Source organism: Nansenia antarctica, assembly GCF_963989245.1.
Source record: "Nansenia antarctica genome assembly, chromosome: 2".
NCBI lineage: Eukaryota > Metazoa > Chordata > Actinopteri > Argentiniformes > Microstomatidae > Nansenia > Nansenia antarctica.
This window is the reverse complement of record NC_137675.1, coordinates 64,305,299-64,375,614: the sequence shown is the minus strand read 5'-3', so window position 1 is coordinate 64,375,614 and position 70,316 is coordinate 64,305,299. Positions and strand designations below refer to the sequence as shown.

The 70,316-nt window shown below is 43.9% G+C and overlaps 2 long non-coding RNA genes and 1 pseudogene across 3 annotated transcripts; 1 reads left to right on the top strand and 2 right to left on the bottom strand.

Annotated features, from left to right (window-relative positions):
- Positions 1-1,540: 1,540 nt before the first annotated feature.
- LOC308151934 lies at positions 1,541-2,040 on the bottom strand. Its single transcript, XR_013937317.1, has 3 exons — positions 1,906-2,040; positions 1,752-1,814; positions 1,541-1,659 (listed from the first exon to the last, which is right to left on the bottom strand). It is a non-coding gene; the product is annotated as an uncharacterized lncRNA (long non-coding RNA).
- A 10,088-nt stretch (positions 2,041-12,128) lies between these two features.
- LOC308150439 (3'-5' RNA helicase YTHDC2-like) lies at positions 12,129-40,508 on the top strand (annotated as a pseudogene). Its single transcript has 28 exons — positions 12,129-12,297; positions 12,454-12,544; positions 13,356-13,558; positions 13,806-13,984; positions 14,367-14,533; positions 14,770-14,872; positions 15,452-15,608; positions 15,931-16,047; positions 16,322-16,473; positions 16,866-17,002; positions 17,115-17,279; positions 17,744-17,809; positions 18,006-18,187; positions 18,763-18,859; positions 19,886-19,970; positions 20,180-20,260; positions 20,448-20,530; positions 21,000-21,105; positions 21,228-21,347; positions 21,639-21,911; positions 22,298-22,424; positions 22,856-23,061; positions 23,725-23,920; positions 26,881-26,987; positions 27,497-27,616; positions 28,381-28,583; positions 29,113-29,254; positions 39,807-40,508. The product of its transcript is annotated as a 3'-5' RNA helicase YTHDC2-like (transcript).
- A 20,223-nt stretch (positions 40,509-60,731) lies between these two features.
- On the bottom strand, positions 60,732-61,178 carry LOC308149530. Its single transcript, XR_013937252.1, has 3 exons — positions 61,044-61,178; positions 60,890-60,952; positions 60,732-60,797 (listed from the first exon to the last, which is right to left on the bottom strand). It is a non-coding gene; the product is annotated as an uncharacterized lncRNA (long non-coding RNA).
- Positions 61,179-70,316: the final 9,138 nt, after the last annotated feature.

The following is a 70,316-nucleotide window of genomic DNA, read 5'->3' as shown; positions in this document are numbered from 1 at the left end:
TACAAGCCATCTTCCACACCACACTCTGTCCTCTGCTGGACGTCAACAAACATGGCATGTTTGAGCAGGGGCTCTCGCAGGGGTAGTTTCTCCATGGCATACTCCACAGCCCTCAAAAGAAATGCCAGTGCTGCCTGTTGGAACCTCTCCACTTGCTGCGGTGTAATGTCTCCTGCATCAAGGAGCCTGTTGAGCGTAGCTCGAGTAGTAAAGCCGATATTCAGCTTTTCTCCTGCCAGAGACACAATAACAATACAACTATCAATTACTTTAGAACAGGTAAGTTTAAAATAAAAAATATTTGTGTTTGTTTACAAGAGTTCGTTTACAGAGTTCATTTACAATCATCAACAACCACAATAGCTAACTTCAATACCCTTCTTTATCTCCCATCACATCAGTCCCATTCCTCTGTCTCCTCTGACCTGGCAACCTTTTTGGAAGAGGGCTGACCCTTCGCTGCCCACATTGAAAGCAGGTCTGCCTGCTTACTGCTCCCTGCTTTCTGCTTCGATGACATCTTTAAACAGACAAAATGCAATGATGATTCAAAATCATCTGAACAAGTCAAAGACCCAGGAAATCATCGTAGACTTCAGGAGGAAAAAGTCAGAGATCCAGCCCCTGCTCATCGACGGAGAGAGCGTGGAGAGAGTCTCAACCCTCCGATTCCTGGGGATGCACATGCGGGATGACCTGACCTGGAAGGACAACACAAAAGACACCATCAAGAAGGCACAACAGCGGCTATACATCCTGAGAGTCCTCAGGAAGGAACACAGCAAGCAGGAGATACTGGTGACCTTCTACCGCGGCGCAGTGGAGAGCATCCTCACCTACGGCATCTGCAACTGGTTCTCCAGCTGCACTACCGCGGAGAGAAATGCGCTACAGAGAGTCGTGAGAACAGCACAGAAGATCACCGGCGCCTAGGGTTGGGTATCGTTTGGGTTTTATCCGGTACCGGTACCTAACCGATACTTTAAAAACGGTACCGGTACTTAATTCGGTACTTTAGATTTTTAAAAATGACATATACTGTATATATATATATATATATATATATATATATATATATATATATATATATATATATATATAATAACACGGTCGACAACATTAAACAGCTTTTCACTTTTTTATTGCTGAGGCACAATATATATTGTTAAATATACACTCAAATTAAAATAAATGAAAATAAAACTCCTGCTGACTGAGGCACAATATACATATATATAATATTACAGTTAAATATACACTCAAATTAAAATAAATAAAAATAAAACTCCTACCTCAGCAATTCTTTTGCGAAAAGATCAGCATATTTGCCTTCTCTGGCAAAATACGACACCTCTCTTGACTAATTGCATGACCTGCACATGAGAAAACCCTCTCAGATGGTGTGGATGAGGCTTGTACGCACATGTATTTATCTGAAAGCTTAGACAGTATGGGGAGGCTGTCCCGCTTACCCCACCACCAGGCTACAGGGTCTTGACCTGATGGGATTGAAGACAAACTTGTGTACAGTTAAATTTCTTTCTGGACCACTTCAGTGATGGGGAGGGCACTATTACTGGTCCCTGTTTCCTGAAGAAGCTCTAGGTCCTCATCCTCAAACAGCTCCTCTAGGGCTGACTTTTTGGCACGCTTCTTGTGCTGAAAAATACATAAAAGTAGTGTTTAGACAAACATACTTAAAAAATTGCATTCGTTCATTTGAGGTATTCCATGATTATTTATGAACTTACATGTTCCTCTGCCTTGTCCTCATCTGAATCTTCTTCCCCTGGCCCTGTGCCCGCCATTGGAAGCTGTAGGCACAATGTTGCACATAAATAGCAATACTTCATCATAGAAACGGTATTATAGGACACATAGTAAACAAGGATGAGGATAAAATACCTGTTCTGTTGCACTGGCACTGGCAACTGCTGCTTTCTTCAACCTCTCCCAGGCATCAGCATATTTAAATCTGCCTTTGAAGCGAGGGTCCATCGAAGTGGCCTCCTGGAGAAAGTTCTGAATATCTGGATTCTGTAAATGAACATGACAAACTGTTTAGTGTCTAACAGTGAAATTATGTGGTTTGCCCTCTTGTAAGCATAGGCTATGCTTGGAAATGGAAAATACCTGGTATCGCTTTTTCAGATCTCCCCAGACCGCCTCTTTCACAGCACGGGTGAACTGAGTGTCGTCTCCTTCAACCACCCTGAAATGCTTCTCCAGCTTGTTCAGGATGGGGAGAATTTCGCCACATGTGGGGGACCTCTCACTGGATACGCAGAGGGTTGAGGTGTACAGCAACTTCATGACGTTCACAAACTCCTCTGCTTTCTGGAAGTCATTGTCTGTGAGCCTTTCCAGCCTGGGTGAAAAAAGAAGATAAAATAAAGAATAAAAAATATCAACAAAGTTGTTTAACAACTGATCTTTTCAAGGTCCACTTCTCCATACTCCATCACACAGGTATAATGTGCAGTGAAATGTTATTGCTAGCTCATAAAGTGTGCTTAAGTAAAATACACCCATCTTGTCCATCACCTGTCTTTCTCCATTGGCTTTCTGAGTCGCTGGTCCAGTGAAGCTGCCTGGATGGCTGGGTACTGCTCCAGAAACCGCTCTACCATCAGGAACAGGGAGTTCCACCGTGTTCTGACATCCAGAATCATGTTGTGTTCTGGCAGGTCTGAAACACATTTTGAATTACAATCTACATTGCTGAAGATGTTTGAAACAAACATAACCTTTTGAGATTTATAGGCGCTACTTACTCAGAAGTCGCTGCTTCTCCCGCAGGACATGTTTGGACAGGGTGGACCGCTTCAGCCACACCACAACTGTGCGCAGTCTGGCACACCACTGTGTAACTGCACTGATGGAGTAAACCTTCTGGGCTGTAAGGTTTAGGGTATGGGCGAAGCACCCCACTTTTAATAAGTAGGCAGATTTTTCAATGCAACATCCATGTTGCTGGCATTGTCTACTGTGGCGGCTACAGCTTTTTTGTTTAACTTAAATTCATCCAGAATGCCATGTATTTCTTCTGCCACCACCAGGCCTGTCTGTGACTCATACATAGCTTTGGTGTTAAGCACCTTCTGCTTAATGTGGCCATGAATCGAGTAGTGCACAGTAACCGTTAAATAGTGGTCCTGTGCCACACTCGTCCACCCATCACAGGTAATAGCAACCACATTTATGTGTGCTAATTCCTTAATGAGGTTTTCTTTTTCTACGGAGTACCATGCAGGAATAAGGGTATTGGACAGAGCATCCCTGGATGGCGGTTTGTAGCGAGGATTGAGGGCGGTGGTCATCTCTCTGTAAACATATTTGAGGATATTTATTATTAGTCATTTTGACTTTTGTTTTGTTTTGACATAATTGTCTAATGGCACAGATTTATAAACATAAAGTAAACAAATATTGTTTTCACGTCACTTTACCTGAAACAGGGAGATTCCACAGTGGAAAAGGAATGCAGTCCCTTGACCACAAACCTGGTAACAGCCCTGTGAATTTCCTCCACCTTGTCATTGGTCAAAGTTCCCTTCTTTGCCAAGGTGAATGGGGTCTCTGATGCTGTAGCTGGAGAGCCAACAATATAAACATAGGTTAAATAATGTTACTGTAGCTAAATAATTGCTGCTGCCTGTCTTGGATAGGACCCTCTTGAATGCTGTACCACATAACGACACCTGGGGTCGCTTGGGTGCGGATCAGACGGTCTGCCTGCCTGACCTCCACACACCCCTCACCCTACTCCCCCAGTCCAGCTAACACCATCCATCCTGGGCCTACCTACCTGCATGTTTAATCTCTCAATCCCCCCCCCCCCCTTTCCTGGTTAAATAAAACAAAACAAGAAATCATTTAATAGAGGGCGAATGTCAGGTCATTTGGTCAGTTGATTTGAAAATTGATTTCACAGAAAAAGAATGGGACAAAATATGTGAGAACATTAAGAGAGTATCGAGAGACATTAAAATTAGATTGATCCAGTTCAAGGTTCTTAACCGGTTCTACTGGACCCCCTCCAGGATGTTCAGGCTGAAGCTCAAGGACAATGCTGATTACTGGAAATGTTGCAGGCCGGAAGGGACCCTGGTTCACTTACTTTGGGAATGTCCTATGATTCAAAATTACTGGCGAAAGATCCACGAATGGGTGCAAAACATTACCCAGGACAACTTTGAGTTTTGTCCGAGACTGTATGTTCTCAGTGATCCACAAATGACGTCTCTATGTGGAGCTGCAGAATTTATTCAGACCAGTATAATGGTTGGAAAACAAATCATTATGAGACACTGGAGGAACGCAGGGGAGCCGTCTTTCCAGGAATGGCTTATGGAGTCCATACAGCCACCATCATCAAATGGTTTGATTGATTGATTGATTGATTGATTGAAAACTTTATTAGAAGATTTGCAGAAGTAGGTACATGAAAGTACATATTACATACAAGGTCAACTAACAGGATAAAAACCCAAGAAAGCCACTGGCTTATTTCAATTGGGGTCCTTGATTCTCAATTCATCGTTACATGTAAGACAGACAAAAAACTAGTACTATCTACAAGATAATACAGACAAATAACTAGTACTATCTACAAGATAAACATACATCCAACATGGGAAGAACAATACAACAAAACATAAGGTATGTACAGCGGGTAGGACAGGTGGGGACATACACCACAGGTGGGGGCGGGGGACAAAACACAAAGTATGTACAGTGGGTAGTTCGGGCAGGGGGACAGACATATAATATGTACAATGGGTAGTTCGGGCGGGGGGACAAAACAACAAGTATGTACAGTGCATGTGGTAAGTAGGATAGATGTTGTTATTGAATAATTATGAATAATGATTGATTAACCATGTATCATTTGTATTGTCTTCTTCTTCTTCTATCTATTATAATATTCTCATGATTATTATTAACTTCTTTTAGAACTAGGCTCCACCGGTACAGTGTATGCCCTTGTCATGTCCGCCATGTTGTAGGCGACAGACGCCTGGCAAACATAAACACACAGTGGCCACGTTGTTCGTGCACGGAGTTGACACATACTGCAATGATAGAGCTATCGACTTTTTTCGGTTGAACCTGTCGGATGATAGCCTACCGGTATGTTTAAAATACACAAACAAATAGTTTGAGGCCATACACTTGTCTGTTATTCTTTTTAATGAGTGTCTGAGCAAGTATGTGGATATTTAGAATGACTGTATGTCCAATTTATTTTGCCCAGCATAATGACAACGGACGACAGTGCGTTAATGATTAGTCACAGGTTGATCATTGACCCGGTTGTGTAAATGGATTAATTTGTTCTTAGAAAAACTGCAGTGCAAACTGGCACGTGAATTTCTCCTTTCAAACATTTGCCAATATTTGTGTTTCCATGTCAGACTGGATTCTAGGACAGACTATTTCTCTTGAGACATAATTACACTGTTGTTAAACAGACATTTTATCTGGAAATGCGTATTCCAAAAACAAAACCTGCATTCATTTAATATTGTAGTAATTATTTGCTGTATTTATAGGTGAGAGACATTTAGGTGAGAGACAGCCTATAGACATGTAATGAGTAAAGGAAAGTTAAAGCTGCACAATGACAACCAAGCAAATGAGGAGTCAGAAGAGAAGTTTAGGCACTAGGCCTAGCTGGCAGTTCACAATGGAAGTCAGTGCTGGCTAGAAATGTAATGGGATGTTACATCCCCAGAACGTGATTCAGAGGCATTTAGGGGTATTGTACTGATCTATAGATTACAAGGGACTAAGGCCAAAGCATGTGTTTATGTGATAGACATGTGGTTTGTCACAATGTTTCAGTAGGATGCCACCTTACTGAAAGAGGTTAGAATTAGGTGTTTACAGCTTTTGTATATTACTGTATCATTGTATTACTGTCAATGTCCCTTTTTAGATTGGTTATTTTAAGATCAGTGGCTAATTTAGATGCCACCTCATGCCTGCTATGCAGGTGTCTTTTTGAGATTAAAATTAAGCCATAATCAAGCCCTTTGAACAATTATGGAGAACTGTATATATACAATAGCACATTGTTTCATGGGCAACACTGGTTGGCTGGATGAAGGGCTTCAGTACTGGGTACAGTTTGCTATTGTTTATTCTGCGACAAATATGGCACACTGACAATAAACAAGAAGAAAACGTTGACCACACTCAAAAATAGGTATTTCCCTGGTAGCACTTCCTAAAACAGTGTCTATCATATCAAACAGGACTGTTTCTATAGCAACTCTGCAGCTACAGAGTACAACATCTCCTGTGTGTTATGTCTACAGAGCCAGTTGATCTGATTCAGCTGCCACACAGCATGGTTCACACCCAAAGTGTCCACCTACCTCTTTTATATGGACTATCATGGACATCTTTGAAATCCTATATTTTTACTTGTAAGCCAGAAGTTCATTGGTAATGTTTAATTTGAATTTTTAATGAAAGTCTATTGTTATCACTTACATGTTATTACTTTCTGTAATAATTTCATTACAATGCTGGTAGCTAAAGCAGATGTAAAATGTGACATCAGCCTATGTAAAACCTGGCCAGATGACATTTTTGGAACAGTCAGTCTTATGCTAGTATGGCTAACCCATTATATGCATATGCTTATCCTGAACTGATCAATGCTTTAGGTTATCTGTGCATTGTAAATGACTATTCTATATTGAATAAAGGCATACTCATTATCAATTAGCTAGTCAAGCCTAATGTTAAAATCTTTGCTATACTGAACTCTGGCAAATCTGGCAAAACCACAGAAACATGTGACGTGTCACATTAAACTTTTAACTTTGAGTTTGTCTTGGATAACTGCCTTCAGTGCTGTTTGTATAGTCTAGTGAACATTGTCCATTATGCAAGGGTCATTAATAACATTTTGTGCATTCATCCCTTATTTTGGGACACATTTGGGAGCACACGGAACAGGCTACAGTATAGTGTCATATTAAGTCATAGACAAGGTTGAGAATAAAATTAGCACAGGAGCAGCAAGACATCTAAGACCTTAGGGAGGGATTATTATGTGCACTTGCATGGACACTAGCGAAAGTGATTAAAAAATACTTTTACCAGACTGGTGATTTTAATGATACTTGAGCCTATTTCAACCCTATCAACTCAAAGTACTGTAATTAAATTGGCTGAACTGTCTCTACTTGTAAGTGTCTTACAATAAACACATGTGTTTACCATAGTCAACACTACTTCTGAGGGCATGCTCATACTTAAGCCACCTGTTCCGCTCTAGTTCCACTACAGATCACTGTATGAATTTGGAATATGGTGAAACTAAACTATGATGTGGTGGATATCCTGTCCACACAATGAGAAACAGACAGTGTGGTAGCTTGTACTGGATTGAGGTGACTTGTAACAATGGTTGCTGTTGCCTTTTATGTCATAGAGAGGATGATTCCTGTGAACTCTCTGGGGCCTTGCTCCTGGGATGGTGTTGGTTTTGGCAGGGCCCACAGTGGTCTCCTGAGTGCTATTCTGTGTAGTCTCAGCTGAAGAGAACACTAAGGACAGGATGTTGAAGTGTGCAGAAAGGCAGGGGGTCAGTCTGAGGAAGTCAGAACTCTTTGGGAATGTTTTTTTTCATTCTGCCACAATAATTCTGTTGTAATCTTACAATTATTTAAAATGTATTATTATAAATTATTTAATGGAATAGAATAACAGACTTAAGCATGGTGAAGCAATGTGAATGTGAAGCAAGCAATGTCCTTTAGAACCAAAGGTTCTATAGACAGTTGAGAGATATGCCTATACAAACATTATTTTGCTTTTGATTAAATGGTTTGTAATTAAAATGTCTCCCCTTTTTACTTTCATGCAGATGTGCACTCCAGCCAATACACCAGCAACACCTCCCAACTTCCCAGATGCGCTCGCAATGTTCTCCCGACTGAAGGCCTCAGAGAGCTTCAACAGCAGTAGTCCCATGGCCTCCATGGCTACCTCTCCCCCTCATCAGGTCAATTGGGCCATGGGCCCCCCTGCTCCAGGTCAGCAGGGCCTGTGGACTCATGGGCAGCTGCCCTCTCAGGTGCCTCCCCCAGGGTGGCCTGCAACTGTTACTCAGCAAGCCTCCAACCAACAGGCCAGTTTTACCATGGAGGCAGAGAGGTGAGAGCAGGGCAATAACACGAGGAACCAACAGGGGCAGTCCACTTGACAAAGTGACACAATGGCCTGCAATGGAAAGCAAACCAAGCAATGTGTTTATGCACTGAGGACAGACAGGAGTGATGAGTACACATCTGATAAAAATAGGGTTAGGGTTAAATAACTCATGTGATCCTGATTTGTAAATCTACAAAAAAGACCATTTTAGTTGTACCAATTACCTATTTTTCATTATTTTCTGAAGCCAGAGGTTGACTTGTATGAGGGTGATCTTTCACATATTTTTTTTACACATGGATGTGGACTGTGGACAGCAATCCAGCAATGTCAGATGTGGAATCTGTATATAAATGTATTGTGCATATTGTTTGTGTGTTTTTCATGAATTTCATTTTTCAATTAATGACTCTCGTTTTACAGATAGTGTAGCCTATGTTTGTATTGAGACTTATGGCTTAGGGAAAAGCCTGGTCTGCCTTTGTTTCTATAGCTACTAATGTGTTGGGAGAAAAAATGGGCTAAAAGTGTCTCAGAACCAGACGTCTTGCATGTTATTCCAGCTGTGTGCCATCTCTATGTAACACAAATTAGCACATTGTGATTTTGGCTCTCAGAAACTCTTGGCTCTCATAGTCCCAATGCTCTTTTAATTTTTGTAAAGAGTGATTGAACAGAGAAATGTTGCAACTAAAATCGATGCACAGGGATGACACCACACAAACAAATTCTGTTTACTGTACCCTCTACGGTTCCCCCCAAAATGACTGAACTGAGACAGCTCCCACAACAATTGGGTTGGATTTCTTTATAAATTGTATTATTTATGTTTCTGAATTAATATTGTATGTATTACACAGCATAAATCCTGAATCTGACTCTCTCCAGTATGTGTCAAATGGACATGGGGTTCACATGATTGTACTGACAGTTACTCAAGCTTTGTCACAACATTCTGGGTTCTGCTAGTATTTCCCAGATGCCAATTTATATCTCAGTGGAGTTGAAGCAGAATGATGCAATCATCTGTCACACACATAAGGGAGAGACAAACCAGGGGGAATGCTATAATATGGCGTAATGTTTCAGGACCTTCTTGAATTTGTTTAAAAACATCAACAGCCACAGGAGATGTGGCCATAGACTGTTTTTTCAACACCACCATGATAGGGATAGGCAGAGACCAAACAACGCTACCTTGCTTATGTGGTAGAGATTTCTTTTCACATTCTATAAAGATCCATGATTTTCACGACAACTCACTTAGGAAAACAGCCCTCTCTTTCTATAGACCCCTCTTGTTTTCATGCCTCCTGAATAATTCAGTGTTTGTCTGTAAGTAATTAAACTATTCTGTATTTAGACTTCATGCTTCAGTGTTTTTCAATCCTTGCAAAAGCAGCAGTCCATTCTCGAGGTCGACATCAGTTCTCTGACAAGTGGTTAATGTTCCAACAGTCATAACAGACAGTGTCATGGGTTCAAACATTAACCAATGCCAAGTTGGACTGTGCTCCTATCAACCTGCAGTGATTGTTGTTCCAGTACAGCTGACACTGAACTCATGGATCTGAGTTGGTGTTTATGCTGCAGGGTAGCACATAATGCAGTTGGTTAAGGAGAAGTATGATTAGCTATAACCATACTAAGCAGAGGGTTTGGGTCTACTGGAAATTACTTTAGCCTGATATAGAATGGAGCAAATGGTGAAAACATGCATCAGGGGAGATCAGCAATGTGACATGCTTTTGCCCCAAAATTAAAGTGGAGAACACTGAGGCATACAAACATAACAGCTGCTCCCATAATGCAACACACCTCTCTCTTTCTCTCTCCACACAGTAATGAAGAATGGGTTGTGTCTCGTCTTAGACTATCCTTGTTTCACCTCAACTTCCCTGACGGCAGCAGGGACCACTGGCCTCCCCACCCTCCCACTGCCCCCCCTTGTCACTTCGCTGTGTGTGTTTCTGTGTTTGCAGGGCGTGACATGACCACCAGGCATCTGCCAGGTTGGCCAGGTGACTGTGGAGCTGCCAGGAACATGAGATGGACCAGATCTGATTGAAATCTCAGCAAACTGATATTCCCTGTCCCTCTCCATTACTTTGTGCTCGCATTCCAACTGCCCATTGTGGCCTACACAATCCACAAAGCTTAATGGTACCTAATCACAGGATAGGCATTATATTGTTTGTTTACAATATAAAAACATACAGTAATCACACAGTTAGTATGAATTGAACAAGCAGGAACTGGGTGAAAGGTGTGGGGAGTTATACACATTAATACATGAGAGACTAAAGGAATGGAAGTAAGATGCAGAAGAAAACAGAAAGAGCAGCAACAGTATGTTTGAAGATTCACTGCTACCATGTCATTAACGTGTCTCATTGGAACTGAATGATCACACAAAAACACACACACACACACACACATGCTGCTGCTGATTAGTTACCATATATTTTTTTGCTGAGATGGGAAAAGATGGGAACAGAACTCTCAGAAGATGGGGAGGAGACACACTTTCCCACAATGCCTCTCACTGCCCTCCCTCTCCCTTCCTGCCTCATTACATAACAGCAGCTTTGCTGCATCACTGCAGTGTGTCCCCATCCCTCCTCACAGAGACTGTTCTGAGATCAGTCTCTGCAGGAATTTTTGGCATCTTTACATCTGTGGGATGCAGAGACTTGCTGAGACCAAAGGATTCTGCTCTTCGTCGACTCTGCCAATTTGTCTTGTTGCTATGCCTTTACTATTATGGAAATGTAGCTGAGGTGATTTGGAATCACACTTTCATGATGAAGTAGCCCTGCCTGAGACTGTGTCGCCCTCTGACCTCGAGGATGTGCTTTTGGACTAATGGAAATGAATAGACGCATGGGTCTTGTACATGGGACACCCATGTTTGAACCCAGCCCGTCACAGAAGCATAGGACAACTTCATGAGTAAAAAGATAATTCAAACAGAATAAATGATCTTTATTGATGAGTTCCAAACTATTGATAAAACATCATGCTGGTCTAGTTATCTTTGCCTGAGATGAAGATAAACTATGTGGCTAGAGTTTCATCATATTTTGAGATATTTAAAAACACAACGTTTTAAAACTATTTGAACATCCATAATGCAGTTCAATTGTTGAAATAAAATTGTAGAGTTGTTCAAATATTTATTCCTGAGGGAAACTTCTGACAGTCACTGTACAGTGAGGACAGAGCCTACTGTCTAAAGACTCAAATGCACTGCGTGACGTTTCTGGGTGCGTTCGTAAATGTGCTCTGAGAGCGCCGGAGCGCACACTGGGTTCAACGTCATAAACGGACCAAGTAATTTGATTGGACCAGATTTCCCGCTGTTTTCAAACGAGACAGTCGCGGTACACGGAGAGGGACTTCAGAGGTAATTAGCTGCAAGCTATGCGATAGTGTGGTTTTATATTTAAAAAAACATATATGAATGTTGTATCCAACGATGTGTGTATGATTCACCAATGAGTCGGTACAACGAAGTGACACATTTGTTCGGTATTTTCGGGTGCTAACTAACAAATGAGTTGACGGCTAGCCGGGTGTTAGCGAGCGAGCTAACTTGTTTAGCTTCATTGGGAACTGCGCCAGTGCCTAGTTCAGACAGAGAGGTGGTGAAAGTTGAGTTGTAGTTTTGTTCAGGTAATAGCTAAAGCCAGATTTGGGACAGTCATCTAGCAAGTAGTAGTAGGTCATTGCATCTAGCCATTTAGCCAAACACCGTTAATATCCATCTCTAACCTAGCTAAAGTCAGCTAAGTTTACTGATTAACATAGCTGACTTTAGCTAGGTTAGAGATGGATATTAACGGTGTTTGGCTAGCTAGCAACGTGATAAGAATATAGCAAGCTACTTTGTCAGTTTGATCATTGCTAATGTTGATTATATGATGGTACATTTCTGTGTTGTACAGTGCATCAACATGTCCCGTCCCAGTACAGCCTCCCCCCAGTCTACCCCGGGCAAGTCTAACCATCCTGGTGGAGGGGGACCCAGGGGCAAAGGGCTGAAAGACATACAAGGCATAGAAGAGGAGGTGAAAATAGCGGTGAATATCTCCCTGGAGAGATTCCAGTACAGCGAGCAGAAAGGTAACGGTGAAATGATAATGAGTGTAGGAGGACAGTTGATTTGTCATTATTTCTTATCTAACATCCCACACTGTCTGGCTCTGCAAGATTAGCCAAGTTCAACGGATTCTTTGGGTAGAACTCAATATATCAACTGTATGTCTTTTGATTCCACAGAGATGGAGTTTCCCTCTTCCTTCTCCAGCACTGAGAGGGCCTTCGTTCATCGCCTGGCCCAGTCCCTTGGCTACATCTCTAAAAGCAGAGGGTAAAGCTAGCCAGAATTGCATCCGTTTCCTATCTAGAGTAGGGGTCTTAGAATGGGACTAGTGCAGCGATTCCCAACCTATGGGCCGCGGCCCTCTTGTGGTCCGCGAGAGTACTGCAAGTGGGCCGCCAAATCATGGTCAAAATCATTTTTTAGAATCGTTATTTTTACAAAAACGTTTCCATTACTGTATTTTTTTTCTTTAAAACCTTCAAAACTGCATCATCAGTGTGCTACTACTAGGCCTAATGCATGCTATGCATGATGAGTGTATGATGATGCATATGAAATATCCAATAAGAATAAGAGAATAATGATGAGACACCATTTTTTTTTACACGTCTGTAAAATGCCTGTGTGTGTGGGCCGCGAATACTATAGAGATATTTAAGTGGGTCTTGAGTCCAAAAAGGTTGGGAACCGCTGGACTAGTGTATAGTGTTTTGGGAAAATCTGCTTTAGGATACAGCCTGGTCACAGATCTGTATTTGCCTTCACCAACCCCTCTAACAAACGTGACAACATGGGCCCAATCCCTTATTATTATTATTTTTTACCCCTACCCCTCTTTTTTCGAGTGCCCCTCGCTTTTCGACTTGACCCCTCTGAACAGAGTTACAAGGGCTAGTGGTTGAAATCGTCCCCTATGAAATGGGATAACCCTTCATGACCCTGATACATCAGGTCATCAGTAGTAGCATAGAAAAGCATGAACACTCGCGATTTGTACATTTTTTGGCATTTAGCACCTTATTCCAAAGTGTCTTACAACAAATACATTTGACTAACTTTTTAATTGTCTCATATTCAGTAAGGGATCGAGCCGAACCCTCCATATCAGCAAGAAGGATGGTTCTGAGATTCCCCAGTCCATCATGACCTTTCACCTCTCCCAGAATTCCAAGCACGTGGTGCGCAGCCTGCTGCAGAGGTTCCCCGTCACCAACAAGGAACGCACTGACCTGCTGCCTCGCGCTGAGAGGTGGTGGTCAGTGGCTCCGAAGCCTGGTGAGTGTGTGTGTCTGTGTGTGAGAGTGAGAGAGAGAGAGAGAGAGAAAAAGAAAGAAAGAAAGAAAGGGGGGTGATCTTCTGTTTCTATCCCTGTGTCTATGTGCCCACACTTATGGAGATCTGAAAGGTTTTGACCAACGTAAGCAAATCCTTTGGGATGGGTCCGACACAGGTTTTTGTGCGTAAGGACCGGGGGAGAGGCTACGGCTTAATTAGAGTTTTACATTAATTGTCTGTCTCACTCACTCAGAGAACGGGCGGCTAGGCAGGGGCGTCCGCCAGGTGCCCGAGAGGAGAAGCCCGTCTGAGCTGGACTCCTTCCGCCGCTCCCTGCCCGTGTACGAACACCAGGAGGAGATCGTCCAGGTCATCAAATGCAACCGCGTGGTCCTCATCATCGGGGAGACCGGCTCTGGGAAAACCACTCAGGTGAGAGAGAGGGGGCTCTGGGAGAACCACTCAGGTGAGAGAGAGGGAGCTCTGGTAGGGCTTTCACACCGGCAAAGAACCGTGCCGGTTCGCGTTCGGAAACCTCCGAACGTAGGCGCTGTCTGGCGAACGAGCCCGATGAACGCGGGCTCGTTCGCCAGACAGCGCCAACGTTCGGAGGTTCCCAAACGCGAATGCGAACCGGCACGGTTCTTTGCCGGTGTGAAAGCCCTATGGGAGAACCACTCAGGTGAGATAGAGGGGGCTCTGGGAGAACCGCACAGGTGTTTGTCGATATCTCGTTTGCCTTGAGATTTGTGTGAATGCTGAGAATAATTCTTTATCTGTAAACTTAACTGGGAAGTGTTTTTGTTTTTCCCAGATCCCTCAGTTCCTCCTGGACGACGGCTGCACGAACGGGATCCCGTGTCGAATCCTCTGCACCCAGCCCAGACGTCTGGCGGCCATCGCTGTGGCCGAGCGCGTGGCAGCAGAGAGAGGGGAGACCATCGGCAAGACCATCGGATACCAGATCCGCCTGGAGAGCAGGTAGACACTTCTGTCCTCTTTCACTGTGCGCTGTATTGAAAGTAATTCCTCCAGCCCTGTTATCAAAGAGTTTTTTTTTTTTTTTATTAGCTTAAATCTCACTGACTCCTCTGGTTGCCCCCTCCCCACCTACCTACTGTACCTCACATTCCATACGTGACAAGTCTCTACATACAGTACCTACTGATATGAATGAGAATAGCCCTGATTGACCTCTCTCTGTTTTGACCTCCCAGGGTTTCCCCTAAGACTCTGTTGACCTTCTGCACCAGAGGAGTCCTTCTGAGGACTCTGATGTCCGGCGACGAGACCCTGGCCGCTGTCACTCACGTCATCGTGGTAAGCTCTACCATCCCCCGGGCTGGTGGTGGACTAGTGGATAGTGAGTTGGACTGGTGATCAGAAGGTCATGAGTTCAAATCCCACCTGGGAGCCACCACCCTTGAGTAAGGCTCTCAGCCCTAAGTTACTCCAGGGAGACTGTCCCTGTAATCTCTAATCGTAAGTCGCTTTGTATAAAAGCTGCTAAATGGTCAAAATGTCATGTAAATGCTCCACACACGTGGCCAAATGGAACATTGAGAGATCCTGGTTTACCGGAGATTAAGCCCTAGTCCTGGACTAAATACACTTTTCAGTCTGAAAATCTCTATTGAGGATGCATTCTAGTCTCGGGATTAGTCTTCTGTTGTGTCCTAGAAATCAGCCCGAAGCACAGAAAAAGGGACAAAGTGCACCTTCTGTGCAACCACTTCAAAGTGTCCCAAGAAAGAGATTTGACTTAGCCGTATGTCATTTTTATTATAGTTAGCTGTTTTATCTGCAGTACATGGAAACACATAAAAAGTGAGTCATTGATTGGTTACTCCATTGGTGTAATACTAATAGTTTCAACTTCCTGTCTCTCTGTCCAATCAGGATGAGGTTCACGAGCGAGACGGGCTGACTGACTTCCTGTTGACTAAGATGAGGGACATGCTGGAGAAGATGCCCACTCTGAAGCTGGTCCTCTCCAGCGCTGCCCTCGACGTAGACCTCTTCCTCCGATACTTCGGACCCTGTCCTGTCATACACAGTAAGACCACCTTCATCCATAGCAAAGTCAATCAAACCTCATCCATAGCAAAGTCAAACCTCATCCATAACAAAGTCAAACAAACCTCATCCATAGCAAAGTCAAACCTCATCCATAGCAAAGTCAACTTTGATCTTCAGGCAGCCATACTGATTTTGGGTTGCGGATACAGAGATGATGGTACCATTTAGGGTCGTCTCATTTCATATGGGTGATCTCATTTCAAGAGATCATGACTTAACCATGTTACGGGGACTAAAGGCAGCCTTTACTGAAAGTAAGTTTTGGAAATGGATGACTACTATGTTCTGGTCTGTTCTAGTCAAAGGACGACCCTTCGAGGTGAGGCAGCTGTTTCTGGAGGACATCTTGAGGACGACGGGTTACACTAACAAAGACATGGTCTTTACATGGTCATACAAGACAGAGATGCAGAGAGGTAACCGTCAGTCATATTCTACTGCTTAATTACCTGCTTTCTGAACGTAACCTCTAGAAATGTAAATGTTTGTGTTTTTCCCCTCACAGTAAGTAATCAGTCAATGTCCAGGATGATCAAGCGTGTGTCGTCTCTGTTGTCGTGTGTGTGTGTGTGTGTGTGGGTGTCTGTGTGGGGGTGTGTCTGTGTGTGTCTGTGTGTGTCTGTGTGTGTGTGTGCGTGTGTGTGCGTGTGCGTGCGTGTGCGTGCGTGCGCGTGCGTACTCCCCCGCCAGAGGAGAAGCAGCAGACGTCTCTGACAGAGTGGTGTAAGGTCCAGGAGGGGGGCGCTCGCCAGGGGTCTCTGAGAAAGAAGACAGCGCCCTCTTGTGTCCTACAGGAGAACGACCTGCTGGATGACAGAGGGGACGGAGTCTTCAACCAGCTGGTAAGGAAAAAGGGCAGTTCGGTTTCTTCCTTAGCCATTCTGTGATGCATCTCTCAATGTCTTTTGTTCTCAGTCCATACTGATTCACCAACAGGATCTTGTTTTGATTGATATGTGTACTCTGTGAATGGTGAGGTTGAATGTTAGACGATAGCATTATTTTTTTTTCTTAACCATTTAGCAGAGATTAGAGATTACAGGGACCGTCTCCCTGCTGTAATTTAGGGCTATGTGCCTTACTCAAGAGCACACTACTGGTGCTGTTCCTAGGTGGGATTTGAACTCATGACCTCCTGATCACAACATCTTAACAAAACATAACAGACATTACAGTATTGTTGAGCACAGTATGTTTCCCAACATCGGATGTCCTTGTCTGATTGTCTTGTCAGAATGAGAAGGATGTGTCGTCTCTGGACCCATGGCTGCTGAAGGAGATGGACGCCTGCATCTCTGACATCTTCCTCAACCAGGACGCAGATCGTAAATCCCACTTTCAATATAGAACCTCCATTGAAGACGCTTTTTAGTCTAAGATCAAGCTTAACCTGTGTCCTGGGAAACCTGCCCAATGAACACAAAAACCTCTTTGAATGAATGTATGTTATACTAATATAACACAGGGATTGTGGGTAATGTAGTTCCCAGGCTGACCCTCCCTCCTCTTCCTCCTCTTCAGTGGACTACATGCACAGTGGGACCAGTGTCACTCCTCTCATGGCGGCGGCACGCCGGGGCTTCCTCAGTCAGATGGAGCAGCTGTTGAGCATGGGAGCCAATGTCAACGTCAAGGCCTCCAACGGCTGGTAAGGCAGCGGACCTGGGTTCGAATAGTATTTGAAATAGTACAGATACTTGACTGTGCTTGATTGAGTTTTCCCTGCACACAATTGAGCCAGTTGAGTAGTTCCAAAATTGCAAACTCCAGGCAGGTTCAAGCCAACAATATTTTCGAATTATTTTTGAAAACATTCTAATAGTATTCGACCCACGTTCTGGGAAGCTGTTACCAGACTACTGTGATTTGTTTTGTCCTCGTTTAATTTTACAAAGCCTTTTGTTCAGGACAGAGGAGGCTAGTGAAGATAAACATTGGAGGACAGGCTTATTGTAACGAATGGAATGGAATGAGGAATGATATCAACCACGTGCAAATCATACATTACAATGAGGCCTCCTGATTTCTACCTCCATCAGGCCCCTTGGTTCAGGAACACCTGATGATGCAGAGATATGTGAGATGTTGATCAATCCTCTTGTTTTGTTTCAGGACTGCTCTGGACTGGGCCATGCACTTCCAGCAGGCTGACGCATTGGATCTACTAGAATCCTACCTGTGAGAGCTGTTTAACATAACATTCCATATTGTGGCCAGGTTAACAAAGAATGACTGATTTAGCCAAACCTAATTCTGCAATGTGAAACAAACTCCAATTAGAGCTGGATATACCCTCATGTGAATGCAAGGAAAAGAAACGGACATAAAAAACTACTAACACAAAAATGCAAACAACTACCACCCCCACCCCCAGGTCGTGGCTGGAGGCTGGGAAGCTGGATGAGTCGTCCCTGGTGCAGGCGGCGGCCGCCACGGAGCTGAGTGCCGAGGACCAGGAGCTGCTGAAGGGCTACCACCACAGCTTCGACGACGAGAGGGTGGACCTGGACCTCATCATGCACCTGCTGCACAAAATCTGCACCAGCTCAGAGGACGGTGAGAGACGGGGCGGGTCGGGTGTGTGGGGCGGCTGGGGCCCCCCTGGGGGGGGGGGGGTTTGGGGGCCACTGCTGTGTGCTGGTAGGCAAACTGATAGTAGTCGCTCTATGAGTAGAGGGCTGCAAGGGAATTCTCCTGGCTGCACAGTGTACAGGTTTTTTAGCTTTGCCTGCTTGCGGCTCTGTCATTATGTGAAGCGCATTGAGTCACATCTTGTGAGAAATGCGCTATACAAATAAAACTTGATTTGATTTGATTTGAGCTAGGGCCCCCGAACCAGCAACAAGCTAGCCAGCACACCAACACCACCACCACTATCTCATAAGGGTTGGCTGAAGCCACAGTGATGATGCTGATTATGCATTGAACAATTGGGCTATACAGCATCCAGAAACACTTTATTCAAAATGGAACTTAATTTAGAGTCATGCATATCTTTTTCCTTTTTTGTTTTGTCAGTGCTAGGCCATTTAACAATGATATAAAAGGGCCAAACTAACTTCACACTATGCCTAAACATTGATTGATTTGTTTTAAAATTCAGTTTTTCCATGTTTGCTCTTCCATTCCAGGTGCTGTTCTGATCTTCCTGCCTGGCTATGATGAGATCGTGGGACTAAGGGACCGTATCCTCTACGACGACAGAAGATTCTCTGAGCACTCTCACAGGTAATAATGGCATCAAAACACGCACCTTAGTATGGCACTAACGGTGGGTCACGCTAAAGTAAAAACAGTTAAACAAGGAGTAATTCTGACAACTGTCAACAATTGAATGATTGAATCTTCTGTATATCAAGGAAGCTAATGTTTCTATCCATCAGTCTATTTGGGTTTCGTAGTTATTTTGTTATTGTTGTCATTTGCTACTCGTTTTCACAATGTTACTGTGTTTCCTGTTTAGGCACCTAGATTGTAGATTTACACCCAACACTTTAGCAAGTCAGGTTAGAGAGAGTGGGGGAAGCTTCAGTGACATCAATAGATCAACAAAAAATGGCCAAATAAATTACACAATATTCAATACACAGAACTAGGATTTGTTTACCCTCACAAATCCCAACCTTTGTGAGGGTTTTCGGTCAAACCGAAAACCGGGGTTTCTAAAAATAGCAACGGTCCCAAACTATGAAGTAATCTAATTGTGTTGCAACTGTGCTTCTGGTGTTTTCAACATGAATGTATTGTAGTAGTATAATAGGGCTCCATTATTTGAAATTGGCGGCTCAACAATGTCATTTTAAATCCCGTTTAACCGGTTTCTCGGTTTCAAAAACCTGAAACCGTCCATCCCTAGTGTAGGGTTAACCTCAACCAGGGGAGGCTGGTGGAGGTAGAAATCAGAGCACGGGTTCATTGTACCACATGGAACGGAATGAGGAATGGTATCAAACACGTTTTCCTCATTCCCACTCTGAGCATTACAATGAGCCTGTGATTTCCACCTCCACTATTTTTACATTATAACCATTTTTATCCAAAGCGATAACAACAATTAGAGATTACAGGGACATTCTCTCTGGAGTAACTTAGAGCTAAGTGGCTTACTCAAGTGGTGGTGTTCCCAGGTGGGATTTGACCTTCTGATCACCAGTCCAACTCACTACTCACATCTATTAGGCCACCAGCCTCCCCTGACCTCAACCTGCTTCAGTCTCAAGCCTGTCGTGACATATGTTGTTGCTGGTCCATCAGGTACCAGGTGTTCACCCTCCACTCCAACATGCAGACCGCAGACCAGAGAGTCTTGAAGAACACTCCTACCGGTGTCCGCAAAATAGTACGTCAGCAGTTTCTTTTCATGTGTTTCATACCATTCCTAATTTTTTTCACGTGATTCATACCATTCCTCATTCCGTTCCATGCATTGCCATGAGCCAGCCCTCAGATTTTCTACCTCCACTAGCCTCCCCTGTCACAAACGCACGAGGTGTAGATGAATACCCTGAGTGTTAACACCCGTGTGTATGTTTTTGTCTTTATTTCAAGATTCTGTCCACCAACATCGCAGAGACAAGCATCACAGTCAACGACGTGGTCTTTGTCATCGACTCAGGCAAGGTCAAAGAGGTACAGTGAGATTCACTTTGAAAACAACACCCTGTGTTATACCATCCCCGGGCCGTTTCTATGGCAGAGTAACAACAACAATAACAACAGTATACTGAGTGCACTCGTTCTTAAGAATTTCAGAGTCATGAACCAATCACCAATGTGTTAACGATGTGTACGTTCCCCCGACGTTTCCCCATGACAGAAGTCCTTTGACGCCCTGAACCACGTGACCATGCTCAAGATGGTGTGGATCTCCAGGGCCAGTTCTCTGCAGAGGAAGGGGAGGTGAGTCCTAGACGTTCAGAGACTCACCATCAGAATCTGATATACTTTATTAATTTCGTCCACTGCAAGACTCATGATGATGATATGGAGTGGGTTCTCCTCTGTGCTCCTCGGAAACTCCTGAAATCACACCCTATTGGTTGTTCCTGAGATGGCTCTCAGTGGGGAAACTCATATATTATTTTTCCTCTGCTCTTTTTGGGGGGGTCTATGGTTTGGTGTTGGAGCATATTTGTTTGTATTGTATTTATTGTTTATATATACGTATATATTTTTATTGTTTATGATGTGAAGCACTTTGAAACATTTGTCTATGTAAAAAGTGCCTTTCATTGAGATCTCATAGTAATTTCCTAGTGGGACCTTTCTGAGTTCACCATTCCTGAGCAACACTTAAATGCAGCAGAAGTCTCATTATGTTTCATTATGTTTTCTATGAAACCCTAGTTGAAAACTAATGTCTCCTCAGAGCTGGGCGTTGCAGGCCGGGGATATGCTACCACCTGTTCAGTCGCCTCAGGTTCAAAAACATGCTGGAGTACCAGGTCCCTCAGCTGCTGAGGATGCCCCTGCAGGTACGTACATGCTAACACAATCACACACACACACACACACACACACACTAAAACACACACACACACTAACACACACACTGGCATAGTTTTATTTGTAGGGTTGACTTCTCTCTCTCCTCCAGAAACTCTGTCTCCACACCAAACTGCTGGCTCCCATCAACTGTCCCATCGCTGACTTCCTGGCCAAAGCACCTGAGCCTCCCCCCGCCATCATTGTTAAAAACGCTGTGCAGATGCTCAAGGTAAGAGACGCTAGCTTCCCCCACAACCCCTCACTCCACACTGTTGTTGTCTGCATATCGGATTTAAGCAGTACTTCTGTGTGCAGTTATGTTTTCCATCAATGTTTGATGGAATTAATTAATTCCACAGGTACGATTCTGTTTTTAAAAAATGATGGAGGTTTAAGGAGACTGTCTGCCTAGATAACATCTGATCTTAGTTATGCCATTTACTAGTATATTACCTGACGTTCGGGGGGGGTATACAAGACTATTCCATTGACCTCCACTGACTTCCTCCCCCTCCTCCAGACCATAGATGCCATGGACCAATGGGAGGACCTGACGGAGCTGGGTCACTACCTGGTGGACCTGCCTGTGGAGCCCCACCTGGGGAAGATGGTGCTGTGTGCCGTGGCCCTCAAGTGTCTGAACCCCATCCTGACTATCGCCTGCACCCTGGCCCACCGCGACCCCTTTGTGCTGCCCACCCAGGCCTCCCAGAAGAGGGCCGCCATGCTGTGCCGCAAACAGTTCACCGCAGGCACCTTCAGCGACCACATGGCTCTTCTCCGAGCCTTCCAGGTGAGGACAGAGGGGAGCCTGTTTTTTTGTTGTTGTTGTTGTAGTTTCAGACTAGAGCCATATAGCTGTAGCGGAGGTGGATTGGAGTCATGCTCTTTTGATGAGGTAGTCCTGCCTGAGACATGTACAACTCAAGCATCTCCCTCAGACCATGAGGATGTCCTCTAGGCCTAATGGTTGCAGTGGTGTCTTCCATGTGGGAAACACGGGTTCAACCCCCCCGCACCCCACTTTTTCACTGATCGTCAGATCATTACGGACTTTTATCTCTTGTGTCTCCAATCAAAACATTTCTTTCCAGTGGGAACCTTTTCAAGCTGTCCTGATAGAGACAGCACATTGAATAAGGTGACATGTGTCTGCCTTTCCTGTGTCTTCTGTTGTAGGCGTGGCAGAAGGCCCGTGGCGACGGCTGGGAGAGGTCCTTCTGTGAGAAGAACTACCTGTCCCAGGCTACCTTGGAGATCATCGTAGGGATGAGGACACAGCTGCTGGGGCAGCTCAGAGCTATGGGTGAGACTTACCTGTTAAACACCTATCTTAGCCTGGCCTAGCATTATGAGCTTAGCCTGGGTTAGCATTACTGAGCTTAGCCTAGCCTAGCATTACTGTGCTTAGTGTAGAATTACTGAGCTCAGCCTAGCATTACTGAGCTTAGCCTAGTCTAGCATTTATAAGCCACCATGGATATCTCAGAACTACTGGTGAGACTTACCTGACCGTTACCACCTCTGGTTGGGAGGGTCAGGAGTCTTTATATCTTATCTCTCGTTAGCAGATTACTCAACTAGCGTAACTCTGTAAGGACCGCTCCCTCTCTTGATGTTTTTTCCTGGTCTTAACGTTGTGTTCTTTCAGAGAATTTAGGACCCAAAAGAAAGGCTTCCTTGCGCGAAAGCGTAATGAACAGGAAGTCGATAGTTTTCCCTTGTGTGTTCCTCCAGGGTGTGTGCGGGCGCGCGGCCCCGGGGACATCCGCGACGTCAACCAGAACAGTGAGAGCTGGCCGGTGGTGAAGGCAGCCCTGGTGGCCGGGCTGTACCCCAACCTGATCCATGTGGACCGGGAGACCTGCTCTCTGTCCGGGACCAAGGAGAAGAGGGTCCGCCTGCACCCCACCTCCGTCCTCAGCCAGACACAGTACAAAAAGGTAGGCCGCCAAACACTACACATTCCCATACACCCGTTATAGGAACTAGCACTGGGGCGTTTGCGTGGCGTAGCTCACTAAGGTGCATGCCATGTAATTGCAGGGTCGCTGGTTCAATTCTGGCCATCCACCTATGCTGCTTGTCATCCCTTCTCTCTCTCACCCATCCTTCCTGTCAATCTCTACTGTCTCTATCACAATAAAGCAGAAATACCCTAAAATAAAAACAATTTACAAATTAGGATTAAAAACACACTTTCAATAGAAGATTCTCCATTGACGATGCTTTTTTTAGTAAAGTGTTCGGATTATTAGGCTTAACCTGTTCAATCAGGGGAAACTGGCCCATAATGTAGGAGGCTTGTGAATCAATTAGGTCTGTGTTCTCAAGAGCAGGAAAAGAAGCAGAAAGCGCTAGAGTTGCTTTTTATAGGGCTCTCTACTCTCTGTGGAAGACCAAGCTTTATACATCATCCTCAGCAAATACTCAAGTGTCCCAAAGTACGTAAACAGTATTACCCCCAACTCAGTACACCATGAAAGAGACAAATGCCATTTACATTACCATTTACAATGAACTATTACTATTGACAATGCATTCTACAAAGGTATGCTCGTGTGACTGTAGGAACTCCATGTTGTTGTTTTGTCCCCAACCCTCAGATCCCCCCAGCCAATGGCCAGGTGGTGGCTGTCCAGTCCCTGCCCACCGATTGGCTGATCTATGACGAGATGACGCGAGCTCATAGGATAGCCAGCATCCGCTGCTGCACCGCGGTCACTCCCCTCTCGGTGGCCCTATTTGGGGGCTGCGCCAAACTCCCCGTTAGCGCCCTTCAGGAGCCCACCATGCAGAAAGGTAAGCTAGACTTCTCTCTCTTTATCGGATGAAAAACGGCGCATCCTTTTTGTATGTCAATTATCGCTACGAAAATTTACGAAATTAAAACGAAATAGCCAATAAAATCGACTAGAATGCAATCATTTCAGCCACTTCTATCAGGCCGCCGTTACAGAACTCCACTGGCCCGGAAAAACACATATAACAAATCATTCATTCCCACTGCAAAATGTTGTGGTTTAAAAGAAAAACAGTGTGCTTCCTATTTTAAAATGGTGGGTCAAGGGTAGGTTGAACATTTTAAAATAGGAAGCACACTGTTTTTCTTTTAAACCACAACATTTTAGCTTTTTAAATCATAATACTGTTTTTTTTACTATTATTTTTAAATGACTGGACTTTTTAAATAGGCACTACATTTTATAAACACTGTTATATATGTGGACACCGTATTCATGAACTGCACAAAGCCTGTCAAAAGAGAATTTCTGTCACTCTGTGACAGACAATAAAGCAAAAGAAAAAAAAAAAAGACTAAGATTGCTTGTCGTAACCTCGATTCATGAAAGTCTTGCGTGTATCGACCGCTACATGCTTGTAGACTAGAGCTCAGAGCAGCTGAGAGGAAATGGAGAAAAACTGGCCTTTCTGATGACCTTAACCTCTATCACTCTCTCCTTGCCAACTACGCCTCCTCGGCATCAGCTGCTAAAACATCCTACTATCATTCAAAAATACATTCTTCTGCCTCTAATCCTAGAAAACTGTTCTCCACTTTCTCTTCACTCCTTAATCCACCTCCTCCCCCTCCTCCTTCCTCCCTGTCCGCCGATGACTTTGTCACCTACTTTGAAAAAAAGGTGGACGACATCAGCAGCACCTTTGCCCCCCCACCGCTCCCTCCTCCCACTAACAATGCTAACACTGTTCCCACTAACAATGCTAACACCCCTTCCAAACTCTCCCCTCGACACTCGATCTCTGGATTGTCATCTTTTTCCCCCCTCTCCCCCGATGAGATTCTCACACTTATCACATCAAAGCGGGCAACCACATGCCCTCTTGACCCCATCCCCACCCCCCTTCTCCAATCCATTTCCGCCGATATCCTTCCTTACCTTACCACCCTAATCAACTCCTCCCTATCCACTGGATCTGTCCCAGCGGCCTTCAAAATAGCCAGTCAAGACTCTCCTCAAGAAACCTACCCTTGACCCATCATCTGTCCACAACTACAGACCTGTATCCCTTCTCTCCTTCCCTTCCAAAACCCTTGAACGCGCGGCATCTAAACAACTGACTGACTATCTCCGGAAGATGGATCACTTAGACCCCCACCAATCCGGCTTCAAGGCTGGGCATTCCACTGAGACTGCGCTCCTTGCCGTCACGGAAGCCCTCCACTCTGCCCAAGCTTCCTCCCTCTCCTCTGTTCTCATTCTCCTTGACCTGTCTGCTGCCTTCGACACAGTCAATCACCAGATCCTTCTCTCCATCCTCTCAGACCTGGGCATCTCTGGCACCGCACACTCCTGGTTTTCTTCCTACCTGGCGGGCCGCTCCTACCAGGTGACCTGGAGAGAATCGCTATCTTCTCCACGAACCCTCTCCACTGGAGTACCCCAGGGTTCCGTCCTAGGGCCCCTACTCTTCTCCCTCTACACCAAGTCTCTTGGCTCGGTAATCTCTTCACATGGGCTCTCCTACCACAGCTACGCAGACGACACTCAACTCTTCCTGTCCTTCCCCCCGTCTGATGTACACGTGGCAACCCGTATCTCGGCATGTCTCGCTGACATTTCAACTTGGATGGCTGACCACCATCTCAAGCTCAATCTTAACAAGACCGAGCTCCTCTTCATTCCCGGGAAAGCCTGCCCTCTCCAAGACTTCTCCATCACAGTGGAGAACTCTACTGTAACCCCCTCCCTGACAGCCAAGAACCTTGGAGTGATCCTGGATAACCGACTTTCCTGTGCGGAGAACATTGCAGCAACGGCTCGCTCCTGCAGATTCTTCCTCTACAACATCAGAAGGATACGACCATTCCTTACCAGAGAGGCAGCGCAACTCTTGATTACTGCTTGATTAAGGCATCTCCCGCCTGGATTACTGCAATGTACTCCTGGCTGGGCTCCCCGCTTCAGCCATTAGACCTCTGCAGCTCATCCAGAATGCTGCTGCCCGGCTGGTATTCAACCTCCCCAAATACTCGCATGTCACCCCTCTCCTTCGCACCCTGCACTGGCTCCCGATAGCAGCTCGCATCAGATTCAAGACCCTGGTGCTTGCATACCAGGCAGCTAAAGGGACAGCCCCTGCCTACCTGAAGGAAATGGTAACCCCCCAAACCCCTGCCCGCTCACTCCGCTCCTCCACCTCGGCTGGCCGACTGGCCCCACCTCCTCTACACAGCAGTCGGGCTGCCCGATCACGTCTCTTCACAACACTGGCTCCCCGCTGGTGGAATGAGCTCCCAACGGCTGTCAGAACGGCAGAGTCACTACCCATCTTCCGCCGTAGACTGAAGACCCATCTCTTCAGGTTACATCTTAACTGCTCCTCCTGAGACATCTTCTGACCCTCACCACTACGTCTCCTAAAGACACCCGCTTTCCCCTCTACTGTGTCCCTAAGAACTTCTATTGCCCCCCTTGTACTGTTTCTCAGTTTCTCCAGAAAAATAAAAAATAAAAAAAAGTTTTAGTAGAAGGCGATAAAAGGCGATAATCAGTGGCCCCGGGCCCGAGCTAGAGTACTCTTCCTGCAACGAATGGTGGACTGCTGATTCACATGCTTAGTATTCAAATGTATTGATTGTAAGTCGCTTTGGAATAAGGCGTCTGCTAAATGCCAAAAATGTAAATGTAAAATGTAAATGCGTGTCTATTAGGGAATACATGTGCTGGTAACCACCACTAATACATGAGGTAATACATGTGCCGGTAACCATCACTACCGCTGCTCTCTCTGTGTAGATGAGGAGGTGAACGAGAGCAGCGACAGCGAGGAGGAGGACCGCTCCACATCTCACCTGGCCCAGATGAAGATTGACGAGTGGGTCAACTTCAAACTCGACAGAGAGGTGAGGGAGATGTTATGAGTTTAGAGAGGTGTGTGTGTGTGTGTGTGTGTTGTTTTTGCAGCGCTCACATGACCTGTTTGTAGCGGTGTGTGTATATCTACATTTTTCAGCCATAGTGAAAGGACTCGGGCTAGCAGGGCTAGCAGTTCAACCTTCAGTCTGAAAAAGGAGTCATATTGACCCCTGGGCCCAGTTGTTCAAAACTTTAAATCTGGATCAGAATGATTCTTCTTTTTTGCTATCCAGGATCAGATCTATCTGGCTGATTTTGAGTCGTATAGGGGAAATCAGTCAGCTCGATCTGATCCTGGATAGCAAAAAAAGAATCAGGTTTGTTCTGATCCAGATTAAAAGTTTTGAACAACTGGGCCCTGAAGACAGCTGGGTGTTTCATCAGAAAAGCAGCTTTCACTCTGCCTCTCACTCTCTGACATTTTATTAAACTATTCTCCCCCTCTCTCTTTCTCCTCCGTCTCTCTCTCTCCCCCCCCCCCCCATCTCTCTCTCAGATGGCAGGCCTGGTGTTTGAGTTGAGACAGAAGTGGCATGGTCTGTTCCTGAGGTGGATCCGCTCTTCCTTCACGCCCTGGTCCCAGCTGGACGAGGCCACCATCAGGGCCCTGGTCTCGGTGGGTGATAGTTGGATGGACGGATGGACGGATGGATGGATGGATGGATGGATGGATGTCTCACATATTTGTGACACGGTTTGGTCATTTGGGCTGCAAGTCGGCAACCAATTTTATTTTGAAACACGGAAATACATTTCAGCGTTGTTGAAAATCACAACACAAACTCACTAGTCAAGCCAAAATACTGCAATGCAATGGATTCGGTGAGTAATCCCCACTGCTACCTATTAAATTATAACACTACTTTACATTGTTAGCAGTCTCACAAAACAAGCTGTGTTAGTTGATTAGCGATTGTGTCGCAGCGACTTGCGGACTAATTGACCAGACCGCGTCACGTTTGGACAGTACGTTTGTAGGTGTGAACGTTCAAGTTGTATAAACAGCATACAGTGCACTTTTAATTCTCTCAATGCCCCCTTGACATGAATGACATGAATTCAAGATTCAAATTCAGAATGTCTTTATTGCCCCATTTGGTTACAGCAAGATGAAAAAAGATGTTACAAATATAATAGAGGTGTGTAAGTGGCGTAGCACACTAACACGCATGCCATATCATCGCAGGGTCCTCGGTTCGATTCCGGCCGTCGACATATCCTGCATGTAATCCTCCTCTCTCTCTCTCTCTCTCTCTCTCTCTCTCACCCATCCTTCCTGTCAATCTCTACGTGTCTCTATCCCAATAAAGCCGAAATGCCCTAAAACATATTTAACAAAAGAATAGAATAATGTCCAGTCATTGTGTTGTTTTGTCCCAGGTGTTGGGTGCGGAGGAGCAGTCGTCAGGCCTCCAGCAGCCCACTGGCATCGGCCAGCGGCCGCGCTTCATGTCCTCTGAGGAGCCCCCCCAGACCGCCGCCTCCTCGAGGAGCAGCAACAGCAGGCGGACCCCCGCCTCCAACGACACCGCCGACCTGCTGGACGACTCCCCCGCACCCACACACCCACATGGCACGGACAGGTAGCCAGCAACACATCTTAACGTTAAGAGATAAAAGAACGTTGAGCAACTGTGAATTGAATGTTTTATCTCTGTCGTCTCCAATGATAATATAAAAAAATATATATATATATATATTGTGAGGAAAGGAATAACGAGGAAGATGGTCTAGTCGTCTAAATGTAGTTGTTTGAATGGCAGCAGCTCCCTATAACAGGAGACTTGACCTGAGACACACACAACCACAAATAGGCTGGACGTCAACCGATAGAAAGAGAGTTGCGTACTCACTCCCATGCTAATGAGTGATTCCCCATGATGCTAATGAGTGATTCAACCAAGCTGCCTCCTTCTTCAAGGTTTCACTCTGTGCCTGACCTCAAACACACATGGCTATTCGGTTGTTAAGTCGTGACGTGTTTCCGGGTCCAACGTTGGCTGAGGCTCTCTCTTCGAAATGCCACAGTGTTGTGTCCCTTGTTGTATGAATAGATCCTAGTCTAAAAACGATTGAACTGTCGATTGAACCCCCCCCCCCCAGGTCCTCCAGGCTGTCCCCAGCCCTCCTCCAGCCTAAACCCTCCCACAGCAGAGACAAGCCCTTGCTTCACTCCAAACGCTCGTCAGACGACCACTCCTCCACCAAGTCCACTGACTCCTGTAACAGCCCCTCGCCCACCTCCTCAGGAAAGGTACACACATACACACACACCCACACACGCTCACTCACTCACTCACTCACTCACTCACCCCACCCACCCACTCACACACACACACAAACTCACTCACTCACCCCACCCAACCACCCACCCACCCACTCACTCACACACACACACACACACACACACACACACACACACACACACACACACACACACACACAGACTCTGTAGTCTTTATCAGCCCCCATAACGGCTAACCTCCTCTGGCAAGGTACACACACACACACACCAGTGTTTCCTCTATATGCATTTATTCGTGGCGGGCCGCCACCAAAGAATTTCCTCCGCCACCATTCAGACAGTCCACTTTGATTCAGGCTGCGCAGAAAGGCAGCGAGTTATTATGACCGGAGAACAGAAAAAAAGCAGATTGAAGCTAGATTTAGGCCGCTTCCAGACCAACATTTCGTTACGATTTAGGGGTAGTTATTTACAATATGTTACAATGTTGCAATTAACCTCGTCGTTTGTGTTCGCACTGCAATCGAGACTGAATCTCTCAACTGCAGTTGTCTCTCCCTCTCCTCAGCCATGAAAGGTTGCGCTGCTTCGATGAAGACTTGAAGAACCTCCCTCCCTCCCTGACTGTGAAGCAGAAGTTTGCAGTTAATGTTCAGACTGTTGGTCACTTTTTTCAGATGCGGAGGATACGAAAGAGAAACTGGCGGAAGCTGTCGGAATGCTTTGTTTACAGGAATGTTAAATGTTAAACCTGGGCAGTGTTTTATATCTGTTTAGTTTATATTAAGGAATATAAAGGTACTGTTTTATATCACAATCCCTTGAGTGCATGTGGGTCATTCTTCTGCATCCACGTGTGCTTCGTAGGCATAGAATAGCTGAACACACTGAATCCACATGTCAGTTCTTTTTTTATGTGACCTAGGAAACACACACACTTCAATAGTGCAAGTAAAGATTTATTTGCTACATATTTACATTCTTTCCATTCTTTCCATATCCAGTGGATTGTACGATGCATATTTGAACTGAAGCATTAAGACAACTTAATCACTTTAAACATACATTTTAGAGCTTATAGTTTACTCACTCACTTCCTCCAGCTGTGTGTCTGTGGCATTTATTTATTTTTTTGCAGCAGTAACGTTTGTATGGATGTGTATAGTGAATTGGGTTCTCATGTCAGGCAGGGACAGTGGTTAATTTTCATTACTGAGGTCGCCCCCTGTTGGTGGCGTGGAGCATTCGCAGCAGCGTATCCCCCGCTGAAGCTCCAAGGGTTTCCTTCTGCTCTTCGGCAGGCCAATGTTTACTATCACCAAGGCAGTCTGGGTCCAGTGTACAGCCCTCTGCAGAAATATAAAATACATTAATCACACATATTTATACAGCATGATTTGTAGCTCTGGCCTATAGCCTGGAGTGTGTATGTGTGTGTGTGTGTGTGTGTGTTGGTGGGTGAAGTGGTTTGAAGGCAGTAGAGGAGTGGGATAGCCTGGAGTGTGTGTTACCAACCAGTGTACGAGCAGAGACAAGGGCAGGTTACATGGGGGAGAGAGGGTGATGCTTGTGTGGTATCAAGAGGTAGGGAGTGTGGAGCAGGGGGGGCTGGTGGAGGTAGATATCTGAGGACATGCTCATTGTAATGCATGGAGTTGAATAGGGAATTGTATCAAACATGGTACTGGTACCACTGGTATCATTCCTCATTCCGTTCTCCGATTTCTGACTACCTCCAGCAGCTTCCCCTGGTGTGGGGGGGGGGGACAGTGGAGTTCACACTTCAACTAGACACTTTTAGTGATGTCCAAGAAGCAAACAGACGATTGCTCTAAAACAGACACATAGGAGAGAATATGCTCTCCCTCTTACCTGTGTCACAGCAGACCCCCGGCGCTGCGCAGCGTCCCTCTTCAGAAGTTTCGTTAATTACCATAAATAACAGAACGAAATAAATAACATTGATTCTACTTTGAGACCAAATCATGAAGCAAAATCCATTGGAGGTAGCCAAAAGAACTTGCACAGTGGATGTCTCTTCACATCGATCTGCAGTGGACTATCTGCAAGCATTTAATGATAACCATCTTAAAATAATTTTAAGTATTGTGTATCTATCCTGCCCAAATAAAATATTACTCTATTATTTATACTATATTATAGCCTACATTCGTTTGTTGCAGTCAGAAAGTTCCAAAATGTGTTCTTGCTACTGCACTTGGTATACGCTCTAGATAGAGTGCAAGAACGCATTTTGTAACAAAGCCTTTGTTTTATGTTTTTATTTCACTATTCTAACACATAAACCAGCTGCAGAAGAAATGTCCATCGAGCAGCACCATGATAAAAACTATCAGATATCATGTGAGGCAAAAAATAATCACAATTTTAAAAATACTAGGCTTCTCAAACAAGTCGGTCGTTCCCGATGAACGAAAGAGGCCATCATTTAACGAAAATGTATCAAATAGAAGTCTTTTTCAAGCAACGGATAAACTCTTAAGTTGAAAAGCCCTACCTGTCGCACGGCGGAGTCTGGGAGAGAGCGCTTCTCCCCGCCTCTCGGACTTTCCGTTATTTATACGAGTCGCCGAACACTGATGCCGATTATGCTCCGCTCCATACGTCATCACACCCCTTCCCCTCCACCGCTTCGATGTCCAACCTGATATCATCCGATGACTCACCTGTAGACACATAACTCTGACTGACTCTCTCTGTCCCAAATGGATTAAACATGACGGACAGTTGTCACTGGCTGCCCTTGTCATATAGTCAGATAGTAGGCTAGTCCATTCGATCAAGTTCATTTTCACACAATTCCTTCTCACAAAACATGCAGTAGCTTATAACACATGTTATATTCAGTGAATCTATGAAATAGTTTCATATCCTGACTGATGGAGTGCCAGTAGGCCCTGATTAGTGCAATCAGGGATATAGGCAGATTGTGTGAACTGTTTCAAGAGTGGAAGGAAATTTGTTTCAGTAGAATTGTGGTAATGGTGTGGTAATGCATGAGGAGAAGAACAATAAGACTGGCGGAAGAGTGGAGGCCAACTGAGTTCATTTATCTCAACACTGCTTCCGGACGTGATGGCATTTCCTGGAATGAGGAACGTTATCAAATACCTCAGATTTCTACCCCACCACCAGCCTCATATATCTATGAAATAATTACTTTTAGGGGAAAACATTGAAGATGTTTTTTTTTTTTTACTATTATTTTTAAATGACTGGACTTAAATAGGCACTACATTTTATAAACACTGTTATATCTGTCTGTTTTTATTGTATGTGTGACCTATGTGTGTTTTTAATGTGGAAACCGGATTCATGAACTGCACAAAGCCTGTCAAAGGAGAATTTCTGTCACTCTGTGACAGACAATAAAGCAATCTTGAATCTTGATCATTCATGTCAAATCATTTTCCCTGGGACCCCCATGAGACAGCAACCTCAGACTAGAACGGAGAAATTTCCATTAGAAAAGTGTGTGACTGGCGTGTGGAGGCTGGTGGACATAGAAATCCAAGGACGGCCCATTGTACTGAAAGGAGTGAGGAGTGGTATCAAACACGTGTGTCCGTTCCATGCATTACAATGAGCCCATCCTCCGATTTCTACCTCCACCAGCCACCACTGGTGTGTGATATGCGTATTTGACATGCTATGACACAATGGCAGTCTAAAACATCCATATGATGGATGAAGTGAGCAAGAGATACAGACAGATAGAGAGACAGAGACAGAGATACAAACAGACAAGACAGACAGGGAGAGAGGGAGAGAAAGAGAGAGAGAGAGCATCTTCAAAAAGAGTCAGGAGCTGCATCAGAAATATTCCATTTTGTTTACGGCAACGCGAGGCAGAGTATCTATCAGTCCTTTACAGCAAAGACAACGCAAATATCACCTGAATATGAATGAGTGTTACCACTAAACCAGCCCATCTGTATGCCAGGCAACCAACGTGATGGGGCTGCAGGGAAGAAGTCACGGGGAGCCATGAAGACAGACCTAAAAGAACAATATCCACCCTGACCTCATACCTGCAGCACAATGACGTGGTGTCACAGCCCCATGAGATTAGGAGAGAGACAGTCAACGATCTATCGAACAGGTTCGCTTAACAATACATGAATTTTGAACACAATAAATGCAGTGACATTTAAAAGATGTTGTTCTTCGGGAATAAATCACACAATTAGAAATTCAGATTGAGCTTTTTGTAAATGAGTGTTAATTCTCATATTACAACAGGTTGTGTGGTTGTGTGTAGGACCGGCGTGGGAATAGTAAGATCTCGTTAGGAGGATAGTTACCACTATTAGCCAGAGGAGAAATAACGAATGCATGAATAAAGAAAAGATCAGGGGTCAGACGCCAACGCAGGGAAACACCAGGGGACTGGGTGTACGTGTGTACGTGTGTGTGTGTGTGTGTGTGTTAGTGTTTCTCAAGTCTGTCTGTGGTGTGTGTGTGTGTGTGTGTGTGTGTGTGAGTGTGGTGGTTTGAAGGCAGCAGAAAAGACATACACTTATCCCACCGAAAACGTGTTGACCTATTGTCTCTTTTCATCAAAGAAGGACACGGCGGTGATGGTGAAAGAATTATATTATTTTCTCACCTTCACCTTCTGTGTTCCTCAGGGCCACAACCACAACCTGTGTTCCTCAGGGCCACAAGGTTAGAGCTCCTATCGATGAGAGGAGCACACTGGATGATAGGATGGATGGAGTGGTTGATGCCTATTCAAACGTTATAGGTATATTATATATTAGGTAGGTATATAAACTACTGTATCTATCTTCTCACAAGTCCCTACCATGCAAATGATAGCTGTTCCATAACGCCTTATTGGGTTTAGAAGCTTGAGCATGTAGCACGTAGCTGGAAACCTTCGCAAACAAAGGGCCGGTTTCACAGACAAGGCTCAAGACAAGTCCTGGACTAAATCACACACTTTGAATGTAAAATCTCCATTGACAATGCTTTTTAGTCTAGGATTAGTCTTAAGCCTTGTCTGTGAAACCGGCCCAAAGTGTTGTATAACTCCCTCCACATCCTTCAGACTCTGAGGCTGTTATAGAGACACTCCTTCACGTCAGAGTTACAATCCACTTAGCCGGACCAGCGGCCTCTGGCGACAAGCCACACGCCCCCTGTCAGGGCGGGAAGGACAGCGGAAACAGCACTTCAGAAATCTGGAGATAATTGAATAAATGTAACTACGGTATATTTCCTTCTTGTTGACGGCAAGGATTCAAAATTCACTGCCAGTCACGCAGTGAATTAGGTCATTTTAGAGGTAGAGGCTAGACCAGATAGGGGTAGAGGGGGTACATGTTGCATTTATGGATGAGTTACTGTAATATGTATGATTGACCACTTATATGGGTACCTGTAGTTAAGTAATAATGATTTCCTATGGAAATAGACACCAGTCTCTAATATACACGTGCCACTGTTTACGTTGCAGTTATTACAAATGGACAATTCAACTTTACATTGAAGAATTTGTAAGGGCATAATATGCACATTTCCCCTGAGACAGTGGCCAAATCTCCATGAGAGCAGCCAGCCAGAGATTCAGTATAGGCTCCAAACGCTACACACACACACACACACACACACACACACACACACACACACACACACACACACACACACACACACACACACACACATACATACACACATGCACATGCACATGCACATACACTCACACACACCCACATGCACACACTCACATGCACCCACCCACACACACATCTTCTGTGATGATACGGCAGAAACAGTCAACAAGGTCACAGGTTTTAAAGTCGATCCAGCCATGATGGCTGACGACTATTGTCACCCAAACACATCCTCTCTAACCTCTATTGTTCCTCTTTGACCTTTGACCTTCAGCCAAGGTTACAGGGCTTCACCTTCTGAGATGTTGTGAACTGATTGACATCATCAGTGAATACAAGTTTGCACTGTGTAAAGACGGAACAGTATAGAACATGTTACATCTGAACGCCCACTGGATAATATGGTTGGATCTCGCGTCAGGCACGATATCGTAGTTTCTTAACTGTCGATGAATTATGATTGTAATAACTAACAAATTAAATTGTGTTTCCATATTGGAGAATCTATGAGACCGTGTCTGTTATCTAATTCTCAGAATAAAGAGTAGAGCAGTCTGCATTTCTTTTTTGTTTGGTTTTTCAACATCCTTACTAACATCCTTTTAACATCCTTATCCCAACCCTCAAAAGAGCATGGAAAAAAAAGAAAAAGAGAAAGGTGAGTGAGAAGAGAGTAATGTGCGATAGATAGAGATATGGAGGGGTGGGGGGGGGGGTGTGTGTGTGTTCCGCTGCCTCACTGTAATTAGATTAGATTAGATTAGATTCAACTTTATTGTCATTGCAGAGTACAAGTACCAGACAATGAAACACAGTTTAGCATCTAACCAGAAGTGCAAATAGTGATACTATAAAAACATGACAGTGATAGTGATAGGTACAGTATGGCAAGTACGGTAGTTAGAGGTATATAGTTATGAGCTATGTACAGTTAAGGTACCAACTGTCAGAAACAGACTCCATGAGGGAGGCATGAGGGCCCGACGTCCTCTAGTGGGACTAGTGTGCTCACAGCCCAGCACCGTGCAGCTCGATTGGCATTTGCCAGAGAACACCAGAATTGTCAGGTTCGCCATCGGCGCCCCGTTCTCATCACAAATGAGAGCAGGTTCACACTGAGCATATGTGACATATGTGACAAGAGTCTGGAGACGCCGTGGTGAACGTTATGCTGCCTGCAACATCATCCAGCATGACCGCTTTGGTGTGTCAGTGATGGTCTGGGGGGGCATATCCTTGAAGTGTTCCCTTAATTTCTCAGAGCAGTGCACATACTTGTTACATATACAACAGAGACCGTAAACACAAAATGCTTATTTCTACCTGGATGCCACATATTACAGGAAAGAATTATACAAACTGAAATGTATGCACAAAGAAATGTATGCACAAAGAAATGTGTGCACCAAAAAATTATGTAAGAAGCACAAATTATGAATACTATGGTTTTTTGGGTCGGCTGTGGCACAGGAGGTAGAGCCGGCGTCTAATGATTACAAGGTTCAGATCGGACTCCGGCTGGCCACATGTCAAGGGGCCTCATTTATAGAAAGTGCTTAGATCAAGATTTTGATCTTACCCGTGTCGTACGTAGAAAACCACGTCAACGTAGTGATTTATAGAATAGAATTTCAATGTGAGTCAATTTGACCGTGGAAACGATCGTAGCTCTACGTCGTGTATTCACCTTGCGTACGCACATTACCTACTGGTTATGCGGAGTTATTACAGGCATGTGAGCCGCACTGCCTAGTGTAATTCATGCGAAGTGAACGTGACTCGTAATAAAATTAACGATGTTGTTATCAGCCGAGAAAATTGTTACGTCTGTAGTTTTACGACAGTTTGGACTTCACTACAGTGCCGTGTTATGTTACGATGTTGAATAAATGGAGTACGCTCCGACTTGAAGCTCTGAGTATCAGTCTCCGTTATTGAAAATTGATTGATTGAAAACTTTATTAGAAGATTTGCAGAAGTAGGTACATGGAAGTACATATTACATACAAGGTCATCTAAAAGGATAAAAACCCAAGAAAGCCACTGGCTTATTTCAATTGGGGTCCTTGATTTTCAATTCATCGTTACATGTAAGACAGACAAAAAAAAAAAAAAAAAAAAATAAATAAATAAATAGTAGTATCTACAAGATAATACAGACAAATAACTATTACTATCTACAAGATAAACATACATCCATCATGGGAAGAACAATACAACAATACAACAATTATTGAACTCTTCTCCGCCGCGTCATATTCAGACGAAGACACCAACGTACAGGTGAGACAGTGACACAGTATGTGGCTGATCTGCGGGGTTTGGCGAGCTTATGCAAGTTCGGGACATTACAGAACGAAATGATAAGAGACCAACTCATCTTACACACGAACTGTGACAAGATTAGGGAAAAACTGTTGCTGGAAAATGATGAACTTACATTATCAGCAGCTCTGAACATAGCGGTCCAGGTTGAAACAGCCTTGGAATGTGCGGTTAGTTTTTCAGCCTCTCCCAGCTCACCGGCAGCGGGCGAGCACAGCCTACAGGTGCCCCTCCTCCACGTGAGTACAGCCAGCGGCGGGGAGAGCGTTTTACTGGCCTCTCGGTCACGCGACCAGCCACACCAGCCGTGTGGGAATTGTGGCTCTTCTGCACACAATTCAAGAGCTCAGACATGCCCAGCCCGTGGTAAAACCTGCTCCAACTGCGGGAGACTAAACCACTTTCACAAGGTCTGCAGGTCTGCCCCAGCTAGAGCTTCCCAGTCACCTACCACAGTCATCCATAATGTCAGCTCAGGACGAGCGCCATTCAAAACATGCTCGTGGATGGTTGGTGATGTCACTCTGCCGCTCCTCCTAGACACTGGAGCCACAGTGTCCCTTGTGAACTTGACGACCTATACACAGTTTTTCTCCCATGTGCCCCTGTCAGGGATGATGGCCTTGTTTACCGCTCTCTGTGTGGATCTGAGAGCGGTAAACAAGGCCATCATCCCTGACAAATACCCCCTGCCAACCAGGGCCGCTTGGGAGATATGCGAGGCCCTGTGCGAAGTCAGATTTGCGAGGCCTTTTATAATGATGTAGGCTACTGTTATAACCGCGCGACACGCACGCACCGATATATTGCAAGAAATGCGCTCACATGCTGTGCTGATAGACAATAGCATATCTACTTATTTAGATAGTTTACAACCATGTTTGTTTCATTTCAAACCTTTTATACTCGTAAAGGATTAGGATTTAGGATAAAGCAGTCATCATACCCAACATTAAATACGCACAAGCCATTATTGACATGATGTTACTCACCACCATGTAGGCCTATCCTTTATGTTGAAAAGCTTACAGCAAAAGCAAAAAGACATGTCCCGTTTTTGAGAGTACACAAGCCACTTTCTTTCTATTTTTTCCCCATTTGGTAGTTTTCGGAGAAATAAAGTTTCACTAAAGTTCCTGTTCTCATTATTTTTAGGATAACTAAATCCAGGTTTCATCTTTGGGGGACCTCTTCTAATGATCACTTCTGTAACTGTAGAGATATGTACCGGCCAATTTACCAGGATCATCATACATGACATATCTAACACCGTAGGCTCGTCTTGCGTTCCATCACTCTCAGCCCTGCTGCTGCTCTGAGTAGCTCCATCTTCCGCCTCCGTATCCTCTACTTCGCCACTCCTGACCATCATCACCTGGGGCTGGGCAGCCCCACTGCTGCCGGTGTAGCAGTTGTCCTCCTCCACCTCAGAGACATCATCTTTGCCTCTCAGGGGGGGCTGTGCCGTGCTACTACTAGCATTGCTAGTGCTAGCAGTAACGTTAGCTTCTTCGGTGCTAACGGGAGCCTCACTTGTTTTTAGAAATGTTTCGAACGAACCTCTAAGCGAGGCCCTGAAGCCTTCCTTTCTTTTATTTGTATTTCTTTTTTCAGCACCCGATTAACATTTTCTTCCTCGGTCTCGTTCCCTCTGCATTTTGTCCGTTGCACTAAGCAGTCACTATGCACAACAAGTGTCAACGCGCGCCCAAAAATTATTTTCACGTTTCACGTAAGGTGTCATAGGGGGAAATTACTTTTTTCTGTTGCTAAGAATCTCCCTGTCCTACAGGTATGCTAGATTTTAGATGTATGATTGACTATGATTATCACATGTGTGAACATTTAGAAATGTATTAAAGGCAAAAATAATAATATGGTCCCTTGCCTGGCGCTTTGGAGGGCCTCGCCAGCCAGGGTACCAAAAAAAAAAAAAAAAAAAAAGTTTATTTTTTATTTTTTTTACCCTGCCTCACGCGAGGCCCTCCAAAGCGCGAGGCCCTGTGCCACCGCCCCAGCTAGCCCCCCCTTAAAGCGGCCCTGTCTGACCCCCTACATATTTCACAGGCCTTTAAAGGCTCTCTGCTCTTTTCAGACGCGGCACACGGCGCTCCATGAGATAAGCCGTCTCAGCCGACTTGTTATTTAGTCCAGAGGCCAGTCACCTCCCAGGCCCCAAGCTCTCAAGTTTTGACAATGCCTGTGAACTCGGCAGATAAATCCACAGCTTTGCACACTGGACGACAAGCTTTCCTCCATAGATATATCTCTCCGGCTAAGTCGGGGATACTTCTGAATAGTCAGGACAGCAAGGCTGCGAATCCGAAAGGCCAAGCCAACGATGGTAGAGGAAGTAAAGTTGTGTACAAGATAGTCAGAACTGCTAATGGTAGTGGGTTTCTCACTGGTGGTGCTCACTCCTCAGCCAATACGCCTATTTACTTAGCCACTAGTTCCATGCAGACACCTTATTTTCTGATGTCATCAAACCCATCTGTCACTACTGGAATGACAAAATGCATCCCCATCCAAAACGCTGCCCACAGACCTGTCACGTCTTCAAGGCTGTCCACTCTGTTGTCCCCCCAATCTGTCAGAGCCAGAGAGCAAGAGGGCATAGAGGCGCTGAAGGGATCCTCCCTAGCCCTAAAGCCGAGTCGGCCACCAAGCCAAAGGAAGAGGCGCAGGAAAGCATTGTTCGACGAGATCCCAGAACCCCGCCTAAATCTAAGAGGCTCTCGAGCAAAGTGTCGACTGAGAAAGAGGGTCCCTCGCTATGGGAGCCTGTACCCAAAGATGCGGAGAGGACACTGAGACTATCCCCGTTCAGCTCGCTACAGGAGATCAAGTGCCCGCGTCGCAATCAGCCAGTTGTGGTGCTCAACCATCCTGACACTGACATTCCTGAAGTGGCCAATATCATGAGGTCAGTCAGAAGGTACAAAGGTGCTGTTACCAAGGTGGCGCTGTCCCCAAAAACGGTCCAAGCCCTCTATGGCCTTAGCCAGACTGGACTCCCTCCTGAGAGATGTCCGTCAACAAAAACAACACACAGCAGCGGTCTGATACTTTGGCCGTCAGAGAGCAACGTCAGAGAGAGGTTCATTTTAAAACTTAAGTTAAGAAAAACGAGCAGGAAAAAATACGAGGTTGTGAACACTTTATCGAGCGGCGTGGAGCGTCTGGCCATGTTCGACTGCTGGTTCTGTGGCCGACTCTTCAACAACCAAGAGGACTGGATAGGGCACGGTCAGAGGCACCTCATGGAGGCAACCAGAGACTGGAATAAGCTGTTTTAAAAGTTGTCACACAAAGCCCCTGGAAGGGCCCCCCAATACCGTCCTATAGAGTGGTGCAACAGATGCAGAAGCTAATGTATATTTTTTTGAATGAATGACAAACTATTATTATACTTTATTCTTGAAGTTGTTTCTATTTCCCATGAATCTACAAAAATTGCTAGGAATAAATCCGATTTTCTAAGGTTGCCGTGTGGTACAAGTTGTAACCCTTCCGTATGTATGTACATATTCTAATCCCATATATAAGAACGACCGAAACTCCAATGTATGTACAGATTTTGAATTGAACTGTGAAAACTGGGCACACTGTAATGGAGAAAGATTTTTTTTTTTAGAGAAAGGTTTCTTTTTAGCAGTAACCCCAGGCAAGGAGGTCAGGGAATGTCATTTGTAAAACCTTGGTTATTCATGTTTCTTAGTTTTGATTTTAAAGTTGTTCAAAATGTATGGTTAAGAAATGTGTTTACGGGTGTACAAATGGGTCTTTGCTATACTGTATATAAACAGCAATTACGTTCCTGTAAAAAAAGAAAGAAAAAAAAGACAAAGTTATTCCCTGCATTCATCCCCGGTTTGTCACAGTGAATCTTTCTTACCTGTTTTTAGTTCTAGGGGGCGTATTGATATCTTAGTTCCTTGTTCTGAACCATGACCCTATAATATCCGGGTCACGGCACCAATGTGACGGGGTGTATCTTTGCATGAATCACTCTCAGCTGGATGGCTCACGTTCATTTATTCTGTAGAAAACAGTGCATCAAATTCTGGACACGGGACTTGCAGGGTCATCGAGCTAAATTCGCATCAGTGGTTAAGGATGAACTGAGACATATAGTAGTCACTCATACTACACAAATTATAACAATAATATAAAACAAAAATACAAAATGTGTAGACTACATAAATCTTCACTTGTGTGATCATATAGTGGTATTCATTTAACAACAACAACAAGAAATCATGAACATCCAAATGCATGGAAAAACCATGCACTTGGGATACGCATGCGCACCACGTGCAACATCTGAATTTGGTAAAACTGCATTCTGTTACAATGCTCCATCAATGTGGAATGTACATCAGAAAAAGTTGAAACTTAACATGTTCATCCCACTCTCTGACTTTAAACTGTGTGTTACAGAGACTTTGAATCATACAAGCAAATGTACTTAGGTTATCTTTTATAGGCTGTATCTGCTCACTGTTTCTGTTGTTATTTTATGTTGTATATTTATATATTGCTTTTCTTGGCCAGGGCTCATTTGAAAAAGAGGCTACTGTCTCAATATACCCTGGTTAAATAAAGGATTATTAATATTATTATTAATAATAAATAACAATAACAAATAACAATAACAAAATACATATTATAATAATATAAGTAATAATAATAAATATTATAATAATAATGAATAATAATCATCATCATCATCATTGGTAATAATAATAATAATAATTACATTTAATAAATGTAATCTGACTGTCCTGTCAGAGGGAAACATTGATGATGTCACCAGGTGATGATGTCACCAGGTTTTAGCAGCTGCTCAGCCAGCCTCAGCTGCAGCAGTCTGGTCATGGAACAGCACAGCTGCTGACCCAGAGGTTTAACATTCACACTGCAGTCAGTCATTAGACGCTTTCCTCCAAAGACACTTACAGTAAGGACATTTGTCTCAGTCAGTGAATCAACTGTCCATCAGTCAGCACCAGTAAACCTTCCATAAGAACTAGTGCCATCAGCAGTCACAGTTCTAGAGAGCTCATCCAAAATCTCTTGCGGGGGTGAGATACTTCCTTCATATAAATCAATATCGGAAATCATTAAAGTTCGTGTTTCAAGCCAAGGTCGGAGCTGACGTCTTGAAATATTCGTACATGCAGCTACTACCTGTGATAATCTGACACCTTAATCCTGTGTGGTGGAGGATACTTATACAAGGTGCAGAGGTTTATTAATATTCATAATAATACATTAGATATAGCGCTTTTCTAGACACTCAAAGATGCTTTACAAACTGAAAAGATCAAGTAGTAAAATAAAGAGAAACAAAAAAATGAAATAAAACAAAGTATAGGGGTCTAAATCATTTTTTAGGTTACTAAATCTAAATCTAAGTGTCATTGTAGGACAATCTACTCTGTATACTGCAAGTATATCTAGATTTCGTGCAGAGAAGCGGCGAAAAAAAGCAACACCAGCGTCCTCTCTCTCTCGACCGGCATTTTTTGAAAAGTGAAAAGTCTTACGAGTATGATCAATGTAATGTTAGCTAGCTACCTCTAAACATGGATTTGGCTGGGCATACATTAATTAATTTGAGGTGGTAAACACAGTCTGGATATCTTATCTGTCTGGTTAACTTCTCTGTGTAGTTGTGAGTTTCTCTCCAGAGCCAGAGACAGATGTCTGTACTATAGTGGAGCGTCTGAGAAGTGGTCCTCTCTCGACCGACACCGATATGTTATATGAGGATAATTTAAACATATGTTTATATGTTGGCATATGTTCATCTCTCTGAGAGACATAACACTTTTATCTATATCTTTTTATTCATTGTCTATTATCTTGTTAAATGTTTATCTATTTATTTTCTCTATATATAGATATATTCTTGTCATTTTTATTTTTTTACTATTCTCCTCTAGCTGTATTTTCTTTAATGCTGTATGTAAAGCTTTTTGAATTATCCCTGTTGTATGAAATGTGCAATTAACTTGCCTTGCCTGTGAGATTATCTGCACTCTGCTACATTGACAACCTGGATAAACCTGTTTTTCTAATCTATGTTGTTAAAATATTGACAGAAACATGATTGGTATCAAACTATTCTGGTCCAACAGATTGTGTCTGTGGCGGTGTTGCTGCAGGCTCCTCGGGGTCCAGTGATGCTCTGCTCTGTCATTGTCTAGTCCTGATACTCATGGTGTCAACACCATCATCTCCAGTCTTTACACTTTTATAGTCCTGAGGGAGAGGGTTATTCTAGTGGGTTTATAGTCCTGAGGGAGAGGGTTATTCTAGTGGGTTTATAGTCCTGAGGGAGAGGGTTATTCTAGTGGGTTTATAGTCCTGAGGGAGAGGGTTATTCTAGTGGGTTTGTGTGATTCTATTGTGTCTGTATCAGTAGGGAGAGAAACTGTTCTTGGGAACTACATTGTGTGTAAATCTGTACAATGGGTGGTTTAAAGGACATTTTAAATGTTTTTGGTAATATTACTCAAAATAAATGACAATACAATGTCCATTAAAACCATCACCTTCAACGTGTTTCTTCATCCTGAGAACAGCATCGATCAGACTATCATGTCACAGTCAGAAGTGTACATCATGATCACATGGTAATAAATAAACGTCCGTAGTTTCAGTCCTGATAATGTCCTTGCTGGTTCAGATGGAGGTCAGTGTGTGTCACCATAACAACAGATCCAGGATCTCCACACACACATACACACAACACACACACACACACGCACACACTGCCAGCATTCCAATTATTCAAACCTGACACCAACTGTCTGTGTTCACTGTAGAATCCTTAGAGGCGCTACTTCTACAGCCCTGACTTCACATCACAACACTATCCTTGGTGAAACATCTACCAACTCCACTAAAACGACAGACTATTTTATCACTGCTAAGATTCTAGTTTTTTCAGAGGATTTTTTTTTCATGAGGATGGTTTAGCTCAAAGTGGAGCTGCAGCACCATCTGTTGGGCACTGCTGGTACTACCACCACTGTGTTGTGACATTGAACCGGTGTCGGTAGACGATGATACATATGATGTATGCCGATTTTCCCATTTCAGCGTTTCAACTTTCCAAAGACAAACAGAGGGCACTTTATTATGTCATGCTCCCTTCCTGACATGGGACTCCTGAGCCAACAGGTAATCGACTTGTTGACTGTTGGCACTGATCAGCAGAAAGTCTTCCTTCATATGAAAGGTGGCAAAAGAAGCGTTGCAGTATGTTATCACCAATGTAACTAGAGAGGTCAGGGTCCATGTCACTTTCATAGTGAAAACACACAAGAGACCAGACAGAGAGGGTAAAATGAAGCATAAAACCTTTATTGAACAGCTAAAGATATGTAAATAACATGGGGGGGGCGGTGGGAAGAGACGCACTGAAAACAGTCCTAATATGAGAACAGTCCGGAGGCAGGAACAGGGCCACTGGGACATTTATCAGGTGAAGATGGGGTGCTACTGTGACTCATCCTGCCCGGTGATTCCGGTGAGCCTCATCCTGCCACCTGAGCCCCTCATAGAAGGCTATGACCACCTGAGGACAGCGAGTGTTTGCCTCACGGGCCGGAACCAGATCAGCCTCGTCTGAGTCCTTCCTGTAGAGCAGAGGGAGAAAAAGAATAGCTCAGGACTCATACTAATTATAGACCTTTAGTAGCAAGTTTGATAAACTTCCATCATGTCAGTCATGCTCTCATTTCCATGGCAACCCAAAGCTTACAAACTAGCAAGGACAGAAGCGTATTTATTTAAGACATTTCTGAAAATGTCCCTAATAAAAAGGCAGATTCACATAAGTGTAAACAAAAGTTGGAAGTGCATTATGAAAAGTTCTGTGTCTAATGTTATCTATCTGACGTTACATGTTTTGTGCATGATAGTGGTGCATTTTAACATTTCATGTCGCATTTCCCCCCTTTGATGGCATATGACGCTATTGCACTTATTAAACTAAAACTGCGCTCCGTGTCTACTAACGTTATCTACCTAATGTTACATATTTTACGGCTGATTTGGGCATGAAAGTCATGCATTTTGACATATTTCCATGTCGTATTTCCCCCCTTTGATGGCATATGACACCCGAATATAACTAAAGCCACGAAGTTGTTGCACGGTTGTCCTATATCAGTGCAGACTGGCACGGTAGGAGCACAGTTGATAGCCTACAGAGCACTGTTATTCTGTCATGGTCTGATAATGAAGCATTGTTATTTGTTATTTGATGACTTGATTTGACGTGTTTGATCGATTGATAGTGTAAAACTTAAATTGTGAATGAATCACTAACGTCAATGTTTTTCTATGACACTACTGATGACCCATCAGGGTCTTGAAGGGTTGTCCCATTTAATTGGGAAAGATTTCAACCACTACCTACGCCTTGTGGCTCTGTTCAGAGGCCTTGGCTCCAAAGTGAGCAGCACTCCAAAACGAGCCGTAGGGAAGGGAATCGGGAATGGGCCTTAAAAGCCGTCCTAAAACCCCCCTAGCAGCCATAACTCTCCCCTGACCCCCATCTAAGACCCTTTTTCAGTTAGGCAGAAAGTCAAAAAAAAATATTATCAAACTTACACCTCTGGTTTTATCAACCCACCACCATCTGCCAATGTTATTTTACTAAATTAATCAAATCAATCAATAAGAATAACCGGTTACATTTCTAGTCAACGGTTAATCTAAATGGTAAATGGACTGACTTAAACCGCCTTATTCCATAGCGCTTTACAATGGCCTCTCATTCACCCATTCATACACCAATGGTTGCAAGCTACCATGCAAGGTGCTGACCTGCTCATTGGGAGCAATTTGGGGTTCAGTGTCTTGCCCATGACACCTCGACATGTAGCCAGCCGGGGTTCGAACCAACGATCTGCCGACCTTGCGATCATTAGACGTAATCTAATAACTGTTAATCATGAACACCCCCAATTTCAAGTATTGCCATGTAGAGTTGGGTTCCAAACAAAGTTGGGTTCCAAAGTGACTACAAAAAGCAATACGAGTGAATGTGTGATTTGAGTGGGGACAACAAGTACAAGGTCGGCATTTGTGCATGTGAGACTCACCATTTCATTAAGAACATCAGTTCACCACTGCTGTCTGTTGCGCCGATGATCCTCTCTGGGTCAAGGTTCCTGGCAAAGCCCTGTGGCTTTTCACTCTGAAACAGACAACACAATAAATAAATTACCATTTACCACAACACAGATCAGCTCTCTGGGAACCTGCATACTTTACCTTTTTATGTGAACTGTAACAGGGTATATACAGGAATCTTGAGGTTAATTTCAATACCTTTCTAAGACTTTTTAAAGACCTTGTCAATATTTTTCCAGACCTCACCTGGGCGGGAGAGAGGGGTGTTGGGGTAGCCGTGTTAGCTAGCTAGCATTAGCTAGTAAGCCAACAAATCTCACTCCAAACTTTTGGTGAAACTTGGCAGCCCTGCATAGAGCCTACGAATATAGTTGTATTTGACCACTTGGTCTAAATATGCCATGATGTGGTGTTTTATCAGCATTTTTAAGTTTAACAGTGATTACTTACGGCTGTGGTCTTGTCTGCGGTCGCCATCTTGTGAAAATTCGTGGAAATATTCTGGTATAATACAAAATGTTCACAAACGTACAATCAGTGGATAAAACTATACAGAAATCATCACAATAATGTAAAAACAAATAACACAGTACTACACCAACATTTTCCACCTTATATGTACAGGATTCTCCACACAAATAATAAAATACTAGGAGCATTTTACATTGCGGACATACCTATTCAGATGGTTCTCGAATTCTAGCGCGACCACTGGGTATGGCAACAACAAAGTATTGTAAGGATCATGCATTCGTGGAATGAGCATCACAGATAAATGTGTGGGTAGCGGCCCCCAGAAATGTGCCAAAATCCCCTGCAATATGTGGCATAGCTGTGGCATGCAAAGTCATAGCATTTTTGGTCAGGGACTTTTTTAGCTTTTTGACCAAAGCCAGGAAAAGAATAATAGGAACTATCCGCTCAGACAACAATTAAAAAGAGGCTTGAATGTGTGAACACTAGATGGTCTCTTGCCTTCTCTACCACAGCACAGCAAAACTATATATTGTGAAATATGTGTAAAGTTAAGCAATACAGAGACTTATTTACTAGTTGACGAGCTAAGTAAAACACTTTTGAATATATATATATTTATTTTTTAGAGAGAGAGAGAGAGAGAGAGAGAGAGAGAGAGAGAGAGAAAGAGAGAGAGAAAGAGAGGGGGGAATTCAAGCACTTTCAATGACCCATGTCTATTTTCAAAAACGTTTAAGGCCTTGATTTTTCCCCCTCAAATTCACAAACTTTCAAGGATTTCAAGGACCCGTGGGAACCCTTTACTTAAGTACAAACCTAGTAACGACATTTCGAAAATGTGATAGTGACAAAATGGAACCCACGTTTCTTAGGCTGCTAGCTAGTAGCTACTCACGCCCGGTTTTTATTTTAAAGACGGTATATTAAATCAGTCCAACCTTTTTTTCAAATCTTAATCTGCAAAGGAGCAAGTTCAAGTTGGAAAAGAAAGTTCTCTATTAATTTTGCTGGCGAATAATAGTGTCTTCTATGGATGCAATGCAGTTAGCGAAGTTAGCATTTCAACTGGCTTCAGCTAGCGAGCTAATGGCGCATGTGTCTCATCAACATTGTACGACAGTTACAGCTTGTAGAATACTTACTAAGCTCTCTATTCATATACAGGTTATTCATTTAGAATCGTCTACGTTCAGACAAATTAGATCATCGTTATTAATATTATTATTTACCTTCCAAAGAGAGGTTAAATACAGAAGAATGACTCAGTTCTTGACAGTGACTCTTCAATGAGACAGCACGAGCAGGTGTCAATCAGCAACGCACATGCGCAGTGTGTTAATCAGGTTAGTCAGACAGCACGTGACGCACTGGAAGGTTCTATCTCCATTTTTGTCAAAATGAGTTTTTTTTTACATAATCTGATCCATTAGGTGTTTATTAATGCCTGTGTGGTGTTATCTTTTAAAGAAAACATTTTTTTTAGTTAGTAATTAATAAAATACAAAGGTTCCATCTCACAGAACAAGCGCACGTGCAGGTGTCAATCAGACATCACGTGCAGGTGTCAATCAGACAGCACGTGGTGCCACACAGCAGACTGACGTCATTATCACGTTGATTTCAGTCATGAGTGCCAACGATAGAGGAGCTCACCGCCCAGTTCTACGGGTCCAGCGTGTTCTCTAAACTGGACCTCCGTCAGGGTTACCTCCAAGTGCGGTATGACGCGGAGCTGATCAGACGCATTTGTTTGCTCCGCTACAAGTTTGAAATAAATTCTTAAAAGAAAGCTCACATTCAAAGATCTTACATTAAGAATTTTGTATTAAAAGGTTTGCTGCAAGAAATACACTATGCCACCTAAGAAAAAGGCCACCAAAGACATCACTATAGGCAGTGGCGGATTAACGCATAGGCTTACTAGGCTGCAGCCTAGGGCCACCACCACTAGGGGGCCACCTAACATTGGATATTTTTTTTTTTTTTTTTAATAATAATAATAAAATAACATATTATTTTCTATCCTGAGGCGGCGAGGCCCCCCTATATTTTCTATCCGCTTGTTAAGTCTGAAGTTCAAAAGTGACGTTTAGCCATTTCCGTTTTGGAAACCAAACCAAACCAAACCAGAAATTCAAAAGTTGCAAAAATGAAGCGGACGCACATGAGTGGGGCCAAAAAACGAAAAGAACTAATGAAAAAAGAACTAAATATAGCAAAGTTGCCCAAGATTTCAACATTTTTTTCTAATAATGCTGCTGCGCCTGAAACGACCAATGTTGTCGAGAGTGAGAGCCACGAAACGGTTAGCTCTGGGTCGGGTGTCGCTAGCACAAGCAGCGCTGAGGCGAACATGGGGGGGGAGATGCAGGCTGTCGAGGCTGAGCGCGGAGAAGAGGCACTAACGTTACCAGTACCACCACCAGCTGACAGTGACACTGATACCGAGCAGGACAATCAAGAAGAGGAGGCAACACGTGGACCACCAAGTCCAGACACAAATCCTACCACCACTTACAGCTCGGATCCTGGATTGTGGGATACAGTTGGTGAAGACATGAGAACATATTGGATTAAGATGGGGCCACAATGTTGTCAAAATGAAGATGCTAATGTCGCCGCTTCAGAAACACAGCACAAGCATCAGAAGAGGTATCAAAAACACTATTTAAAAGAAAAAAGTCAAATGGCGAAACCATGCCTCGAGGTTAATTTATTCACCTGCAAAAGGAAAAGTATTTTGTTTCGCATGTAAATTATTTGCAGACGGTGCTCATAAATCAGGACTCAAAACAGGCTACAATGACTGGAAAAACGCAGCAGTGTGTCTGGCTGAGCATGAAGGTTCCGAAAGCCACAGGAAAGCTATGCTTTCCTATGTGATGCGCAGCGCTGCTGCTGGCTGTATTGACTCAGAACTAAAAAAGCAGTTTGACAACGAGTGTGCTTATTGGACAGATGTGTTAAAGCGAGTGGTTGTAGTGGTGAAGTTTCTTGCAGAGCGAGGATTACCATTGAGGGGACACTGTGAAACCTTTGGCCAGCCTGATAATGGGAATTTTATGGGTGTGTTGGAAGTGATCAGTGAGTTTGATCCATTCTTGAAAGCGCACATAGACAAATATGGAAATGCTGGCAAGGGAACCACATCTTACCTCTCATCAACAACATGCTTAGAATTTATTGAATTGATGGGAGAGCATGTCCTAGCTGAGATAATCAGTCAGGTAAAAATAGCAAAGTATTTTTCAATCAGCGTCGACTCTACACCAGATGTTGCACACACAGACCAGCTCACATTCATCATACGATATGTGTCACCAGATGGATGCGTGGAGGAGCGTTTTCTCAAGTTTTTGCCAATTCAGAGTCATTCAGGGGAGTCACTTTATCAGTCTGTTCTTGGCGTTTTGGAAGAAATGGGCATTGACATCAATAACTGCCGAGGCCAATGTTATGACAATGCAGCCAACATGTCCGGCATTTACAGTGGTTTGCAAGCACGCATTAAGAAGATAAATAATTTGGCCGAGTGGGTACCCTGCGCAGCGCATACACTCAATTTAGTGGGAGTTGCCGGTGTAGATTGTTGCCCTGTGACAATGGATTTTTTTTATTTTGTACTGACACTTTATAATTTTTGTTCCAAATCCACGGCGCGTTGGCAGATAATAACTGCGGGGCTAAATGTTATTGACAACAAGAGGCTGGAGACATTGAAAAGTTTGTCAGATACTAGATGGTCAGCACATGCGCAAGCAACAAAAGCACTACACCAGAACTATGCCAACATCCAAGAGTCACTGAAGAAGATGAGCGATGACCCGATCCAAACTGGCACTACTCGGGATGAAGCCACGACACTTTACACAAAGATGGAAAAATTAGAGAACGCCTTTCTGTGTTCTATGTGGAACACCATACTGCAGCGCTTTCACAAAACTAGCGAAGCTCTACAGGCAGTAGAGCTGGATTTATGTAATGCGGTTGATTTAGTCTACTCATTGAGGGATTACGTGGCCAGTCTTCGGGACGATTTTGACAAGTTTGAGAGTGCTGCAAAAAACATGTCCCCGTTGTCCCAATACTACAAAGCAGACACACAGAGGCAGAGAAGACGAAAAAAACAGGCAGATGAATCCACTGAACCTGACTGTGAGCGATCAGGCCGAGACAACTTTAAAGTAACGGTTTATATCACTGTCATAGATCGACTCGTCATGGAACTAGAGAGGAGGTATCACTCATACAAAGATATTCAGCAGACATTTGGTTTTTTGAACAATATTCCATCCATCTCCATGCTAGATCTTCGCACAAGAGCGGCTAATCTGCAGAAGAAATATGCAGGTGATCTGGAGGAAGATTTTTTGGAGGAAATCAGACAATTCAGGGAATTCATTAAAGAAAATGAGGACACCTCAGCGAGGTCACTGCTGAAACTTATAAGAGGAAGAAAAATACAGGCAGTGTTTCCCAATGTTGATGTTGCACTCCGACTGTTTATGACTCTGCCTGTAACGAATGCCAGCGGGGAGCGGTCTTTTTCTAAACTGGCACTTGTCAAAAACAAACTAAGATCCACAATGGGCCAAGAGAGGCTAAATCACCTGTGCCTGATGTCAATTGAGTCTGACATTCTGCGCACATTGGATTACACCAGCCTCATTAAGGACTTTGCTGCCAGAAAATCAAGGAAAAAGACCTTCTAAGGGTAGGACCATTTATGATTGTGTTGCCTTAATCTGGGCATCTATCTCTTATTTTGTGGATGTAATTTGGACTGTTGCTGTATTGATTTTGTCTCTCTCTCTCTCTCTCTCTCTCTCTCTCTCTCTCTCTCTCTCTCTCTCTCTCTCTCTCTCTCTCTCAGACAACAGGAGAGCAACAGAGAGACAGACAGCAGGAGAGTACAGCAACAGAGAGACAGACAACAGGACAGCAACAAAGAGACAGACAACAGGACAGCAACAAAGAGACAGACAACAGGACAGCAACAGAGAGACAGACAACAGGAGAAGAGAGCAACAGAGAGACAGACAACAGGAGAGGAGAGCAACAGAGAGACAGACAACAGGACAGCAACAGAGAGACAGACAACAGGAGAAGAGAGTAACAGAGAGACAGACAACAGGACAGCAACAGAGAGACAGACAACAGGAGAGGAGAGCAATAGAGAGACAGACAACAGGAGAGGAGAGCAACAGAGAGACAGACAACAGGAGAGGAGAGCAATAGAGACAGAACTGAGGTGAGGTGAGCAACAGAGATAGTTCAGGATGATAACAACCTTTTCAGTGCATTTTTAATTGTTTGCATTATGTTATTAAAGCACAATGTGTTTTATGGTAAAGCATTATGAGTGGTCTGTGTGTGCAGGGTGCTCGTGAGTTGTGTATTTTGGGGAGGGGGAGGCTCGTGTATGAATGAATGAATGAATGAATGAATGGACTTTATTGTCATTGCTACAGTACAGGTACCAAACAACGAAATTTAGGAGGGGTGGCTCCCCTGGTGTTAGGAAAGGAAAAAAAAAATATGGAAAAAAAAAGGGAACAAATGGAGAAAAAAAAAAAAAAGGGGGGGGGGGCCTCACACAAAGGAGTAGCCTAGGGCCACTGACCACCTTAATCCGCCACTGACTATAGGCCTAATGACTGGTTCTGAGGACGAAAGCGCTGCGCGAGCTCCAGACAACATTGAGGAAAGCAGTACGAACAGCGCCGTGGGCTCGGAGGATATTCTCAAGGCCATCCTCGACATGAAAGCTGAATTCTCCGGTAAACTTGAAAAAGTTCTGTCTGTAATGGACAATATCAGCAGAGAAGTCAAAGAGTGTGCTGGCCGAGTTTCACAGGCGGAGCTACGCATTTCGGAGGCCGAGGGCAACATCGGAACCCTGAACGTAACCACCAGCGCTCTGGAAGAAAAAGTTATTAGGCTCACCTCCAAACTAGTTGATCTAGAAGGCCGCAGTCGGAGATCGAACCTGAGGCTGGTCCACCTCCCGGAGGGTGCGGAGGGAAAAGATGCTTGCTCATTTTTGGAGCAGTGGATTCCCGAAGCCCTGGATATGGGGACACTACGCTTTCCTTTGATCATCGAGAGAGCTCACCGAATCTCTGGCCCAAGGTCCAATCCCGATGCACCACCGAGGGCTCTGATAATGAAATTCCTAAACTACAAGGATAAGGAGCGCGTCGCGAATGCAGCCAGGGCAAAAGGGAGAGTCCTCTACAAGAATCAGCACGTCATGTTTTTCCCAGATCTACCCATGGAAGTTCATAAACAGCAGAAGCGATTTGACGACGTTAAACAGCGGCTACGGGCCAAGGCTATTCGATATGGAATAATCTACCCGGCGCGCCTGAGGATAACCCACAACGACCGTTCATATATTTTTGAAACACCGACAGAGGTAGAGGATTTTTTGGAGACACTAAGCAATGGAGTAGCAGAACAACGATGATCAACGCACAGTAAGACTCTTTTTTCTCCCTCTTCTTTCCCTGTGTGTGTATGCCTGATCAAGACTGATCTCCTTTGACTTTGTTTGAAGAGGAAAGTTATGGCTGGAAGTATATTTCCATTATTTTTTGTTGTAAACATCTGACTTTTTTCAAACGCCTAACTCTTAGCCTATTTCAACACGGCGAATAATAACGATTTATGCCGGCTTCGTTTGAAGAGGAAAGCGACGTCTAGATCACTACCTCCATGCTCTTTTTTTAAAACGTATTTTTATTTCTTATTTGTGTGTGTGTGTGTGTGTGTGTGTGTGTGTGTGTGTGTGTGTGTGTGTGTTCTAGACACCTGTCCTTTTTCCCCCCCCACAACGTTTAACCCTTAGCTGTACGGGACTATGCACACGGCGAACAATGTAAGATCAATGTAAGATCTTGGCCTGAATTATTTCTATGAAATTGGTCCTTGTTTAAAAAGATATGCTACGCTTTCGTTTAATGCATAGACGATGAAATGTATGATATATGCTTGTTTTGTTTCATTTGCTCACTATGCTTGGGCTGTCATTAAAGTGAGAATAGAACTTTGTACTTGTAGCGGGGCTGAAGATGCCTAGAGGGTGTACAGGGAAGACAGAACCACTGTACACGGAGGTGTCGTTTTTTTTTTTTTTTTTCTTCTTGTTTATCGGATAGTTGCCAGAGTAGTTGGGGAGTCGCGAGCGACTATCGAGAGCTGAGATGCAGGGGTGGATAGTTCTTCCCCTCATTTCTCTATCTGTTGTTTGTTTTGGGGTTTTATTTGGGTTTTATTTTTCACAGGGACCAGGGGTTACTCGTTCAGATAATAACACTCGTTTACAAAACATAGCAACGTGTTATGACTAAACTCACGATTGTGAGCCTGAATGTCAGGGGGCTCAATTCGCCAAATAAACGTACAACATTTTTGGATTTCCTCAGAAGAAAAGCAGTTGATATAGCTCTAGTACAGGAGTCACACCTTCTATCTAAAGACACCCATCGTCTGGCTAACAGACATTATCATGTGATTGCTTCATCGGCTGCCAACACTAGATCTAAGGGCGTGGCGATCGTCTGTCGCCGTACTTTGAAATATGACATCCTGGGAGATTGGGCCGATCCGGAGGGTAGAATAGCCTTGACTAAAATTCAACTAGAGGGGGAAAAAATTGTGCTGACCTCTGCCTATGCACCTAACAATTATGATAAACATTTTTATGATTTGCTGACCAATAAAATGTTGGAATTTCCAGATTTCAAATTTATTGTGGGAGCGGACTTTAATGCAGTATGGGATTATAAAATTGACAGAACCACGGCGTCCGAAGCCAGCGATCAGAAACAAGCCTCACATGCTCTCCGTGCGTGGGCCAATGCTCTGTGCGTTGTTGACTCATGGCGCTTGATTAATCCCTCGGTTAAGGATTTGTCATGTTATTCAGCGAGACACAAATCATTTTCAAGAATTGATTTTATTTTTGCCTCCAAAAACCTTTTTTCTGAAATAGCTGACGTGGTCCATGTACCATTTGCTCCTTCTGATCACAAAGCAGTGGTCTGCTCAGCCTCACTTAGAGTTAGGACTAATAGGGCCCTTAGATGGCGTTTCAATAATACCCTTTTACGTAGTGAATCGTTTGTTTTGCAATTTAAACCACAACTGGAAGAATTTGTAAACATAAATAAGGGTACGGTTGATGACCCGAGAGTGCTTTGGAATGCCGTCAAAGGTTTCATAAGGTCCAACACAATCCTGTTTTCCTCAACTCGCAATAAGGCCAGAGCAGAGAAATTAAATCAACTTGAATCTGAATATGCTCGCCTGGATAATTCACTTCAGCTTAAGTACAGCGACAACACCGCATTACAGCGCAATTTGGTTAAAAAATAAATAAACTCTTTACTCAAACAACGATCAGAATTCCTTATTCACCGGGTCAGACAAAATTACTATTTTAACAGTGCAAGACCCAGCCATTTATTGGCCTTGAAGCTTAGGGTTAATGAGCGGTTTGCGGATATTTCTGCTGTTAAGACAAGTAATGGTGTTATTTGCACGGATCCATTGCATGTTAATTCATCCTTTAGGTCGTTTTATGCTGACCTCTACAGCTCTGAGATTGTTCATGATAAAATTGCTTGTGACTCATTTCTGAATGACCTGCAATTGCCTAGTCTCGCAGCAGATGAATCTGCATTTCTCGACCGGCCTATCTCCCTGGAAGAACTCAGAGGGGCAGCTCAAGATATGCAGAGGGGCAAGTCTCCTGGCATTGACGGCATACCACCTGAGTTTTACCTTCTCTTCTGGGACATTTTAGGCCCACTTTTGCATGAAATGATTTTGTTCTCTATTGAGAAGGGCTCCTTTGCTAGAGATGTTAATATAGCGTTGATCTCCCTGCTGCTGAAAAAAAACAAAGACCCCTTGGACTGTGGGAGCTATAGGCCGCTCTCCCTTTTAAACTCCGAAATTAAAATTTATGCCAAGGTTCTTGCACGCCGGTTACAGACTTACATGCTCAAATTGGTTCACTGCGACCAGACAGGCTTCATCAGGACCAGATTGGCTTCAGACAATATGAGGAGACTCTTACACATCATAGATGGTGCTACCTCATTTAATTCTCCTACTGCGGTGCTGTCGCTGGACGCTATGAAAGCATTCGACCGTTTAGAGTGGTCCTATTTATGGACGGTCCTTGAAAAATTGGGTTTCGGTACGATGTTTTTAAATATGATCAAGACGATTTATTCCAATCCTTCTGCAATGGTAATGACTGGGAGGAACTTTTCGTCACCGTTTGCGATTGCTAAAGGCTCCAGACAGGGATGTCCGCTCAGCCCATTACTATTTGCGCTTTCCCTGGAGCCCCTGGCTCAGAGGGTCCGCCAGTCGACCATAGTCACACCAATTTCTATCGGTGGCACTCAGCATCACATATCCCTATATGCAGACGATGTACTTCTGTATGTAGATGATGCTCCTCAATCCATTCCCCATATTCTGTCCATCTTTGATGCTTTTAGCGCCATTTCTGGATACAGAATAAATTGGACCAAGTCTGCTCTCTTGCCGCTAAATGAGGCCATGAGGAGTGCAGTTGTGCCCTCCCAGATTCCGATAGTTACCACATTTAAATATTTAGGCATTGACATCTATCCCTCACTGCTGACTACAGCTAATACCAATTTTAAGAATTTCCTTTCCAATATAACACAGGATTTGGACAGATGGGTGGCACTGCCGAATTCCCTGAGGGCTAGGGTTTCCATAGTTAAAATGAATGTGCTCCCCCGAATTAATTTTGTAAGTTCTATGCTGCCTCTTCCTCCCCCCGCTCTTTATTGGAACAAATTGCAATCTGCAGTTACTAAATTCATCTGGAGAGGTAAACGACCCAGAATTAAATTGACCACATTACAGCGTGAGAGACAGAATGGAGGCCTTTCTCTACCTAATTTTAAACTTTACTATTGGGCTTTCACACTGCGTCCTCTGGTAACTTGGTTTAATCCCATGGCTGAGGTTTCTTGGCGTGCTTTGGAAGAGGGATTGACATTCCCTCTCACCCTGAAGGAGGTGCTGTTTTCCAACACTCCACCTGCTCAGTGTAGGCGACGGTTTGGCCTAATTATTTCCCAATTAATCAGTGTCTGGCGAGCAATGACAAAAACATGTAAACTGCCCTCTGGATGGAACCCCTGCTCACCAATATTTAATAATGATGCACTCTTAATTGGGGGGCGTCCGATTAGATGCCAACAATGGGCTGACGGGGGTATTCATTCATTGGGCGATGTTATTGGGGATAAAGGTCTTCACTCTTTTGAAGAGTTACGAATTCAGTTTAATTTACCACGCTCCTCCTTTTTCTTTTATTTACAACTAAGGGCTGCCATGAAAACCTATGGGGTCCCATGGAAGGAGCCACTTCACAGGCACCCGGTGCTTGTTGTTCTGGACAGGGTGGGTAGTACGAGGGGCATAGTTTCCACATTATATGGGTACTTCTTGCAGAAAACATACCTCCCATTGGCAGTTGGATCGGTATGGAAGGTGGACATTCCGGACCTAGACCTAGAATTTGACTGGGATAAAGTGTGGTCAGATGTCCTACAAACATCAAGGAATCCTGATCACCAACAAATTCATTATAATTTTATTCATAGGACTTATATGACTCCTCGGAAGATGTGTATTATGAAAATCATAAATGACCCCAATTGTACTCTGTGTCCTCTGGGGGTTGTGGGCACATTTATTCACATGATTTGGGAGTGTCCAGAGGTTACAGAGTTTTGGGTAATGGTCGCTTCTAAACTTTCTGCTCTGCTCTCTGTGACTATACCCCCTTCTCCTTCTGTATTGATCCTCAATGATCTTTCCCTGTTACTCCTCCCTCAAACTAAAAAACGCATTCTGTTTGCTGGTCTGACGGCAGCAAAAAAAATGGTTGCCACACGTTGGAAGCCTCCACATTCACTTTCATTCAAACAATGGGTTTTAAGTTTTTTGGATGTTGTTTATTTGGAACTCTCTACAGCCCGTATGCATGGTGCTAAAGAGGCAAATATTAATTTGTGGATATCCACAGCTGTTGATCTGAAAAATCTTTTGAGTTGAGTGTTGGTCATCACAACTGTAACTGACTTGTCCTCTGGTCCCTGGGGTGGGTGGGTGGGGGTTATTTGTCTTACTTTCTTTTACGTTGTGGGTCCCGACTTGTAATGTATGTCCCGACTCCCTAATACCTAGAAGCTATATTGTAATTTGTGTGTTGTGGCGTGGTTGTATGGGCTGTTGGGGGCGTTGATTGCAGGATGTGGCCTTGTTGTCTTGTTTTGTCATTATGTTTGTTTGTTTTAAAAGAAAATAAAGAAATATTTGATCACAAAAAAAAGGGTTACCTCCAAGTGCCACTACACCCCGAGAGCCGCAACCTCACAGCGTTCATCACTCACAGAGGGGTTTTCCGCTACAAACGCATGGCTTTCGGTTTAAGCTCCGCCCCCAGCTGCTTCCAAAAGATCATGGCCTCCATCTTCGCTGGGATCCCAGGTGTGGCCATCTATCTGGATGACATTGTGGTTCACGGGGCCACCGTCGAGAGCCACGACGAGCGTCTCCACAGTGTGTTCAGTGCATTGGCCAAGCATCACCTCACACTCAATGGTGAGAAGTGTGTATTCGCCGCCCCAGCCATTGACTTTGTGGGGTTCCGCCTCTCAGCTGATGGCACGTACCCGCTGCACTCGAACACCGAGGCCATCCATCATGTCCCGTAGCCCACAGCCGCTCAGGTGGCCTCCTTCCTAGGCATGACGGCGTACTACCTCCGTTTCCTGCCACAGTACTCGGCCACAACCACACCACTGCGGAAGCTGTTGAAGCATGACGAGCCCTGGCTCTGGACGTCTGCCTGCTCAGACGCCGTACGCCTCCTGAAGGCCCAACTCACCTCGCCACCGGTCCTGGCGCATTTCGACCTGGCCAGCCCCACTCTTGTCACGTGCGACGCCTCTGCCACAGCCATTGGTGCTATGATGTCCCAGCTGCAAGGGGGGGTGGAGAGACCGATCGCCTTCGCCTCCCGTGCTCTCAGCCCCACGGAACAGAAGTACTCGGTGGGGGAGCGGGAGGCCCTAGCATGCCTCTGGGCATGTGAGCGCTGGCACATGTACCTCTATGGACGTCTATTCACACTAAGGACAGACCACCAGGCCCTCATCACCCTCCTGGCCACGTCTGGCACCGGTCACAAGCCACTCCGCCTCCACCGCTGGGCCGACCGCCTGCAGCAGTACAACTATCGGCTACAGTTCACGCCAGGACGAGACAACGTGGTAGCCGACTTGCTATCACGCTCAATCCCCAGCCCACCCACAGCCCCAACCTTGACCCCCGGACTGGACCAGGCTGAGCATGACCTCGTCCAGCTCCTCCACACACCCCTTCAGGAGACGGTGTCGCTGAAAGAGCTCCGGGATGCCTCAGCCGATGACCCCACCCTCTCTACACTCTCAACCTACATCACGCAGGGGTGGCCGGCAAGAGTACCTGACGAGCTACTCACTTACTCCAGGATCAGGGAGGAGTTGTCGGTTTGGAATGAGACCTGTGTCGCTCGCGGGTTCTGCACTGTGGTCCCAGGTGTCCTTCGGGCGCGTATCCTTGCTATGGCGCACAAGGGTCACCTGGGCATAGTCAGGCTCAAACAGCGCTGTCGTGATGTTGTGTGGTGGCCAGGCATCGACAGGGAACTCGAAACCCTGGTCAAGGATTGCACTGCCTGTCTCCTTAGTGGTAAGACCAGGGCTCCAGCTCCACCCCCGCCCATGCAGCCGTTGGACTGGCCATCTCAACCCTGGGAGCACCTGCAACTTGATATCTGCGGCGAGCTGCATGGGGTACCACATCACCAGCGTTTTCTCGTCGTGACTAGGGTTGGGTATCGTTTGGGTTTTATCCGGTACCGGTACCTAACCGATACTTTAAAAACGGTACCGGTACCGAAACGGTACTTAATTCGGTACTTTAGATTTTTTTAAATGACATACTGTATATATATATATATATTATATATATATATATATATATATATATAATAATAACACGGTCGACAACATTAAACAGCTTTTCACTTTTTTATTGCTGAGGCACAATATATATTGTTAAATATACACTCAAATTAAAATAAATGAAAATAAAACTCCTGCTGACTGAGGCACAATATACATATATATAATATTACAGTTAAATATACACTCAAATTAAAATAAATAAAAATAAAACTCCTACCTCAGCAATTCTTTTGCAAAAAGATCAGCATATTTGCCTTCTCTGGCAAAATACGACACCTCTCTTGACTAATTGCATGACCTGCACATGAGAAAACCCTCTCAGATGGTGTGGATGAGGCTTGTACGCACATGTATTTATCTGAAAGCTTAGACAGTATGGGGAGGCTGTCCCGCTTACCCCACCACCAGGCTACAGGGTCTTGACCTGATGGGATTGAAGACAAACTTGTGTACAGTTAAATTTCTTTCTGGACCACTTCAGTGATGGGGAGGGCACTATTACTGGTCCCTAAATGCCGCTGCCCCCCCCCCCCTGACCTGACCCCTATCTATCTACCCTCCCTCCACCCCCACCCAGAGAGCTTTGCACTGTCTGGATATGAACACTTGAACACTTGAACACTTGATCTCTGCACTTTATATTTATATTAATTATGACTCTTGCACTTTGATGTTGGTTTGCACTGTCTTGTCCTGTCTTGCACCTGTCCTTCTGTAAACCGTGCTCCATGGTACCAAACCAAATTCCTAACATGTTTACATGTCATGGCAATAAAAGTCTTCTGATTCTGATTCTGATTCTGATTCTGTTTCCTGAAGAAGCTCTAGGTCCTCATCCTCAAACAGCTCCTCTAGGGCTGACTTTTTGGCACGCTTCTTGTGCTGAAAAATACATAAAAGTAGTGTTTAGACAAACATACTTAAAAAATTGCATTCGTTCATTTGAGGTATTCCATGATTATTTATGAACTTACATGTTCCTCTGCCTTGTCCTCATCTGAATCTTCTTCCCCTGGCCCTGTGCCCGCCATTGGAAGCTGTAGGCACAATTTTGCACATAAATAGCAATACTTCATCATAAAAACGGTATTATAGGACACATAGTAAACAAGGATGAGGATAAAATACCTGTTCTGTTGCACTGGCACTGGCAACTGCTGCTTTCTTCAACCTCTCCCAGGCATCAGCATATTTAAATCTGCCTTTGAAGCGAGGGTCCATCGAAGTGGCCTCCTGGAGAAAGTTCTGAATATCTGGATTCTGTAAATGAACATGACAAACTGTTTAGTGTCTAACAGTGAAATTATGTGGTTTGCCCTCTTGTAAGCATAGGCTATGCTTGGAAATGGAAAATACCTGGTATCGCTTTTTCAGATCTCCCCAGACCGCCTCTTTCACAGCACGGGTGAACTGAGTGTCGTCTCCTTCAATCACCCTGAAATGCTTCTCCAGCTTGTTCAGGATGGGGAGAATTTCGCCACATGTGGGGGACCTCTCACTGGATACGCAGAGGGTTGAGGTGTACAGCAACTTCATGACGTTCACAAACTCCTCTGCTTTCTGGAAGTCATTGTCTGTGAGCCTTTCCAGCCTGGGTGAAAAAAGAAGATAAAATAAAGAATAAAAAATATCAACAAAGTTGTTTAACAACTGATCTTTTCAAGGTCCACTTCTCCATACTCCATCACACAGGTATAATGTGCAGTGAAATGTTATTGCTAACTCATAAAGTGTGCTTAAGTAAAATACACCCATCTTGTCCATCACCTGTCTTTCTCCATTGGCTTTCTGAGTCGCTGGTCCAGTGAAGCTGCCTGGATGGCTGGGTACTGCTCCAGAAACCGCTCTACCATCAGGAACAGGGAGTTCCACCGTGTTCTGACATCCAGAATCATGTTGTGTTCTGGCAGGTCTGAAACACATTTTGAATTACAATCTACATTGCTGAAGATGTTTGAAACAAACATAACCTTTTGAGATTTATAGGCGCTACTTACTCAGAAGTCGCTGCTTCTCCCGCAGGACATGTTTGGACAGGGTGGACCGCTTCAGCCACACCACAACTGTGCGCAGTCTGGCACACCACTGTGTAACTGCACTGATGGAGTAAACCTTCTGGGCTGTAAGGTTTAGGGTATGGGCGAAGCACCCCACTTTTAATAAGTAGGCAGATTTTTCAATGCAACATCCATGTTGCTGGCATTGTCTACTGTGGCGGCTACAGCTTTTTTGTTTAACTTAAATTCATCCAGAATGCCATGTATTTCTTCTGCCACCACCAGGCCTGTCTGTGACTCATACATAGCTTTGGTGTTAAGCACCTTCTGCTTAATGTGGCCATGAATCGAGTAGTGCACAGTAACCGTTAAATAGTGGTCCTGTGCCACACTCGTCCACCCATCACAGGTAATAGCAACCACATTTATGTGTGCTAATTCCTTAATGAGGTTTTCTTTTTCTACGGAGTACCATGCAGGAATAAGGGTATTGGACAGAGCATCCCTGGATGGCGGTTTGTAGCGAGGATTGAGGGCGGTGGTCATCTCTCTGTAAACATATTTGAGGATATTTATTATTAGTCATTTTGACTTTTGTTTTGTTTTGACATAATTGTCTAATGGCACAGATTTATAAACATAAAGTAAACAAATATTGTTTTCACGTCACTTTACCTGAAACAGGGAGATTCCACAGTGGAAAAGGAATGCAGTCCCTTGACCACAAACCTGGTAACAGCCCTGTGAATTTCCTCCACCTTGTCATTGGTCAAAGTTCCCTTCTTTGCCAAGGTGAATGGGGTCTCTGATGCTGTAGCTGGAGAGCCAACAATATAAACATAGGTTAAATAATGTTACTGTAGCTAAATAATTGCTGCTGCCTGTCTTGGATAGGACCCTCTTGAATGCTGTACCACATAACGACACCTGGGGTCGCTTGGGTGCGGATCAGACGGTCTGCCTGCCTGACCTCCACACACCCCTCACCCTACTCCCCCAGTCCAGCTAACACCATCCATCCTGGGCCTACCTACCTGCATGTTTAATCTCTCAATCCCCCCCCCCCCTTTCCTGGTTAAATAAAACAAAACAAGAAATCATTTAATAGAGGGCGAATGTCAGGTCATTTGGTCAGTTGATTTGAAAATTGATTTCACAGAAAAAGAATGGGACAAAATATGTGAGAACATTAAGAGAGTATCGAGAGACATTAAAATTAGATTGATCCAGTTCAAGGTTCTTAACCGGTTCTACTGGACCCCCTCCAGGATGTTCAGGCTGAAGCTCAAGGACAATGCTGATTACTGGAAATGTTGCAGGCCGGAAGGGACCCTGGTTCACTTACTTTGGGAATGTCCTATGATTCAAAATTACTGGCGAAAGATCCACGAATGGGTGCAAAACATTACCCAGGACAACTTTGAGTTTTGTCCGAGACTGTATGTTCTCAGTGATCCACAAATGACGTCTCTATGTGGAGCTGCAGAATTTATTCAGACCAGTATAATGGTTGGAAAACAAATCATTATGAGACACTGGAGGAACGCAGGGGAGCCGTCTTTCCAGGAATGGCTTATGGAGTCCATACAGCCACCATCATCAAATGGTTTGATTGATTGATTGATTGATTGAAAACTTTATTAGAAGATTTGCAGAAGTAGGTACATGAAAGTACATATTACATACAAGGTCAACTAACAGGATAAAAACCCAAGAAAGCCACTGGCTTATTTCAATTGGGGTCCTTGATTCTCAATTCATCGTTACATGTAAGACAGACAAAAAACTAGTACTATCTACAAGATAATACAGACAAATAACTAGTACTATCTACAAGATAAACATACATCCAACATGGGAAGAACAATACAACAAAACATAAGGTATGTACAGCGGGTAGGACAGGTGGGGACATACACCACAGGTGGGGGCGGGGGACAAAACACAAAGTATGTACAGTGGGTAGTTCGGGCAGGGGGACAGACATATAATATGTACAATGGGTAGTTCGGGCGGGGGGACAAAACAACAAGTATGTACAGTGCATGTGGTAAGTAGGATAGATGTTGTTATTGAATAATTATGAATAATGATTGATTAACCATGTATCATTTGTATTGTCTTCTTCTTCTTCTATCTATTATAATATTCTCATGATTATTATTAACTTCTTTTAGAACTAGGCTCCACCGGTACAGTGTATGCCCTTGTCATGTCCGCCATGTTGTAGGCGACAGACGCCTGGCAAACATAAACACACAGTGGCCACGTTGTTCGTGCACGGAGTTGACACATACTGCAATGATAGAGCTATCGACTTTTTTCGGTTGAACCTGTCGGATGATAGCCTACCGGTATGTTTAAAATACACAAACAAATAGTTTGAGGCCATACACTTGTCTGTTATTCTTTTTAATGAGTGTCTGAGCAAGTATGTGGATATTTAGAATGACTGTATGTCCAATTTATTTTGCCCAGCATAATGACAACGGACGACAGTGCGTTAATGATTAGTCACAGGTTGATCATTGACCCGGTTGTGTAAATGGATTAATTTGTTCATAGAAAAACTGCAGTGCAAACTGGCACGTGAATTTCTCCTTTCAAACATTTGCCAATATTTGTGTTTCCATGTCAGACTGGATTCTAGGACAGACTATTTCTCTTGAGACATAATTACACTGTTGTTAAACAGACATTTTATCTGGAAATGCGTATTCCAAAAACAAAACCTGCATTCATTTAATATTGTAGTAATTATTTGCTGTATTTATAGGTGAGAGACATTTAGGTGAGAGACAGCCTATAGACATTTAATGAGTAAAGGAAAGTTAAAGCTGCACAATGACAACCAAGCAAATGAGGAGTCAGAAGAGAAGTTTAGGCACTAGGCCTAGCTGGCAGTTCACAATGGAAGTCAGTGCTGGCTAGAAATGTAATGGGATGTTACATCCCCAGAACGTGATTCAGAGGCATTTAGGGGTATTGTACTGATCTATAGATTACAAGGGACTAAGGCCAAAGCATGTGTTTATGTGATAGACATGTGGTTTGTCACAATGTTTCAGTAGGATGCCACCTTACTGAAAGAGGTTAGAATTAGGTGTTTACAGCTTTTGTATATTACTGTATCATCTTATTACTGTCAATGTCCCTTTTTAGATTGGTTATTTTAAGATCAGTGGCTAATTTAGATGCCACCTCATGCCTGCTATGCAGGTGTCTTTTTGAGATTAAAATTAAGCCATAATCAAGCCCTTTGAACAATTATGGAGAACTGTATATATACAATAGCACATTGTTTCATGGGCAACACTGGTTGGCTGGATGAAGGGCTTCAGTACTGGGTACAGTTTGCTATTGTTTATTCTGCGACAAATATGGCACACTGACAATAAACAAGAAGAAAACGTTGACCACACTCAAAAATAGGTATTTCCCTGGTAGCACTTCCTAAAACAGTGTCTATCATATCAAACAGGACTGTTTCTATAGCAACTCTGCAGCTACAGAGTACAACATCTCCTGTGTGTTATGTCTACAGAGCCAGTTGATCTGATTCAGCTGCCACACAGCATGGTTCACACCCAAAGTGTCCACCTACCTCTTTTATATGGACTATCATGGACATCTTTGAAATCCTATATTTTTACTTGTAAGCCAGAAGTTCATTGGTAATGTTTAATTTGAATTTTTAATGAAAGTCTATTGTTATCACTTACATGTTATTACTTTCTGTAATAATTTCATTACAATGCTGGTAGCTAAAGCAGATGTAAAATGTGACATCAGCCTATGTAAAACCTGGCCAGATGACATTTTTGGAACAGTCAGTCTTATGCTAGTATGGCTAACCCATTATATGCATATGCTTATCCTGAACTGATCAATGCTTTAGGTTATCTGTGCATTGTAAATGACTATTCTATATTGAATAAAGGCATACTCATTATCAATTAGCTAGTCAAGCCTAATGTTAAAATCTTTGCTATACTGAACTCTGGCAAATCTGGCAAAACCACAGAAACATGTGACGTGTCACATTAAACTTTTAACTTTGAGTTTGTCTTGGATAACTGCCTTCAGTGCTGTTTGTATAGTCTAGTGAACATTGTCCATTATGCAAGGGTCATTAATAACATTTTGTGCATTCATCCCTTATTTTGGGACACATTTGGGAGCACACGGAACAGGCTACAGTATAGTGTCATATTAAGTCATAGACAAGGTTGAGAATAAAATTAGCACAGGAGCAGCAAGACATCTAAGACCTTAGGGAGGGATTATTATGTGCACTTGCATGGACACTAGCGAAAGTGATTAAAAAATACTTTTACCAGACTGGTGATTTTAATGATACTTGAGCCTATTTCAACCCTATCAACTCAAAGTACCGTAATTAAATTGGCTGAACTGTCTCTACTTGTAAGTGTCTTACAATAAACACATGTGTTTACCATAGTCAACACTACTTCTGAGGGCATGCTCATACTTAAGCCACCTGTTCCGCTCTAGTTCCACCACAGATCACTGTATGAATTTGGAATATGGTGAAACTAAACTATGATGTGGTGGATATCCTGTCCACACAATGAGAAACAGACAGTGTGGTAGCTTGTACTGGATTGAGGTGACTTGTAACAATGGTTGCTGTTGCCTTTTATGTCATAGAGAGGATGATTCCTGTGAACTCTCTGGGGCCTTGCTCCTGGGATGGTGTTGGTTTTGGCAGGGCCCACAGTGGTCTCCTGAGTGCTATTCTGTGTAGTCTCAGCTGAAGAGAACACTAAGGACAGGATGTTGAAGTGTGCAGAAAGGCAGGGGGTCAGTCTGAGGAAGTCAGAACTCTTTGGGAATGTTTTTTTTCATTCTGCCACAATAATTCTGTTGTAATCTTACAATTATTTAAAATGTATTATTATAAATTATTTAATGGAATAGAATAACAGACTTAAGCATGGTGAAGCAATGTGAATGTGAAGCAAGCAATGTCCTTTAGAACCAAAGGTTCTATAGACAGTTGAGAGATATGCCTATACAAACATTATTTTGCTTTTGATTAAATGGTTTGTAATTAAAATGTCTCCCCTTTTTACTTTCATGCAGATGTGCACTCCAGCCAATACACCAGCAACACCTCCCAACTTCCCAGATGCGCTCGCAATGTTCTCCCGACTGAAGGCCTCAGAGAGCTTCAACAGCAGTAGTCCCATGGCCTCCATGGCTACCTCTCCCCCTCATCAGGTCAATTGGGCCATGGGCCCCCCTGCTCCAGGTCAGCAGGGCCTGTGGACTCATGGGCAGCTGCCCTCTCAGGTGCCTCCCCCAGGGTGGCCTGCAACTGTTACTCAGCAAGCCTCCAACCAACAGGCCAGTTTTACCATGGAGGCAGAGAGGTGAGAGCAGGGCAATAACACGAGGAACCAACAGGGGCAGTCCACTTGACAAAGTGACACAATGGCCTGCAATGGAAAGCAAACCAAGCAATGTGTTTATGCACTGAGGACAGACAGGAGTGATGAGTACACATCTGATAAAAATAGGGTTAGGGTTAAATAACTCATGTGATCCTGATTTGTAAATCTACAAAAAAGACCATTTTAGTTGTACCAATTACCTATTTTCCATTATTTTCTGAAGCCAGAGGTTGACTTGTATGAGGGTGATCTTTCACATATTTTTTTTACACATGGATGTGGACTGTGGACAGCAATCCAGCAATGTCAGATGTGGAATCTGTATATAAATGTATTGTGCATATTGTTTGTGTGTTTTTCATGAATTTCATTTTTCAATTAATGACTCTCGTTTTACAGATAGTGTAGCCTATGTTTGTATTGAGACTTATGGCTTAGGGAAAAGCCTGGTCTGCCTTTGTTTCTATAGCTACTAATGTGTTGGGAGAAAAAATGGGCTAAAAGTGTCTCAGAACCAGACGTCTTGCATGTTATTCCAGCTGTGTGCCATCTCTATGTAACACAAATTAGCACATTGTGATTTTGGCTCTCAGAAACTCTTGGCTCTCATAGTCCCAATGCTCTTTTAATTTTTGTAAAGAGTGATTGAACAGAGAAATGTTGCAACTAAAATCGATGCACAGGGATGACACCACACAAACAAATTCTGTTTACTGTACCCTCTACGGTTCCCCCAAAATGACTGAACTGAGACAGCTCCCACAACAATTGGGTTGGATTTCTTTATAAATTGTATTATTTATGTTTCTGAATTAATATTGTATGTATTACACAGCATAAATCCTGAATCTGACTCTCTCCAGTATGTGTCAAATGGACATGGGGTTCACATGATTGTACTGACAGTTACTCAAGCTTTGTCACAACATTCTGGGTTCTGCTAGTATTTCCCAGATGCCAATTTATATCTCAGTGGAGTTGAAGCAGAATGATGCAATCATCTGTCACACACATAAGGGAGAGACAAACCAGGGGGAATGCTATAATATGGCGTAATGTTTCAGGACCTTCTTGAATTTGTTTAAAAACATCAACAGCCACAGGAGATGTGGCCATAGACTGTTTTTTCAACACCACCATGATAGGGATAGGCAGAGACCAAACAACGCTACCTTGCTTATGTGGTAGAGATTTCTTTTCACATTCTATAAAGATCCATGATTTTCACGACAACTCACTTAGGAAAACAGCCCTCTCTTTCTATAGACCCCTCTTGTTTTCATGCCTCCTGAATAATTCAGTGTTTGTCTGTAAGTAATTAAACTATTCTGTATTTAGACTTCATGCTTCAGTGTTTTTCAATCCTTGCAAAAGCAGCAGTCCATTCTCGAGGTCGACATCAGTTCTCTGACAAGTGGTTAATGTTCCAACAGTCATAACAGACAGTGTCATGGGTTCAAACATTAACCAATGCCAAGTTGGACTGTGCTCCTATCAACCTGCAGTGATTGTTGTTCCAGTACAGCTGACACTGAACTCATGGATCTGAGTTGGTGTTTATGCTGCAGGGTAGCACATAATGCAGTTGGTTAAGGAGAAGTATGATTAGCTATAACCATACTAAGCAGAGGGTTTGGGTCTACTGGAAATTACTTTAGCCTGATATAGAATGGAGCAAATGGTGAAAACATGCATCAGGGGAGATCAGCAATGTGACATGCTTTTGCCCCAAAATTAAAGTGGAGAACACTGAGGCATACAAACATAACAGCTGCTCCCATAATGCAACACACCTCTCTCTTTCTCTCTCCACACAGTAATGAAGAATGGGTTGTGTCTCGTCTTAGACTATCCTTGTTTCACCTCAACTTCCCTGACGGCAGCAGGGACCACTGGCCCCCCCCCCCCTCCCACTGCCCCCCCTTGTCACTTCGCTGTGTGTGTTTCTGTGTTTGCAGGGCGTGACATGACCACCAGGCATCTGCCAGGTTGGCCAGGTGACTGTGGAGCTGCCAGGAACATGAGATGGACCAGATCTGATTGAAATCTCAGCAAACTGATATTCCCTGTCCCTCTCCATTACTTTGTGCTCGCATTCCAACTGCCCATTGTGGCCTACACAATCCACAAAGCTTAATGGTACCTAATCACAGGATAGGCATTATATTGTTTGTTTACAATATAAAAACATACAGTAATCACACAGTTAGTATGAATTGAACAAGCAGGAACTGGGTGAAAGGTGTGGGGAGTTATACACATTAATACATGAGAGACTAAAGGAATGGAAGTAAGATGCAGAAGAAAACAGAAAGAGCAGCAACAGTATGTTTGAAGATTCACTGCTACCATGTCATTAACGTGTCTCATTGGAACTGAATGATCACACAAAAACACACACACACACACACACACACACACACATGCTGCTGCTGATTAGTTACCATATTTTTTTTTGCTGAGATGGGAAAAGATGGGAACAGAACTCTCAGAAGATGGGGAGGAGACACACTTTCCCACAATGCCTCTCACTGCCCTCCCTCTCCCTTCCTGCCTCATTACATAACAGCAGCTTTGCTGCATCACTGCAGTGTGTCCCCATCCCTCCTCACAGAGACTGTTCTGAGATCAGTCTCTGCAGGAATTTTTGGCATCTTTACATCTGTGGGATGCAGAGACTTGCTGAGACCAAAGGATTCTGCTCTTCGTCGACTCTGCCAATTTGTCTTGTTGCTATGCCTTTACTATTATGGAAATGTAGCTGAGGTGATTTGGAATCACACTTTCATGATGAAGTAGCCCTGCCTGAGACTGTGTCGCCCTCTGACCTCGAGGATGTGCTTTTGGACTAATGGAAATGAATAGACGCATGGGTCTTGTACATGGGACACCCATGTTTGAACCCAGCCCGTCACAGAAGCATAGGACAACTTCATGAGTAAAAAGATAATTCAAACAGAATAAATGATCTTTATTGATGAGTTCCA